We start from the raw sequence: 72,089 nt of genomic DNA, 5'->3' as shown, positions 1-72,089 counted from the left end.
GATATTATCGGAATTAAGAGAGATCGGGGCAGGAGCGTCACCTTACGACTTTACGCGAGCTTCTATGGATTCATTGCAGGGGGTTCAGACTGGCAGATTTGTAAAGTACTTTTGAAAATATTCTTCGAAAACTTTCCTGAACAGATAGAGATCCCACACGCAACAGAAATATTTTAAAGCTCGTAGCTACTAACACGCCTGACCCCTGACTGTGTCATTATAGAGACAGAGATATCTGATCACGATGTCAGAGCGATCACGGTTGCCAGAGCTACTAAATGGATCAAGAAGGCTAGAAGAGTATTCCTGTTAGAAAGAGCTGATAAGCAGTTGTTATTATGTAACTTAGACAGTTAATGGACATCACTTAGTTTCGGAATGATAAGTGTAGAGGAATTATGAACAAAGTTTAACAGAATGTAAATCGCTATTTGGAGAAGTATGTGCCGAGTAAGTGGATTAATCCACGGAAGTTTGCTAACAAAATTCGGAAAATGTTGAGGAAGCAAAGACTGCTGCGTTTTCTGGTTGAAAACACAATGCGCAACTGACGGTAGGCAGAAGTTAGTAGAGATTCGTGCGTTTGTAAAAAGATGGAAGGGCGAAACATAAAAGAACTACCACCTTCACACCTTAGCAAAAGATCTCGCCGAGAATATAAGAAAATTCTCTTCCTACATGAAATCGCTAAGCAGGTCGAAGGATTCTAGCCAGTCACCTGTTGACCATTCTGGTGCGGCAATAGAACATAACAAAAGGAAAGCTGAAGTTTTCATTTTCGCGTTTGAGAAATCATTCAAACAAGAGGATCGAAAAACTTACTATCGTTTGATCATTGCACAGAATCCCGTATGGAAGACGTAGTAATAGGCGTTCCTAGCGTGTAGAAGCAACCGAAAGAGTTAAAACAAATAAGTCGCCATCGACCGGGTGGAATCTCAGTTCGGTTGTACAAAGAGTACCCCATGGCATTGACCCATACTTAGCTTGCAACTATCGCAAATCTAGTCTTGTGCAAAGTCCCAGGCGACTGGAATAGAGCCCAGGTGCCTCATATATATATATATATATATATATATATATATATATATATATATATATATATATATATATATATACTCCTGGAAATTGAAATAAGAACACTGTGAATTCATTGTCCCAGGAAGGGGAAACTTTATTGACACATTCCTGGGGTCAGATACATCACATAATCACACTGACAGAACCACAGGCACATAGACACAGGCAACAGAGCATGCACAATGTCGGCACTAGTACAGTGTACATCCACCTTTCGCAGCAATGCAGGCTGCTATCCTCCCATGGAGACGATCGTAGAGATGCTGGATGTAGTCCTGTGGAACGGCTTGCCTTGCCATTTCCACCTGGCGCTTCAGTTGGACCAGCGTTCGTGCTGGACGTGCAGACCGCGTGAGACGACGCTGCATCCAGTCCCAAACATGCTCAATGGGGGACAGATCCGGAGATCTTGCTGGCCAGGGTAGTTGACTTACACCTTCTAGAGCACGTTGGGTGGCACGGGATACATGCGGACGTGCATTGTCCTGTTGGAACAGCAAGTTTCCTTGCCGGTCTAGGAATGGTAGAACGATGGGTTCGATGACGGTTTGGATGTACCGTGCACTATTCAGTGTCCCCTCGACGATCACCAGTGGTGTACGGCCAGTGTAGGAGATCGCTCCCCACACCATGATGCCGGGTGTTGGCCCTGTGTGCCTCGGTCGTATGCAGTCCTGATTGTGGCGCTCACCTGCACGGCGCCAAACACGCATACGACCATCATTGGCACCAAGGCAGAAGCGACTCTCATCGCTGAAGACGACACGTCTCCATTCGTCCCTCCATTCACGCCTGTCGCGACACCACTGGAGGTGGACTGCACGATGTTGGGGCGTGAGCGGAAGACGGCCTAACGGTGTGCGGGACCGTAGCCCAGCTTCATGGAGACGGTTGCGAATGGTCCTCGCCGATACCCCAGGAGCAACAGTGTCCCTAATTTGTTGGGAAGGGGCGGTGCGGTCCCCTACGGCACTGCGTAGGATCCTACGGTCTTGGCGTGCATCCGTGCGTCGCTGCGGTCCGGTCCCAGGTCGACGGGCACGTGCACCTTCCGCCGACCACTGGCGACAACATCGATGTACTGTGGAGACCTCACGCCCCACGTGTTGAGAAATTCGGCGGTACGTCCACCCGGCCTCCTGCATGCCCACTATACGCCCTCGCTCAAAATCCGTCAACTGCACATACGGTTCACGTCCACGCTATCGCGGCATGCTACCAGTGTTAAAGACTGCGATGGAGCTCCGTATGCCACGGCAAACTGGCTGACACTGACGGCGGCGGTGCACAAATGCTGCGCAGCTAGGCGCCATTCGACGGCCAACACCGCGGTTCCTGGTGTGTCCGCTGTGCCGTGCGTGTGATCAGTGCTTGTACAGCCCACTCGCAGTGTCCGGAGCAAGTATGGTGGGTCTGACACACCGGTGTCAATGTGTTCTTTTTTCCATTTCCAGGAGTGTATATATATATATATATATATATATATATATATATATATATATATATATATATATATATATGAGGGGTAAAAGAATAGACCAATTACAGAAGTATGTCCTTAATATCGATTTGCAGCAGAATTCTTGTACTAATACTCAGACGGAATGCAATAAATTTCCTTGGAATGGAGAAGCTTTCGTCCACAGAACAGCAGGTATTTAGAAGCATCGCTCAAGTGACACTGAGAGTGCTCTACGAACCATGGATGAAGGACACCAGGCAGATACCATACCCATAGATTTCAGAAGGCGTCTGACATGGTGTCCCACGACAAACTGTTAACGAAGGTACGAGCACACGAAGTAGGTTCCCAGGTAATAGGGTAGGATAAAAATTGGTGTCAAAACTGTCATAATACGAAGAATGTGCATCAAATGGCTTGCGAACTATCTGTAGCTGATTGCAGAAGCTCAGATGAAGATGTGCAGTTAGCGACAACCGGTGTGTTTGGACCAGTGGCAGTGCGTACAGTTTTGAAGTGCGGGAGGCCAGTTGAAGCGCCCTAATAATATCTTAAGGAAACACGAACACTGCATGGATCAAGGCTGAAGTGGCACGCGGTCGGAGGGCACAACAATGTTTTCAGGCACTGCGCGAGGCGTGTGCTTATGGAACATTCACGTATCGTACGGTGGTAACATGGCCGTATGTCTTTCTGGATGGCGGGAACGTCCAAGATGCCCCCCCCCCCCCAAGAACAGCATCACAATAGAGCTTTTACCCTCCCTGCTCCATGTGGATCACCGATGGAATGCAAGCAACAACACGACAATGTACGATGCCACGTGCAGGAGCTCGTGCGTCCGTAGAGGTCAGAGATATTAAAACATCCACCATTTTCATCAGATATGATTCCGCGCAGCTACGACCTATTCGCCCAAATGAAGGAAACTCTTCGTGGCTGTGCTACAACACAAGAGACGACATCATGTGTGCCATAAGGTGCATTGATAGAGATAGAAGCGCTGACGAAGTGCGACGGCTTTCATCTGTATGTGTGTGTGTATGTGTGTGTGTGTGTGTGTGTGTGTGTGTGTGTGCGTGTGTGTTGAGGGGGGGGGGGGAGGGTGATTGAAATTCGGGACGGCTGTATTAAGGGTACGTAATACAGTGAACATCTATCAGTAACGTCTGGTATGAATTATAATAGGGTTGCCACTACTTTTTATCCACCCCATATATGTGAGTGGCTCGAAGACTCTCCCTAAGCATTAACTGCGGTGACAAGTCGGACCTTTCGCCAAGTGTAGTACAAGAAAGACTCACTTGAGTATAGTGGGAGTCAGCGAAGTGAAATGGAAAGAAGGCAAGGGTTTTGTGGTCAGATGAGTGCAGGGTGATGTCAACAGCAATAGGAAATGGTAAACGAGAGCAGGAGTCGTTGTCAATAGGAAGGTAGGGCAGAAAGTGAGTTACTGTGAATAGTTCAGTGACAGAGCTGTTCTCATCAAAATCGGCAGCAAATCAAAACCGACAACGATTATTTGGGTATACATGCCCACGTCGCAAGCTAAAGATGAAGAGTTAGAGAAAATACACACATAAAAAAAAGGGTTTGCATCACCTCGGTTCAAGAATTCCGGAACCTGTACAGAAAACTGGAATAGAGATCAACATAAACATCACTTCCGCCCTTTTTCTTACTCATGAAAACCACAGATTGCATGTTGTACCACCTTACAATGAGACCGTCAAAGGTGGTCGTCCAGATTGCTGTACACACCAGTACCTCCAATACCCAGTAGCACGTCCTCTTGCAATGATGCATACCAGTATTCGTCGTCGCATACTATCCACAAGTACATCAAGGCACTGTCGGTCCAGATTGTCCCATTCCTCAACGGCGATTCGGTGTAGATCTCTCATAGTGATTGGTGGGTCACGTAGTCCATAAACAGATTTTTTCAATCTTATCAATTTTTTGTTCGATAGTGTTCATATCTGGAGAACAAGCTGGCCAATCTAGTCCAGTGATGTCGTTATTTTGAAGGAAGTCATTCACAAGATGTTCACGATGGAGGCGCGAATTGTCGCCCATGAAGACGAATGCCTCGTCAATATGCTGCCGATATGGTTGCACTATCCGTCGGCGGATGGAATTCACGTATCGCACAGTCGTTACTGCACCTTCCATGACCACCAGCGATGTACGTCGGCACTACATAACGCCACCCCAAAACAGCAGGGAACCTTGCTGCACTCGCTGGACGGTGTGTCTAAGGCGTTCAGCCTGGCCGATTGTCTGGTTGAAGGCACATGCGACACTCATCGGTGAAGAGAACGTTATGCCAATCCGGAGATGTCCAATCGGCAAATTGTTGGGCCCATCGGTACCGCGCTGCATGGAGTCGTGGTTACTAATATGGAACTCGCCATGGACGTCGGGAGTGTAGTTGCGCTCATGAAGCCAATTGCTCACAGTTTGAGTCGTAACACGACGTCCTGTGGCTGCACGAAAAGCTTTATTCAACAAGGCGACGTTGCTCTCAGCGTTCCTCCTAGCCTTAATCCGTAGGTAGTCGTCATCCACTTTAGTAGTAGCCCTGGGGCGGACTGAGCGAGGCGTGTCATCGACATTTCCTACCTCTCTGTATTTCCTCCACGTCCGAACAATATCGCTTTGGTTCATTCCGAAACGGCTGGTCACTTCCTTGTTGAGAGCCTGGCACAAAGTAACAATGCGTACGCGATTGAACCGCGGTATTGACCGTCTAGGCATTGTTGGACTACAGGCAACACGAGCGGCGTACCTCCTTCCTGGTGGAATGACTGGAAACGATTGTCTGACGGATCCCCTATGTCTGATAGGCGCTGCTCATGCATGGATGTTTACATCTTTGGGCCGCTTTAGTGACATCTCTGAACAGTCAAAGGGACTGTGTCTGTGATACAATATACACAGTCAACGTCTATCTTTAGGAGTTCTGTAAACCGGGCTGATGCAAAACTTGTTTTGGTGTTTGAATATGAGGAAACTGAACGGGTAATTCAGTATGTAGTGGGAGATGACAATCTAATATTCATGGGGGACTGGAATATAGTTGCAGGAGGAGTAGAACAAAGGACTACGGGAGCATATGAGCTTAGGTCAAGGACAGAGAGAGGAGAATAGTTGAGATTTGCAATAAATTTCGGGTAGTAATATCCATTACTCTGTTCAAGAATCAGAAGAGGTGGAGGTATGCCTGGAAAAAGATTGAGAGATACCGGTAGATTTCGGTTAGATTACATCATGATCAGGCAGAGATTCCGAAATCACATACTAGACTGTAAGGCGTACTAGAGCCAGACATAGATGGTTCAAATGGCTCTGATCACTATGGGACTTAACTTCTGGTGCGAACCGTTCTTGAGCTCTACTCAAGTGCCTAGGATCCTCACCATGTCGGACTATAGGGGGGCATCTCAGTAATTCAGAAGCGTGCTGCTGGATATGTTACCGGTAGGTTCGAGCAACACACAAGTGTTATGCGGATACTACGGGAAATCAAATGGGAATTCCTGGAGGAAAGGCGACGTTCTTTTCGAGCAACAGTATTGAGAAACTTTAGAGGACCATCATTTGAAGCTGCCGCGAGCACACATTTCGCCTTACGTCCGCAATGACAAATTAGGACTTTTACTGAGACGTATAGACAGTCGTTTTTCCCTCGCTCTATTTGCGAGCGGGGCAGGGAAGGAAATGACTAGCAGTAGTAGTTTAGGATACTCCCAACCACGCACTATACCACTTTGGTAGTATGTACGGAGGTGGAGATGTACAGGGTGTTTCAAAAATGACCGGTATATTTGAAACGTCAATAAAAACTAAATGAGCAGCGATAGAAATACACCGTTTGTTGCAATATGCTTGGAACAACAGTACATTTTCAGGCGGACAAACTTTCGAAATTACAGTAGTTACAATTTTCAACAACAGATGGCGCTGCAAGTGATGTGAAAGATATAGAAGACAACGCAGTCTGTGGGTGCACCATTCTGTACGTCGTCTTTCTGCTGTAAGCGTGTGCTGTTCACAACGTGCAAGTGTGCTGTAGACAACATGGTTTATTCCTTAGAACAGAGGATTTTTCTGGTGTTGGAATTCCACCACCTCGAACACAGTGTTGTTGCAACAAGACGAAGTTTTCAATGGAGGTTTAATGTAACCAAAGGACCGAAAAGCGATACAATAAAGGATCTGTTTGAAAAATTTCAACGGACTGGGAACGTGACGGATGAACGTGCTGGAAAGGTAGGGCGACCGCGTACGGCAACCACACAGGGCAACGTGCAGCTAGTGCAGCAGGTGATCCAACAGCAGCCTCGGGTTTCCGTTCGCCGTGTTGCAGCTGCGGTCCAAATGACGCCAACGTCCACGTATCGTCTCATGCGCCAGAGTTTACACCTCTATCCATACAAAATTCAAACGCGGCAACCCCTCAGCGCCACTACCATTGCTGCACGAGAGACTTTCGCTAACGATATAGTGCACAGGATTGATGACGGCGATATGCATGTGGGCAGCATTTGGTTTACTGACGAAGCTTATTTTTACCTGGACGGCTTCGTCAATAAACAGAACTGGCGCATATGGGGAACCGAAAAGCCCCATGTTACAGTCCCATCGTCCCTGCATCCTCAAAAAGTACTGGTCTGGGCCGCCATTTCTTCCAAAGGAATCATTGGCCCATTTTTCAGATCCGAAACGATTACTGCATCACGCTATCTGGACACTCTTCGTGAATTTGTGGCGATACAAACTGCCTTAGACGACACTGCGAACACCTCGTGGTTTATGCAAGATGGCGCCCGGCCACATCGCACGGCCGACGTCTTTAATTTCCTGAATGAATATTTCGATGATCGTGTGATTGCTTTGGGCTATCCGAAACATACAGGAGGCGGCGTGGATTGGCCTCCCTATTCGCCAGACATGAACCCCTGTGACTTCTTTCTGTGGGGACACTTGAAAGACCAGGTGTACCGCCAGAATCCAGAAGCAATTGAACAGCTGAAGCAGTACATCTCATCTGCATGTGAAGCCATTCCGCCAGACACGTTGTCAAAGGTTTCGGGTAATTTCATTCAGAGACTACGCCATATTATTGCTACGCATGGTGGATATGTGGAAAATATCGTACTATAGAGTTTCCCAGACCGCAGCGCCATCTGTTGTTGAAAATTGTAACTACTGTAATTTCGAAAGTTTGTCTGCCCGAAAATGTACTGTTGTCCCAAGCATATTGCAACAAACGGTGTATTTCTATCGCTGCTCGTTTAGTTTTTATTGCCGTTTCAAATATACCGGTCATTTTTGAAACACCCTGTATGTAGCCCTATTGTTCCAGCCGTTTGGCAGAAAAATATCGCCTGTTTCTTTAAATCGTACGCCAGCTCTCAAACTGTTATATTTGTAATTCATATGTATTGTTTTTCCTTATTTATAAACCTGTTTCTCTGATTGGTTCCTGCTTTTCGTCGACTGTTAAGCGAATCAGACATCGTTCTTAAAAACATTTTAACAAAATGAAATCTGGATATTGAAACTAAGTGTGAATCACTATTGGATAACACAATTGGGATTGAATAAGGTCCGTAAACAATATCAGTGCCTGTTGTATTATAACTTGTTGCATTCCGTAACAAATTTAAACAGGCTCATCACAGCATTGTTCTAAAACTTAAACGGAACTTTTTTTTTTTAATTATACACGAGCCAGTGGCTTAGTATCCACACAAAAGAAAAGGTATAAGACAGACGTAACATAGAAGACCTAAGTAATAATCTCAGTTCATACGTTCACTTAAGCTAGGTACTTAGAGAACAGGTTCATCACACAGAGTACGAATGCTTAGAGAAGGCTTTTTCATTTCTACTCCTTCACTTTAATAACCATCTCTCTCAATGAATTAACTGACCTACGAATTTAAGGAACAGATATCCAATTTAATATTCCCCATTATGGACACAAACTGCAAGGGGTAAGGGAATTACCATCACTTATATCTGCTGGGAGACAATCTTCAGTAGTTTCGAAATTATACTCGAATTAACTGTATTCATTTTGATTCACATAAGGGTAAACCTTTAGCTTTCACGTCCGTCGTGTCGTACAGAAAATACAATGGAATTAAATATAATCAAGACAGAAAGAGAATTAAAAATTTAGAAAACGTAGAACCTAATCACGAGCAAGCATACGAAAGAAAAGCAAATTCAGTTGTTACGCTTGAGAGGTATGCGACTAATATTCAGACTCAGGCTGATCTGAGAACCAACTTATGAACTCATCGTGGGGGTAAGTTGAATAATGAACTCTCAAATGACTTATTTCAGCAAATGCATAAAGGATCAGATCTTAAAAGAATTTAGAGGTAACACGAAATGTACCTCGGGGAGAATAATTATGACATAACTTTGAACTGGCTCACTACGTAGTGAAGACTGGAAGCCACTGTCTGTTGGAAACGTTAACACAGTTCTTCAAACACTCAATACAAAGTCGAATTATAAGCAGGAAATCGAATAACGTGGACGCGGTATACGACCGCAGTTGGAATGAAAGTAAGCAGAAGAGAAGACAACTGTTTATGCAAAATGCAACCGTGTTACCTATCTTTCTAGTCACCCCGGCTTGCGAGTGGAGAGTCCTTCTATGCCACCATTAGAAATCCACACGGTTCGTTCCCCATCATTCCTAACGCATCTATACAATAATCACGAAGACATCGGAGTAAATATTAATCAACGAGTAGCGAGTAGGTTAAGTACCGCTGACCACGCCTCATCAGAAGTGAAAATACTCGAAATTCACAAGATCTTGCACACTGAAAAATCATCATACTTCCATGAACACACCTCATGTAATCGTTAGAGGTAACAAAGTACCCGGGGAACGCAACTAAGGTTTTCTCAGAAGCAATACAACATGAAACTGGTTCCGTAATAGCAATAATGAAATGTCGTGGAAATCACACCTCGTGCGATCTCGAAAGAACATGGTGAGATGTCAGCTATGGGCACGTTCCAGATTCAGTTCATAATCTTTAGACTTGAGGAAAATGTTTACTTTACAACGAACCACGATGGTGCGACAACTGGACTGCAGATACCGGTCAATATGCGATGCAAAAAGTATTTTTAAGGATGATTTTAATGCAAAATTTACTTTGGACTGCAATGTACTGGAAAATAGAGTAAATGAATCTCACATTAGAGACTTGAATGTACTGGAAACTAGAGTAAACCAATCCCACTTCAGACTGCCGAAAGGGTAGTAAAAATGTATTCTATATCTTGAAAGGTGACAGTATTGGGTAAAACAAGATAGAACGTCCCGAAAACATCATTGGCTCTAAAATGCATACCTTAAGAGCAACACTAACGGATGCTTGCTGCATGCTGTATTCATGGAAAATAATAGAGGGAAGTGTACTCATTTGTTGGCTGCTTTCTGTAGGTCGTTCGTAAGAGCAGTAGAAGAGATGTATTTGACACTAGCGAAGATCAACAAGGTTTCATAGCTCTTAAGTGGACATTTTAGAGCCCATTTTAAATAGACTATTTTTTCTTGTTTCAGGCCCCAATACCACCTCCCAAAATACTGAATACCTTTCCTAATTGCATAATTACTAAAGTGCAATACAATGATTTGCTTTTCAAAATGGCTTTGGACGGTGACTATAAATAGCCGTCAAATAATGTATAAAATGCATGTTTTACCATCAGTTGCTTTTACTTTAATCCCAAATATAGGCCGGTTTCGGTCACAGACCATCTTCACAGTTTCTATCCAAAGTCACAAGAAAAAATTATATGTAGTATACAGGAAATGTTACAAATTCTTTTCCAAGGAAGTGCAAAAGGTACTTACAGGTTTAAAACGGTTCAAGCCACAAGATCACATCCGTCGTTAATTAAATAATGGCCACGTCTCATGTGAAGAGCGTGTCACAAATTACATTGTACAACAAAGGACTTTGAGAAGTAGACATAATAATAACAGACGTTAACACAGCAGTACTGAAGAGAAGATCAGAAGTGTAAGTATTACAATTGTACAAACTATTGAGGAATTGCTCAAAGATCTTTAAAAGTATTTTCGTCTTATGGTATAAATATATCTCCATGATAAGCTTCTTGCTAAATGCAGAGGACTGGACCACCTTTGGTGAACATCTTTGGTATAGTTTCATGTGTAAACAGGAGACGAATTTGCTGTTCCTAAACACAGAATAACACAGATCTTACAATAAGAGGTAGAAAACGTTATAGAACACTAATGTTATAATGCAGTACATCAAGTTGCAATGACATAAACTTCACTTAAAATGGCGTAAAAGACCGAAACCGGGATCGTAATTAAATAAAGAACAATACTGTCAATTGGTGGTATGTTTATTTAAAAATTGTTGTATGACTCCTGATCAGCAACATCAAAAGCTTTTTAGATGTCAATGTAATGAAGACGTTAAGCAACAGCTTCTCAATACACAATGTGATAACGATAGCTTCACAATTTTTCACGTGGTCAAACTCGCGACCACTGGATTGTTAAATTGACGTTTACTACAGGCTGTCGCTCCGTTTTTGCCACGATAGCATCGCTTCGGTAAAAGTGCAACAGCACAATAAAATAAGACATTTTAACAATGAGACGCTTAATAGAATTATTTTCCATCTTGGCTACTTGAGAGCAACATAAATAGAAGGACGCTCTCAAAACATGTAGAAAAATATTAAAACTTATGAAATTAACACTGTAGCTACCAAAAGTTCGCGAAACGTGTGGTACCACGTACGCTAGGCTAGTCCGGGAATGTTGACCGGAAATGTTTTCTGACAGGGAAGGGCATAATGAATTCGATAACGTTCAGCCTCAGCTCCAATATTGAACCTCTTAAAGGTACGTGCTCTTCCATTTAACACACACAAAGGACAATTAGTTATTTGTGATGATGACAAACACTACCATCAATCTCAAAATGTATAAAACAAGAGGAAGTATTATAAGCAATGTGTTTAAACACTATTGGTTGTTTCCTGCAAAAAGTTACTCTTGATCAAAAAGCAAAAAGACGTGCGATGCACTACATTCTACACGTCTGAATGACGTTTGTTGCGTGAACTGGATCTTGTGAGCATGGCAGAATGTTCAACCTTGTTTAATGAATGAGCAGAAACTGCCACTCAAACGAAGTCATTTTTGCACATCTTGAAGAGGCAGAAAAGAGTTAAATATGGTATTATTTTCATAAAGTAAACTTGTACTTTAATTTTTTTCTGGTGTTCCTTACCATTAATCACAGTTTCCTTTAGTTAAAAAGAAGTATTAATAATAATATGATACGGTAAATCTCGTTCGACTGCTAGACAGCAGTTTAATGGGTTACGTGTTTTAATTACGGTATGACAGTACAGGTACGAAACTACTTGGAAATAAAGCCAGTGTATCTGACAAGCAGCAGTGAATTAAATGACTACAACGGCAAAGTTCACTACCTTAATTATAGCTCACTCTAGTTATTACTAAGGTCTTTCACCACATCCTTACTGATGTAATTTGTCAGGCACATATTAAAACTAATTTTGAAAGGAAACTCTAAAACTTCTAAATAACAGCTTTGTTTCCAAGGCATAAGGCTTGGAAAGCAGCTCATGCGGTGCAAATGATTTCCAAAAATGCTTTTGCAATTAAATGTACTTCAATACACAGTAAATTCATTTATAACTGGACCGTACGTAGCTTCATTTAGTACGAGTAACCCTCCTAAATTTTTAACAGACGATGTCGCCGTTGACCGTGTAATGAAGTTAAGGGAAGACTGAAACGAATTAGGAGATTATTTAGATAAGAGAATCGTGAGAAAAGAGACAAGTAATTTTGATGTATAAAAAGTATGAGGTCCTTCACGTGTGTTTTAGGAGTTTCCTTGAAGTCCTGTTAAACGATAAACGAGAAAAATTTTGATTTTTTGTTGGAAGTTGTTTTCAAGATCGACACATCTCTTTTTGAACATTCTCTTTTACCTCCTGAAGTATGTCGTCGACATTCATGGAGTCATATCTGCGATCTCTTGCTTACTTGGTTTAACAGTTCTTCCTGCCATCCCCAACTGCTGTTATCCTACTCTCACCTCCTGACGTATGAGAAACGAGGCCGTGGCGGTATTGCACAACTACCATAAGGACCATACTCTGGGATCAGTTATACTTCTCTTGTCCGACAATTTTCTGGTGCATTTCCTCGATGAGTCGGCACCACTTCATGATTCCTTGGTTGTTGTGAAATTTGTTATCAGAGGAGTTTGTCACGTGCCTTCTTTCATCAAGTGTGAGATTTTGTCGGCTTGTGTCATATTCTGATTTACAATGCGCCATAAAATCAAAAAATTCTCTGCGTAAGAATGTGTCGTTCCCCCCTGATGTCGGTACTGGCTCTTGAAACAGGCTTCCCGTATGGGGATTTGCAGCTGATTATCACCAAGCGGTTTCTTCAGCACGGGGTGGAATTTGTCTCTTGTAGCGAGTTTCTTTTCGTTGTTCTCTAACCATTGCTGAGATGTGCCGACCATGTAAAAGCACATCATGAGAACCACTTGCATTTGGGGACTCCGTCGAATCCTTTCAACCATTTCGCCTGGCCCTGAGCAACTTCTGCGGGAAACTCTGATGGATGCCAGCTGTTTTGGAATCCAGTCTTCTCAATATACGGACATTGGGGATGATGTACTGCTTGTGTTCCAGTTCTTGTCCATGTAGGCGTCTGTTTTAACGTTTTCTAATTGGAGACGTGGAAATGTCACGGTGGAACCACAGTAAAGTCTACTCGTAAATCGGAAACCATGCTCGTCAATGAAGCACAACACTCAGTACTGAAAGCACGTTATCTACGAATACCAGAGTCCGCCCCGGTAGCTGAGTGGTCAGCGTGACAGACTGTCAATCCTAAGGGCCCGGGATCGATTCCCGGCTGGATCGGAGATTTTCTCCGCTCAGGGACTGGGTGTTGTGTTGTCCTAATCATCATCATTTCATCCCCATCGACGCGCAGGTCGCCGAAGTGGCGTCAAATCGAAAGACCTGCACCAGGCGAACTGTCTACCCGACGGGAGGCCCTAGCCACACGACATTTCCATTTCCATTACGAATACCAGCCCACAGACAGAAGGTAATTTAACTTCTGGTCGGAGACTGCTGCTAATTATACAAACATCGAATATTTCAAAATGTACAAACATTATAAACATGAGAGACTTCGAGATCATTTTAGAAATAATAAATACTAAAATAACAATAAACTTCTGGGGCTTGCGTTTAAACCGGCGACCCGCAACACATCAGTCACCTACACTAATAGCTACGTCGTACTGCATGCAGCCCAACCTCAAAGAATGCTGCATTTCTACGGAAGTATTAAGCCAGAACCAGTAAATAAGATGATCACATTAATTTTCGGTTCACTATAAACAGTGCCAAAGACATGGTTTGATCCCATATCTTGTCCACACTATGTCATGGAGTGAGGGCTATGACACTGTTAATAGTGCTCCATTCAGCTGATAAGGACCCTGATTCCAGCGGTGTCCTTGCTGCCATTCGAGGGCGATAAACTATGTGCCAGTACTGGCTAAATCCCCTCTACTCGGTCATTATCACATAACAGAAACATGACACTATACGCCAAGCAGCAATTACTTTCGCCCACATTCTACAGTCGCACTAAAGACACAACTCTCAAATTTCATGACGAAATGGGCATTTGTGCATAGAAGGTGAGACACACTTTCCAATTAGCCATTTGAGGCTATCCTCATCCCAAAGTGCACTACAAATATTTCTTTTTGTGAGCCAGTGCTGTTGTGAATTTGACCTAATTCAGGACTACAGCAACATACACATCCGTGCCATACTGACTTAACAGTCTTTTGTTGTTTGATTTGCGACTGCGACAAATTTTTAACTAATGTAATACCACCGCCAACTTCTTCTTGAGTTATCCTTCTTCTGAATGGTTTGATGCGGCTCGCCACGAACTCCTCTCTTGAGCCAAGGAAGTAGAGCTTGCAACCTAAGTTTGCTGGATGTATCCCAGTTTCTGTCCTAGATGGAAGTTGTACCATAGAAGTTATTCCCTGAAGTCTTAAAATCTGTCTTATCATCCTGTCCGTTACAGTGGTCTCCAGCAAAATAAACATGTACATGAATGTATATACACCTGAGGATGGTCACAAGCCCGAAACCGGTCGTGTGACGAATAAATAATCTTTTATTGTGACTTGTAGCGGAAATTTTTCTACAGCCTAAAAAGGAACAGTCACGGAGTTCAACAGCATCCACTGTGGATAAAATTCACTTCATGTAAGTTTTATCCTGAATGTAACAACCTGGACCGCAGCAAGTGCTCACTGCCATATACAGAGCGCCGCGTACCGAGCACTGACCTTGGTCCAATAAACAACCGGCCTGCTCAGTAGCAGTGAGATGTATCCACTCTGAGCTTCCTCGACTCAACGGCATGGGACACTAGCCAACCTTCAGGAAGATTCTGTGGTCTCACCTACTACCGTATGGCAACAGGCAGACCTCAATCACTGATCCCTGTTTGAGAAATTTTCACATGCCATGGAAGCGTGGCTCCTTCTGCGTAGTCATCCCCCAACAACTACATTTAAACCATCATGGCCAGTCCTTCACCTGAACGGCTGGGCAGTGGTGTGACGTCGAACCTGTGCCGGTCAGCGCTATACCAATGATCCTCACTTGGTCTCTTGCTTCTTTCTGCCATCTGACGACATTGGCTATTTAGCAGATCAGCCATCTGCCGCCTTCACGGGATCACAATGCTGGGGTCCAGCCATTCCCACATCTGCTGAGGTTCTAACAGAGAGCTCCTTAAACCTCAGCTACAGGGCAAGACGTATCATCATTGACTCGCAAGTCGCCGATGTGGCGTCAACTACAGAGGACTTGCAAAACGGCGGCCGAATTCCCCTGCATGGGGCCTCCCGCCCAACAATGCCATCCGATCATTTTCTTAGCTGTTCATGCTCATGAAGTAATAACTGCTATCGACAGGGGATGTCAAATTGATTCCATATTTTTAGATTTACAGAAGGCTTTTGACACCGTTCCTCAAAAGCCTCTTCTAATCAAACAGCGTGCCTACGGAGTATCGCCTCAGTTGCGAGACTGGATTCGTGATTTCCTTCCACAAAGGTCATAGTTCGTAATAATAGACGGAAAGTCATCGAGTGAAACAGAAGTAATATCTGGTGTTCCTCAAAGAAGTGTTATTGGCCCTCTATTGTTCCTGGTCTATGTTAACGACATAGGAGACAATCTGAGTAGCCATCTTAGATTGTTTGCAGATGATGCTGTCATTTATCGCTTGTAAAGTCATCAGATCATCAAAACGACTTGCAAAATGATTTAGTTATATCTGGTGTTCCTCAAAGAAGTGTTATTGGCCCTCTATTGTTCCTGGTCTATGTTAACGACATAGGAGACAATCTGAGTAGCCATCTTAGATTGTTTGCAGATGATGCTGTCATTTATCGCTTGTAAAGTCATCAGATCATCAAAACGACTTGCAAAATGATTTAGTTATATCTGTATGGTGCAAAAAGTGGCAATTGACCCTGAATAAAGAAAAGTGCGAAGTTCTTCACTTGAGTACTAAAAGAAATCAGTTAAATTTCGATTACGCGACAAGCCACACAAACCTGAGGGCTGTAAATTCAACTAAATACTTAGTTATTACAATTACAAATAACCTGAATTGGAACGATCACATAGATAATATTGTGGGTAGAGCAAACCAAAGACTGCTATTCACTGGCAGAACACTTAGAAGGTGCAACAGGTCTACCAAAGAGACTGCTTACAATACGCTTGTACGCCCAATTCTGGAGTACTGCTGTGCAGTGTGGGATCCGCACTAGGTGCTACTGACGGATAACGTCGAAAGAGTACAAAGAAGGGGAGTTCATTTTGTATTATGGCTAAATAGGGGAGATAGTGTCACAGACACGATACGTGAATCGCAGTGGCAATCATTAAACAAAGGCGTTTCTCGTTGCGACGGGATCTTCTCATCAAATTTCAATTACGTTTTCTCCTCCGACTGCGGAAACATTCTGTTGGAACCAACCTACATAGGGAGAAATGATCATCACGATAAAATAAGAGAAATCAGGGTTCGCACGGATGAATTTAAGTGATCGTTTTCCCGGCGTGCCGTTCGAGAGTGGAACGGTAGAGAGACAGCATGAAGGTGGTTCATTAACCCTCTGCCAGGCACTTTATTGTGAATAGCAGAGTAATCACGTAGATGTAGATGCAGTCTGCCACATTCATGGTGACAGCAGCCGACTGAAGATCATCCAGAAACTTTTCTTGACCCAACAAGCAGCAGCGGCACACGGCTTGCAACTTCTGCTGAGAGCGTCAGACTGAGAGGTTAACACGCAGATGTACACTTTATGTCAGTATATGTGCCACGCTTACCTATCATCAACACTGGTAGCATCGAAGACTGAAAGACTGACGGATGTAGACAAATAGTAGTAAAACGTTGCTCAGTATTACACCGTCCTTCTTCATCTCCGCCGTTACAGTATGAGCCAGAAGTTTGCCTTCTGCTGTGCCACTACGTTTGGTGTCAGAAGAACTATTGTTGATAAAGATTGATAACCTACTGAAACAGCAGCCAGTCCCATGGTTCCGTAGCAGAGATAATATTGTCTTGAACAGCAGCAGCACCAGTAAGTAGCAGTCTGGAAATTAATTTTCGGTTGTGGGATTTCTAACATCCTTGGTTTAATCTATCCCTACTTTTTCCACGGTGTCATGATTAGAAAGTGTTGTAGTATTCAGTATAGAACCGAAGACCAAATCGGGTAACTCCAAGTGCAGTTTACCAGGACAAGCTGCCCCGTGCACATTGTACGTGCGACCTGTTGCCTTAAGCCACCAAAAAGCACATTATGCAGTCCAGTGGCAAAAGAGTGCCTCGTTCACGCGTGGGAAGCCCAGAAGACTTCGGAGAATCTTAAGAACAATACATAACAAGCATAAGGTTTTATTGTAAATAGGAATTTGGTAATGTAGGTGTTTTAGGACTATCGAGGGCGATAGGAATAACTTTTTTTTTGTGTCGTTAGTGTACTGACTAGTTTGTCGCGGTCCACTGTGAATTCCTTTCCTGTGCCAGCTTTTACACCCATTCTCCTTAGTTATAATTGAGAGTGATAATCTAGGAAAATGGACACCCAGAGATGAATTACAACGTGAATACGGAATCACTACAGTATCAGTTTGGTTAAGAAAAGCGCTACCATAAGACGTAAGACGCATCATTGGCCACGACGTCATCAATGAAACCACTTCAGGTCCATTGAGAAGGAATGTTCATCTTTGTGATAGATCCACCAACGATAGCTGACCCAGCAGAAGATATGACATAGTGGGAAAGTCTATCAGCGGTTAGCAGGACATGAAGAATTAAAGGAATAAAACTTTTTTCTTCTGTTTTACATATTACGGTAGCTGGTATAGCGTCTAAGATGTGGAACGAATAAAAAGAATTGTAGAATTATTTGACAGCACAAGTGGAGGTGGTGTATCGCCTGTGGCTGGGAAAGTTATTGAATTATTGTACAGCACAGTGCCTCTTGCTGGATCAGAGGTATCAAACAGGTCTTGAAGTGGGGCTACCGTATGAAACTCTCAGAGTGAGAGGGATTAATAAAGAATTAATAAGGAGTGAAAAAAATAATAGGTTATGGAAGTCTGGATAGATTCTTCAGTCATATAAACTTTAGAACAGAACCAAATGTAGATTACTACGGATTACCTACTGTTATACATAAAGTTTTCTTAATTTTCGTGACCACACAGCTAAACAGTTACAGTAATGAATGAAACCTCCATGATCTAGGTTTCGAATCTTTAAAAGCGTCTTCTTAAGAGGGATTAATGGTTCGACTGGTTACATAATGTTGTGGAGGTACGTTAAAACTCTACTTATATGGCATAAATGAAAGTTAAAAATTCACCTTCATGATAGCAAAACCATAGATGTCGTTCTAATCGTCATTAGAAAAGTACTTCACGAAGGTAACTTAAGAAGCCTTAAATAATGCATAAAACGTAACTGCAGAATGCAGGTATCGAGTTGGCGATCAGCACTTGCCAGCCAGCGATTAGGACTCTTACACCATAATCTTATTCCTAAAAATCACCTGTTATGCTGATATTTAACGAATTACACGGTTTTGCAGATGGCGGAAGAGTTAATTTACAAATAAACCAACAAACTGTTCCAACCGCATTCCGTTCTAGCGACATCTGTGAAAGAAATTACACTAATAACGTGGTCAAAGCGATGTGTTATGTTTTTTCCAAACAAGATCTTCGCTATAAAATTCTGATGCCAAGATTTTAGAATAACTGTCTTCCTAATCTCCTGGGATCCTAATCTTCTGTGTATTTCTAAAAATGGTGCAAATGGCTCTGAGCACTGTGGGACTCAACTGCTGAGGTCATTAGTCCCCTAGAACTTAGAACTAGTTAAAGCTAACTAACCTAAGGACATCACAAACATCCATGCCCGAGGCAGGATTCGAACCTGCGACCGTAGCGGTCTTGCGGTTCCAGACTGCAGCGCCTTTAACCGCACGGCCACTTCGGCCGGCTTCTGTGTATTTCTCGAGATATAAGCATTTTTCAGTGATTCTTAATCCAGCTTCATTTTTGTCGATACAGCGCCATTTATCACGCAATCAAAAAAGTGTTAAAGATAACGGTTAGTTATATTTCCCCGGAGACTCCGAATTCACAATAAAAACTGTTGGTTCCTATTAAAGATCTTAATTGGATGCTGACTTGGAGACGAACAACTTTTATTACGAACTTTCTTAATCCTAATTGTAGTTTTCCAGATATTTTCAAATCCAATTTTAAATGCCTGTCTCCTCATGTGCAATAAATCTTAGGTGGCCAGAATGAGATTTTCACTCTGCAGCGGAGTGTGCGCTGATATGAAACTTCCTGGCAGATTAAAACTGTGTCGGTCGGGCACACAGTTTTAATCTGCCAGGAAGTTTCAAATCTTAGGTGGTTTGGGAATCCAAACGAGACCATAATGGTGATTAATGGGAGCTGTAAGTTTTTTATCCGTAAACGACATTCATTTGATGATCTAAATATTTATATATAACTATACTCGTGAATCATGTTAAGGAACTCGTAGAGGTCAGTAATACCTAATTAGACCTAAAGGTTAAGCCGTCGAAAAAAAATTTACGAGTAATAGTAACATTTAAAATTCAGAACCAGGCACTAAATGCCGAAGGTCTATCCGTTGATGATAAAGGCGAGAAAATAAGTTTGGCATTTCATGTGTTTCATATTTTATATTCGCGCTTAGGACTCCAAACCACAGAAGAATAACTTCTCCACGTCAAAACATGCTTATAATGACATCCAGGTCATTTGAACGCATCGTTTCTTCACTTAGTAAAGATCATGGGGTGAATCATCTATGACGTCAGCCAAGGAACTCGTTTACATATCACATTAATTGATACGCTGAGTGGTACTCAATTCCCTCTGTCTTAATGTATTACATACAACTGCCTTCAGTAAACAGTTACACTCTTCGTGAGCTTACACTGAAACAGTTACTTCATGAGAACTTACGCTGGCGATTAATCTGCGTATTTCACTTGTGTCGGTAGTGTACGAGAACGGAGATGCTAATAGTTTTTTCAAACGATGGAAAATCTACCGCCTTTCATATATTGAGAGAGTAGCTGATACCTGGCTGCCAAATACCTAATAAAAATAATTTTTCTTTTTAATGAGAAGGTTATATACTACTGCTGTTTTAGGTGGCTGATTTTATCAAATAAAGTTGTAATTAAATGTAGGTTATAATTCACCTACCTGTAGATGGAAGCAGCTGGTAATGTCGTTCTCTCACCGTTAACGGGACGTTGTGTTTTTAGTATCCGATAGACACTGTGTATTCACAACGTTTTTCGAATCTGAGCGCTATTTTTTCTTTATTACAACCATATAATCTCTCTCAATTATTAAAACGCGAAAACCCCAACTTTAAGAGAGAAATACACGTCTAAAAATTCCATATAGAAATGGTTCACTGGCATACAGATTTAAAAGGGTGAAGTATACGGCAACTTGTAACAGATCCATTGAAGCTAGCAGTTACGACGTAATAACCTGCCCCCTAGCACGTACTTTCCCATTTGATGTATTTTATTTGTAGTGGCACATTTGATATGGCAGAAAGAAATATAAGGGCACATCGCCTAAAGAAACATACAGTGAAGCAAGGAAAGACGGAACATCCGATTCTTTCCGGAGGAAGGCATAAAATTAAGATATAATAAATTTTATGCCGTAAGACCATTTACAGTGCGTTGATTTTTATCCACTTGTAAAATGAACAGGTTTCACAACGAAAATATTTTTGAGACATGAAGATGACAGCAAAGTCTGTTCGAAACCGGTTGTCTTCAACAAAGAAATATTTTATGCGATCCAGGGTGTTGGATGTGCTGTAGCAAGTAAATAGACCGCTCTTTCATTACTCTCACAGTGAGAGAATTCACTCACTATTTGCTTCAATTTACGGGTTTCAGTCCCCTTCCTAGATTCAGAAGTTACGTTGTAAAATGAAATCATAAATTCTGAGAATAACATTTGTATTCCGTAGGGTAATTAGTTAAGAGAACATTATTTTGTTTAAAACGTGAATAAGTTTTCGAAATTGCTATTATTGTCGAGAACAAATATAGTAAGTCATATTTTAAAGTTAGTTAAACACAACGTTTATACAATCTTTTAAGATTATTTAATAGTACAGTTGATAAGAAACTTTTTTTCAGCTTCAGACATAAAATAGAAAGATTAGAATGAAAGTTGACCACCACTCTATTATGAAATTTCTATGACAGATGTAAGGAAACTAGTCCATCAATATGCCATAAAAAATAATACACACGTTCCCATAGTGATTGGAATGAATCCAAAATATTATTATCATTATGGAGCGCACATTCACAGTCCATATGCACTTCACAAACATACTACCTAAGTACAACCAGAAGTATCACCAGACACAATGAACAAATCTTCAGTAGTTTACAGTATCCAAAATTGATTCAAATTATGTAGTCACGATGTGTGCGATGTGGATGAGACTACAGAAAAAACGGCTTGGAAGAAATTTGGTGTTACTGTAAGAAGAGGCATTAAGCCGGTTGCAGCCGTGAACCCTCTAGAGAGAACCATGTTGAGAACTTTGATTCTTGCTGCTAGTGCAAATGGTAACGCGGTGATTCCATTATTTAATCGTCCCAGAAAATAATTTAGACCACTTCCTTTCAGATGCTCTCATTGATGACAGTTTTAGTTGAATGATTGAGTTGAAGAGCAACATTTTATGAACCATACGAGGGTCGTCTAAAACTTGTCTGAATTACATTTAGTGGCACAATACATCCAAAGTGAAGAGAATTGATTTTCTGGCTTTTCAACTAGAATTATCTCACTAATTACAGTCTGGTAAGTTTTTGAAGCTTTCAAAACTTCATTAATACTGCCTATGAAGCGTGGAAAACTTGTAACTACTTACGATACTCCCGCTGTAGTGCGGCTGCCACTGCAAAATGCTGTAATGTTGGTCAAAAACTGCTTGACATTTTGTCTTCCAAACGGAGAACTGTGTTAATGAAAGGCTTACCTGTACTTTTACTTCACCTCTTACTTCTGAAGCTAGGAAGAGGACTGAAAGCCGTAAATTGAAGCAAATAGTGAGTGAATTCTCTCACTGTGAGAGTAATGAAAGAGCGGTCTATTTACTTGCTTCAGCACATCCAGCACCCTGGGTCGCATAAAATATTTCTTTGTTGAAGACAACCGGTTTCGAACAGACTTTGCTCTCATCTTCATGTCTTAAAAATATTTTCATTGTGAAATCTGTTCATTTTACAAGTGGATAAAAACCAACGCACTGTAAAGGGTCTGGCATAACTAACAAATATTTTAATTATTATAAACTTTTTATAATGCGCTGATTTTTACCCACTTGACAACTTTACTTGAAGTTCCACGCAAAATGAACACGTTCCACAACAAAAATATTTTTAGGACCAAAAGATGACAGCAAAGTCTGCTCGAAACAGGTTGTCTTAAATAAAAAAATTTTTTGTGCGATGTAGGCTGTTGAATCATTGTTTTTAGCAAATTGTGAGTGCTGTTTTGACTGATCTGTCAGTAGAAGATGCTTTCCTTCTTGAAGCATAAAAACTCCCAAATGTGAAAAGACGACTGAGTCGCAGGGTTAGTGAAATAACATCCTCACTGGTGAAGATGTATCGGAAAAATATGATAGGAAAAACAAATATAGTCAACAAATTGGCATCACTGTCGTAGGATTGCAGAATTTCTCGGTTATTGTAGCAATTTTGGTAAGTATTGCAGTTCTTGTAGCGACATCGACGATAGTTCATCAGAGTAAGGGTTTTCTAGTATAAGATTAAATTATGAAAAAACAATAGTTTCTCTATATTTGAATTATAAGGAAAAATGGATGATAGAGGAGTGTAACAGTTTTTCAGTGATTAACAGAAAAAAACAATAAATAATTAAAAAACCTTCATCGTTGCCAAGAATGCTTCACTATAAGTCTCTCCACATGTTTTTTCAGCCATTGTCGGATACGTACTTAAAATGTTTATAAATAAAACTATATACAAATAACAGTCATGATAATGCATGGGGAAAATGTGTGATGAATTTATAATACTGGTGCGGCTTTATAAGATGTGTCACATTAAAATAGCTCTGTAACTGTCTAGTACCAAAATTTCTGTGAAACGGAAATTAACTACCAGCTTCGGTCTGTATTAACTGCGGTAGGCAATTACTCCACCAACTACACTAAACCGACTAGTTTGATACAACGATTCAGTTTTCAAAGAGTTTATAAAGCGCATCCCTGATTATTTCCAGGAAACTGACGACTAACTGACACGGATGAGAAACACTGCCTGCACATCCTGCCCTCTCGTCCTCGTCCTCTGACTGCAAACCAAGAACGTCCAACCCTGTCTTAAACTGAAACGTTAGTGACTAACGGGATACGTTTAAGTACAAATCTGTGGCAAACAATGGAATTTAAAATCAGGGTAAGCGAATTGGAAGATAAGAACTGCACTAACTATGATATTTTTCTTGGTTTAATCACTTGAAAACAGGCCACTGCCAGATGTTTTGCGAAGTAATTGTAAATATATTGGAAAACACGAATACCTGCAGCAAGGTTGAGGTTCCATTATAGCTCTTATTAATAATGAACAACAGATATTTTTAATGAACTTTAGATGAAGTAGTTGAAGATTAAGCTTACTTAAATCTCCTTGGTGTGGGTCATATACCATTCTCAGTCCATATTTACTACCTACGCTGAAGCCATGTTGTGTTAAGACGTACAAATATAATCCATTACATTCATTGATACACTGATTTTGTTTGTCGTTCTATGTATTCTTTCTATTCATTCACCAAAAATCTCAATTTTTATCAGCCGGTCTCTATTTACAGGTGATGAGGAAGTTTCGGGACGCTTTCCCACAACCAGCCGCAATGCGGCGTTAAAGTTTCGATCCGTGGGAGCCAGGTAATTAATCACTGTCCTGAGGCATTTTTCCACTAACTCTTCACTCTCGTCTTTGTGAACCAACTTCGTAATGCATATTGGTGAATTATGATTAAACACGTATGCCTGGCGGAAGTAGCCAGTAAATAATACTAATTCACCAGGCATGTCGAGTGAACGAATGTAAATTTGCTTCTTAATGCTTGACTAATGGATTAAAACCAGTCCCGACTGTTTCTGACACCTTATTTATAGATGTTTCCAAACAACTTATTCAACTTATTGCATATGCCAGTGTAGTAACGAACTACTTCTTAACAATACATCTGCTCCATGAGGATTTTCCTCTTTCTGTTCAAAATCAGTTGAGTAAATTACATATTTACATACCCACAGTAGGTTAAGCAGGAAACTTAGACTATAACATGTCTATTATGACCGTTTTGGAGAACGGAAATCTATAAAAACTAAAGTGGTTTCTGCAGAAAGAGATGTTGCAAAACTCAGCTCCCTCTGGTTCTCAATGAGATCAGCTATAGATGTCGGCGGTCAGATTGATGGCGTGTTTCTCGACTTCAGGAAGACTTTTAAAACTGCCCTGCTCTCTCGTTTAGTGAAAAAAATACGAGCTTACCCAGTACCTAACCAGGTTTGCGACTAGATCCAAGACCTCCTTGCAGGTAGACCAGAAGAAGTCGGTCTTAATGGAACAAAATCGACACATGTAAAAGTAATTTCTGGAGTACCTCAAGTAAGTGTGATAGGACCATTACTATCTACAATGTATACAGATTGTGGCGGTTTTTGTGTATCATCAACATCGACAGGTGCAACGATTGATACTCTATGGTATTTGCGGTTTGGATTCACTCTGTTTTCTTTTAGCAGTTGCATTGATTTGATTTTGTAAATGACACTGACAATATTATACACATGTATAATGCATTATTCGAACTACAACTTCTCCCGGATAATTATTTTGTTCAAATTGCACAAGAATTCCACCTGACGTAGTGTAATAATGTTGACTGTAAGCTGTGTTCATATCACTAAAATTACAGATCGTACATCAGAGATCTATAATTTTTTTGTCTTCGATGGATTTAATTATTCTTAGCAAATTGATCATGAAGAGGAATCACAGAATACCACATGCACACAACACTGTCGTATGCTACTAGAAATATTTATCTCCGTAATTCGTGCGTAGTTTAATTTTGGCCACATACATCAGCAATGAAATCTTGTTCAACAATAAATACCATCAGCATTGTTCTTAGGAAATGCAGTCTGATTCGATTAATTTTTTCTTTTATAAATAGAGTTCAGTACCACCGGTGCACATTTATTTCATACGCATCGGAATATTGAAAGTTTGCAGTTTCAAGTAATTTAAATTTGCCGCTGTAATAAAAGTTAAGATGGCGGCCAACAAATGATAGAGCATTTCTTTTTTAATTAAGATTTTCCTTTTCCCAACAAATCATTTAAATTGATGCTACCAATAAGAAAAATGATTAAATTGTTTTTCAAATTAGTTTAGCACAAACCCATGCTATTTTCAACTAGAAGTACAGACGAAGTTGCTATATAATCGCAACTAACAATGGCTGCGCGTCTTGCAGCTATGATAAAACAATTAATACAAAATTATAATTAAAACAGGAAGTGAATTTTCAATAATTAATCATAAATAGTTTTAACGTATTTGGCTCTATTTGTTTTTATCAGCAAATGAACATAAAAGTACAATAATTTTACATTAAACGTTTTTCGTTGAACAGACCTCAAATCGATTCGCGTCTTGCGATGTACATCAGAAGAAGACGACAAAAGGGTACAAAACAAAACAAAGGAATGTCAAAGATTAACAAAGAACGTGCGACAAATATTGTCTCTGTTTTACATAATTATCATCTTTTTATGAAATAATTACATAATTGAATGAATATTATCCACTCGTAATAATATATATATATATATATATATATATATATATATATATATATATATATATATAGGGTGTTACAAAAAGGTAGGACCAAACTTTCAGGAAACATTCCTGACACACAAATAAAGAAAATATGTTACGTGGACCTATGTCTGGAAACGCTTAATTTCCATGTTAGAGCTCATTTTAGTTTCGTCAGTATGTACTGTACTTCCTCGATTCACCGCCGTGATTTCATACGGGATACTCTACCTGTGCTTCTAGAACATGTGCCTTTACAAGTACGGCACAACACGTGGTTCATGCACGATGGAACTACTGCACATTTCAGTCGAAGTGTTCGTACGCTTCTCAACATCAGATTCGGTGCCCGATGGATTGGTAGAGGCGGACCAATGCCATGGCCTCCACGCTCACCTGACCTCAACCCTCTTGACTTTCATTTATTGGGGCCTTTGAAAGCTCTTGTCTACGCAACCCCGGTACCAAATGTAGAGACTCTTCGTGCTCGTATTGTGGACGGCTGTGATACAATACGCCATTCTCCAGGGCTGCATCAGCGCATCAGGGATTCCATGCGACGGAGGGTGGATGCATGTATCCTCGCTAACGGAGCACATTTTGAACATTTCCTGTAACAAAGTGTTTTAAGTCATGCTGGTACGTTCTGTTGCTGTGTGTTTCCATTCTATGATTAATGTGATTTGAAGAGAAGTAATAAAATGAGCTCTAACATGGAAAGTAAGCGTTTCCGGACACATGTCGACATAACATATTTTCTTTCTTTGTGTGTGAAGAATGTTTCCTGAAAGTTTGGCCGTACCTTTTTGTAACACCCTGTATATATCGTGGATGTTATAAGATGATCTAGTTCAATGCTTCTGAAGCTCTTTATGCTGCTCGTGGGTGATGCGGCTGTCTATAAGAAGGTAGCAACATCAGAAGACAATAATGATTTGCAGAAGCGCCTAGAGAGGATTGATCAGTGGTTCAGGGACAGGCAGTTGGTCCTAAAGGTAAATAAATGTAACATTTTTGGCATACAAAGGAAACCAAGTCCACTATTGTACAACTACAATATTGATAACAAATTGACGTTAATAGTTACTACCGCAAAATGGGTAGGAGTGTATATATGGTGCGACCTTTAAGTGGAATAACTATGTAAGACAAATAGTGGGAAAAGCATATGCCCCAGTGAGATTCATTGGAAGACTCTTAAGGAAATGTAATTCCTCCACGAATGAAACGGCTTACAGATCGCTTGTTCGACCGATTCTTGAGTATTCTTCATCAATCTGCCATCGTTACAGGTAGTACTGGTAGGAGGGATAGAAAAGTCCAGCGAAAAGGAGCGCGTTTCGTCCTAGGACCGTTTAGTCGGCGCAAGAGCGTTACAGTTACAAACGCCAGTGGCAGGCGCTACTAGAGATTTTTTTTCTTTATTGAACTTCAATTCCCCGCCTGGGGCGGGTTAACAGCAGCATAGGCGCTGCTCTTCAGCCGAAAGACATTAAGTATATAACAGAAGACAGTTAAAAAAACATAGAGGAGAAAATATGGCGCGACCGCTATGATCGCAGGTTCGAATCCTGCCTCGGGCATGGATGTGTGTGATGTCCTTAGGTTAGTTAGGTTTAAGTAGTTCTAAGTCTAGGGAACTGATGACCTCAGATGTTAAGTCCCATAGTGCTCACAGCCATTTGAACCATTTGAAAATATGGCGGTACATACATATAAAAAGCGGTAACATTATGGAAGAGAGCATACAAAAAGGGGGTGACAGTAAAACTGGAGATAAAAATCTAAAAAAAACATTTTACACGAGAAAACCACACACTGGAAGGACTAAAGGAACACCAGACAAAATATGGCGAGAGCATAAAAGTTGCAATGGGCGGTATGGCCCAGAACAATCACAGACAGCATCATTATGAGCCGGCCGTGTGACCGAACGGTTCTAGGTCCTTCAGTCCGGAACCGTGCTGCTGCTATGGTCGCAAGTTCGAATCCTGCCTCTGGAATTTGTGTGTGTGATGTCCTTAAGTTGTATTGTATTGTATGTAAACCGGGGACCTAGAAACGACGGAGAGGCCTCTTCCCCGCCGCAGCCGCAGTGGTCCACAACCCCATGACGACTACCGCATTCCACTTCACCCCTCCGCCGCCCCACACCGAACCCAGGGTTATTGTGCGGTTTGGTCCCCGGTGGACCGTGGAGAACTTGTTTGCGCAGCAATCGCCGACATAGTGTAACTGAGTCGGAATAAGGAGAACCAGCCCGCATTCGCCGAGGCAGATGGAAAACCGCCGGGCGGATTCGTGCCAGGGACCAGGCGCTCCTTCCCGTCCGGAAAGCCGTGCGTTAGACCGCACGGCCAACCGGGCGGGCTGTACTTAAGTTAGTTAGGTTCAAGTAGCTCTAAGTCTAGGGGACAGATGACCTCAGATGTTAAGTCCCATAGTGCTTCGAGGCATTTTGAACATCATTATGTATAAGTCAGGCACACAATTAAAACCACAGCACTAGACATGAATGTCGAACGGCACTGAACACAATGATGTGGCACACTGAAGATGAAGAAGAAACTGGGAGGATCTCCCAAGGGTACGGATATGAGGGAGAAGGGAAGAAAGGGGGGAAGGGACAGTGCTAGAGAGGAGAAGAGAAGGATACAGTGTTGGGGGCATGCCGAAGGGGACTGGGGAGGGAAAGGCAGGAGAGAAAAACAGCTGAGGAGGGAGTGCAGAGGAGGAAAACCATTCTGTGGGAAGGAGGGGAAGGGAAAGTGGGGCTCTGGTGAGGGATGGAACAAGGCCAGTCTACAGTGGGTAGAAGGAGTAGACGTCATGATGAAGTGTTGCATCTGGGAAGGGGAGGCGCTGGAAATTGCCCTGGTGAGGGATATGGAGGGTGTTATGGTGGAGAGAGGCAGGCATACAGGCAAGCAGCGACAGAGGAACAGCAAAGGGCGGGTCTGGAGGGGAAGGAGGTCACCAAGGGGTGGAGGGATCAAGACTCTGGACAGTGTAAATGATACGGGTATGTTGGAGGAAAAGGAGGAAGTGCGGGACAGAAGGCAGATCAGATACAGAAGGCAAGGTGGAGAGCGTGGCGTTCAAGGATTTAGATGGCCTTATAAAAGCGGAAGGGGGGGGGGGGCAGAGATTCATGCAACGCTGGCATAACAGAGGATAGGATGGGTGAGGGATTTGTAGGCGTGGAGGATGGTGGAAGGATGCAACCCCCATGTCTGGCCCGAGAAGAGTTTCAGGAGGTGAGTTTCGGCTTTCTACTGGATGGTCAGAAGGTGAGGAGTCGAGGTGAGGTGACAGGCGAGGGTGAGGCCAAGATATCTCAGGGTGAGCTGGATGGGATGATCCTAAATGGTTAGGTAGGAATCATAGAGACAGAAGGAGCGAGTGGTGCAGCCTATTATGATTGCGTGGGTCTTGGAGGGGTTATTACGAAGGAACCACTGGTTGCACCAAGAGGTGAACTGGTCAAGGTGGGTTTGGAGGGTCAACTGAATAGAAAGCCAGGAAGGCGATGTTTTCCGCATATTCGAGGAGGGCTACTAGAGAGGAATTGTGCATCATATATACGTTTACTATTGAAGTTTCGAGAGTACCTTTCGGGAAGTGTCGTTCAACGTATTACTACGTCCAACAGACGTCTCGCGAAATGACCAAAACAAGAAAATTCGAGAAACTGGAGCTAATACGAGGTTTTACCAACAGTCATTCTTCCCACGCACCACTCGTGAATGGAGCAGTGAAGAAGAAGCCAGTTAGAGGTACGAGAGGTACACACCGTGTAACGTTCCCTGGCAGCAAACACACTGTTAATCAACTGAAATGACGTTTAATTGTACTATGTACGCCGCTATGAAGCAATTCGTATGTACTGTAATTGTTTAACAAAAAATATTATTTAATTTTGTATAAAGGACGTTGTTTATTATTGTAATATTTTCTGTAATAATATTCTCGACGTATTTATGATTCTAATATTTCTATACTCATAATGTAATTACGAAATATGTTAATATCTGCGATGAAAAAACTGTAAAATATAGCCGCAGAGGAAAATAATGTTGTAAAATTACAAAGAGATATTCATAATCAGCAATAGTATAAATAGCACTACATAATGTGCATTCTTTGTCGTCTTCCTCGAGAGCTGAGAGAGAGAGGAACCTGTGACGTCGCATTATATGAATGAGTAGACTTCTTTTGTCTGTATCTATCTTTAGCCGCCATTAGAGGAGAAATTACAAAGGTGTATAATTTTAATTATTGTTATGGTCTAAATACATTATAATTTATCAAAATTCTCTATTACTAATATAAATTAGCTTGCCCATGTCATCTATAATATTTCTTTAAAGAATTTTCAGCACTTTTAGCGATTATCGTTGGTGTTGCTGGGCTGTGCCGCGACCGAACGATTTGCAGCGACGGCACATTTAAAAAATTGTTCCGCTATAAAATTAACCAAACCCGTAAATCGGGAGCAGGTAAAATTAGCAGTGAATTACGAAATATTTTTCTTTTACAGCGATCATGAGGCTGACTGAATTTTTACTGGTTTTGCATTTGTGCATTCATAGGTGGATAATTAACGTTGAAGTTGTTAATCTGTTGGTTCTTTCAATTTCTAAAGCAAATAACTTAAACGTATAGTGAAGTGTGTTTTGTCAATGATAATAAACGTTCATGTCGGCTTGGCAATATTTAACCATTTTATGCTAACAGAGACAGTCTTGTGTTCCATAGCTAACGCCGGGAAGGAATTCAGTAAATATTTAAAAACCCACTGCATCTAGAAAATATGTGCCAAGGCCGAAATACGAAAAAAATTTAATTTAAATAATTTTCAAAGTCATAAATGTTATTAATCAGTTAGTTTGAATTTATCAGCATGCGAGGGTTGCTAAAGTTCACGTAATTTTAAATGTGCGTAATTCTGTCTAAATGAATTTTTATTACCACACGTAAAAAAAGGGGTTCAACAACAAAGTTCGTACTGAAAGAGTAAATAACAAAAATATTTAATGCCATTTCTTCCCCATTTTCATCAATTCATTTCACAATTTATTTATTTATTTATTTATTTTTTTCATTAAAACCGCTACACGTCAGGTGGCTCTTGGGGTGTTAATGCAGTTCTTTATGTAATACAAGAGCAAAATCTATCGTTCGGGTCTACTGCTTCTCTATTTTAGTAACGAGGCGGCTCCGTCGACATATGGTATATTTCATTCAAATATATTTGCATGCTAAATAAAATTAAGTGTCAATGGGAGTGTGCAGTTTACACTTTAAGAATTCCAGTTATTTCCATCACCATTTCAGCAGACATCTAAATTCACACTTGCACTCAGTTCACCTTCACTGAAAGTTTCTTTATGATTCATTCATTATTTTCCAACATTGATCTAACTGCTAATAAAAAAAAATGGAAATGTCGTGTGGCTAGGGCCTCCCGTCGGGTAGACCGTTCGCCTGGTGCAGGTCTTTCGATTTGACGCCACTTCGGCGACCTGCGTGTCGATGGGGATGAAATGATGATGATTAGGACAACACAACACCCAGTCCCTGAGCGGAGAAAATTTGCGACCCAGCCGGGAATCGAACCCGGTCCCTGAGGATTGACAGTCTGTCACGCTGACCACTTTTTTTTGTTTTTTTTTCTTTTTTTTTATTTTTTTATATTTTTTTATTTATTTTTTTTATTTTTTTTTTATATGAAACTTCCTGGCAGATTAAAACTTTGTGCCCGACCGAGACTCGAACTCGGGACCTTCGCCTTTCGCGGGCAAATGCTCTACCATCTTTTTTTTTTTTTTTTTTTTTTTGTAGGTCAGGGGGCAGAGTGGGCAGGGGTCGTACTTGGAGGCCTGGCCACGGTGTCCCCGTCCCCTGACAGGATAAGGGAGAGGCAGCAGGAAGGAAACATTGATATTGTAATTTGTTTTAGTAACAATAATATTTTATTTATTCATTTAATTTTAATGTCCCAAAAGAAAAATCATATATAAAAAAGAAAGGAAATAAATATAGGGCCGAAGTGACATCCTCGTCACCTCACTGGGAGTAAATCCTATCCCTCGATCCAACGTAAACCTGGGACTCCCCACCGCTTCGGGGGGTTATGAAACATGCTGCCTAGAAAGTTCGCAAAATGCGTTTTATATTTAGAGTGGCGTCTGATGATTTCGTGTTGTTCTAGTAGATAATGCCAATAGTCCATGACCGATATCAACGTCCGCGAGAGCACGTAGTGTGATGCGTGTCCTCCAATCCATCGGATTGCCGATGTCTTGTGTGAGGGGAAAAAGACAGGGTCAGGGAAAAATAAAGCGTCCGTCGTGATCGTGGATTCGTCGGTGCGTCGGAGTCGGAGGAGGGCCATGATGCGTTGCGTCAGCCGCCAAACATCCTTTGCCTCACCGCACTGCAGAGAATGTTCGTCGGTGTCCTGCATGCCACATATAAGGCAGAGCGGGGAATCTACCATGCGAATGTCGTACAATCGTTGGCGGTTGACTGACTTGCGGTTGATTAGTGTATACCATGACGATCGCGCTGCTGTGGTGAGGAGAGGTGTGTGGACAGCTCGCCAAATCTGTCGCCAGTTTCGTGTTGGGTATTTAAGTTCGACAACATTGCTGCCAAGATGACGCCGCAAGTATCGATATATCTCACGGGTAGTGGGGATTCTCGTAGAAGGTATCTGTAACTGAACATAACTAAAATCAACAAAAAATCGCGCGACGTGAGAAAACGAGGGCGAGATGGTGCCTACTGCTACCGGTGGTTCAAAGGACGTGGGAAGAAGCACATCCAGGATGGCCGACGTGATGGCGTGTTGCCGCTGGTTCCAAGTTCGTAGCGTCGCTCGCAGGTATAGAGCTAGAGCCTTGTTCCGCACATCCGTGAGGTTAAGTCCTCCAGAGTGGTATGGGAGAGTTAAAGTCTCGTATTTGATCTTAAACAACATTCCTTGGCTGACATAGTATCCAAAGGCCGCCATTAATCTGTCAGCGAGACCATGTGGCATTGGCAGTACCTGTGCCAAGTGCGGCAGTCGCGAGGCCAGGTGAACATTAGTGTAGTCCACCCTTTGGAGCAGGTCGTGCGTTCGGAGTGAATTGTTGCGTATGTGCAGTCGGACGTTCTGGAGGAGACGTCGATAGCTCGCCGCCGCTGATTGCCGTAGCGATCGGGTGAACAAGACACCTAAGCATCGCAAGATGTCCACCGTCGTAAACGGACTTCGCAGAGCGTCCAGCCCTCGTCCGATGTGCATGATCTTGGTTTTATTCATGTTGACCCTGCTTCCCGCAGCTACCCCGTACGTAGTAAGAAGGGTAACCACCTGACTTACTTCGTTCTCCGACCGGACGAGTATCATCAAGTCGTCGGCATATGCACGACACGTGAAGGAGCTCGCACGGAGTCGGACGCCTGTTAGAGTCCGTCTAAGAGTCTGCATCAATGGTTCGAGCGCAATTGTAAACAGTATCATCGACAAGGGACATCCTTGCCTAACTGAGCTGCGAACAGGAATCGTTCCTACCTCCCTGCCATTGACTCTCACCGTCGAAGAAGCGCCGCGAAGGAGGCGCATGAGGACGGTAATAAAATCCTGTGGTATCGCCATGCGTCGCATGGTCGAGTCAAGGAAATCATGATTGATCCTGTCAAAGGCACGATCAAAATCCACCGATACGAACGCCGCTCGCATACGACAAGCGTCCGTCAGGGAAATTACGTCACGGTATTCGCCGAGGATAGAATGTATGTTGCTCCGAACCCCTAGACAAGCCTGGTCTGGTGGTATTGTTTTGGATATTACAATCTTGAGCCTTGCCGCCAACATTCGCGCAAAGATCTTATAGTCAGTATTGAGCATCGTGAGCGGTCGAAATTGATGGGCGCTGTCACTCGCTGTCGATTTCGGTATTGGTATAAGCAGTCCCGCCATGAACTGCGACGGAACATCCGTGTCAGGGCTCAATAACTCGTTATACATCAATACCAACTGAGACATCATTAAATCCGCAAATGCGCGGTAAAATTCGAGTGTCAACCCATCTGGCCCAGGGGATTTATGCACCGCACCCTTCGCGAGTGCGCCCCGGATGTCATTTTCCGTTAGGGGTGCCAATAGCACCTCTGCATCCGGACCATCCACCTCCGTTTGCATCCGTCGCAAAATTTCTTCTTCTGTCCGATTGTCCGTCGGCGTCCCAGTGAAAAGGAGGCGGTAATGCTCCAGAAACTCAGCAGCAATGGCCTGTTGTGACGTCAAGGGCCGACCATCGTCATCATGGAGGACTGTGATTAGGGATCGGCGATTACGCGCATGTCCCTTGGACACGTGATGCATGCCAATACGTTCTCCATCGACGTTGTCCAAGCACCGAGCACGGATCGAAAGTCCCTCCAGTCGACGTCTCGTGATTGATAAAATGCAGGCCTGAATGCGATGGACTTCCGCTTGACGTTCGGGCGATGGGGCCCTGGAGGACAGGTCGCGGAGCACCATGTAGTAATAGTCAAGTGTATCTCGGAGCCATTTTGCTTTTTCCTTGCCATACGTTATGAGAGCTCTTCGTATCGCCGGTTTTGCGCACTGCAGCCACCACGAAAGAACCGTGCGGTGCAGCGGCAGACGGCGAGTGCAAGTCTGCCATGTTTCTTCGATCCGCTGGCGACATTCGAGATCCACCAATAAGGAGGAATTAAGTTTCCAGGAACTACGACTCCGCCAGACCCGCTGCCGTGGGAGGGTTAACGTGCATAAATACGCAAGGTGATCCGTGAAAGCTGTGGGCCAACGTTCAGCAGCCAACACGTGATCTCTTAGTCCTTCAGAAACGTAAATCCGATCCAGCCTGCTCGCCGAGTGGCTAGTAAAATACGTGTAGCCCTCTCGCTGCCCATGGATCTTTTCCCACGTGTCCATAAGGGCCATGTCCCGGCAGATCGTGTTCAATGCGTGGCAGGAGCTGAAATTAGGAGTTTGATCCTTCGGTGTGAGTACACAGTTAAAATCCCCCCCTACCAAGATGTGGTCATACCTCCCATGGAATAGGGGGGCAATCTCCTCCGAGTAGAATCGTGCACGCGCCTGTCGATTGTCAGATCCGGAGGGTGCATAGATGTTGACGATACGAATGCCGTTCACGGTCATAGCCAAACCCCGAGCCGAAGGAAGGTAATCGAGGTCACACATCGGAATCCCTTCCCGGACTAGTATCGCTGTGCCACGTCCTCCATCTGGAGTCGGCGCTAGATAAGTGTTGTATCCATGCACGTCGGGAAAAGCAGCATTGAAGGTTTCCTGCATCAGCAAAATATCAACGTCTGTGGCGTAAATCATGTCCCGGAGAAGTTGCATCTTTGCAAGCGAACGTGCGGTGTTAATGTTCACTGTGCCCACCTTATATGCTTGGTTCGTTGTCGTTGTCATGCTCGTGTCATGTCATTGAGAACTCCAAGGGCTTTAGTCCACTATTCGTGCTCAGAGGGGTGCCCGCCAACGGGCTGCCCTCCTTCGTTGTCGTTCCGTGGTGTGCATCCTGTAGGTGAGTGGTCATCATTTGGGGGTGGCAATTCCTGTAGGTCTTCGACTGGTTCCGCCCAGTCGCAGTGGTCATCCATCCGAGAAACGTCCTCTGATGTAGTTCGACGTGGCTGCCGGGACATTGGTGTCCCTGACTCCTTCGTCGGCAGCGCTGGGTCAGTCGGTGTCAATGAAGAGGGACCATCTAAAAGGCAGGACATCCGGTCACCATCGGACGGAATCCTGTCAGCGTCCTCTGAAGACACGTGTTCTGTGTCAGACAGTTCTTCGGCTAGGATACCTTCCGTGTCCCCTAGGCTAGGGGGGGACGTGTCACCCGAACTATGGCGACGCTTTTTGCGACGCTTCGGCGATCGCTGTTTGCGTGCCCTGCCCTCTGCTGCCTCACTGTGTTCGTCGGTCGTTCGCTGGTCCGTTGCCGGCGCCACCGTCTGGACATCCACTTCCACGTCTCTTGCTACATGTGAGTTTTCGGAAGGTTCCTCCGTCAACTGTCGTGACATGGGTGCAGGGACATTCTCCGAGTCACCTCCATGCTCCCGTAACTCGGTCTGCTCTTGCATAAACACGTCCTTGTCACGCTCCGAACTTGGCAACACCTCCCGGCGGGCCACCGACACGTACGTCATCGGCAGTTGCGTGGGAACTTCTCGCTGTGACGCTTCTCCACGTGGCAGTTGCACGACGCGGCGTTGTATGCACTCCGAGCGGATATGTCCTTCTCCACCACAGCCAGAACAGGTGCGTGGCTGGCCATCGTAGATCACAATAGCTCGACATCCGCCAATGTATAAATAAGACGGGATATGTTTAGTAAGGACGATCCGCACCTGTCGCACGCCGTTTAGCACAGGATAGGTATTAAAACTAGCCCAGCGTTCAGGCGTATGACTACCGTTCCATATGGTCGCAGCGATTCAGTAACCATCGATTCTGGCACCTCAAACGGCAACTCAAAGATCCGAATGACCCTCACACCCAATCCTGAAGGAGCTACTGTTACATCGCTGATATGGCCATCAGAGTGTCGAAATTTAAAGCCTCTTTGAGCAGCGGAGAGAGTTCTTTCACACGCAGCTTCATCGGTCATCTTTACGTACATTGTACTGCTTACAATGGACAGGTGTATTCCAATTATGTCTGCAGCAGGTAAACGAACTTCTTCCCTCAAAAAACGCTCTATTTCGAAAGCTTTGGGTCTGGCAAATTCGTTGTCGAACGTAAATTGGAGCGTAGTCTTTCGAAAACTGTGTGCCATGGCGATCGAGTCAGACAACAACACGCGCGAGTACCGGCGGTGTAAACACTTCCTCGTTCACGCGCGCCCGCGGCCGGGACAGCAGGTCCGTGCCGCGCCACTGCCTAAAGCAGACTGTCCACTCAGCTACCGTGGCGGACACTGCTACATCATGATTTCTGACACAACTGACATAAGTATACGAACGATTTTGCATCAGAGAAATACTGTTTTCGAGGCGTCAGCTATGTCACAGAGCTTGGCTGTTATTTATTTATTCCAATGAAAGTCAGTTTCTTTGCAACTGAAATTTCATTTTCTTATGTCCATATCTTGATTATGTAATCGATACCACGACATTATTGTCTAATGTTATGGTGCCTCCAGAATGAGATTTTCACTCTGCAGCGGAGTGTGCGCTGATATGAAACTTCCTGGCAGATTAAAACTGTGTGCCCGACCGAGACTCGAACTCGGTACCTTTGCTTTGCGCGGGCAAGTGCTCTACCATCTGAGCTACCGAAGCACGACTCATGGCCGGTACTCACAGCTTTACTTCTGCCAGTATCTCGAGACTCGAACTCGGTCGGGCACACAGTTTTAATCTGCCAGGACGTTTCATATCAACGCACACTCCGCTGCAGAGTGAATATCTCATTCTGGAAACATCCCCCAGGCTATGGCTAAGCCATGTCTCCGTAGTATCCTTTCTTTCAGGAGTGCTAGTTCTGCAAGGTTCGCAGTTTGGGAAGTAGGAGACGAGATACTGGCAGAAGTAAAGCTGTGAGTACCGGCCATGAGTCGTGCTTCGGTAGCTCAGATGGTAGAGCACTTGCCCGCGCAAAGCAAAGGTACCGAGTTCGAGTCTCGGTCGGGCACACAGTTTTAATCTGCCAGGAAGTTTCATATCAGCGCACACTCCGCTGCAGAGTGAAAATCTCATTCTGGAAACATAGTTCAAAATGGTTCAAATGGCTCTGAGCACTATGGGACTTAACATCTATGGTCATGAGTCCCCTAGAACTTAGAACTACTTAAACCTAACTAACCTAAGGACATCACACAACACCCAGTCATCACGAGGCAGAGAAAATCCCTGACCCCGCCGGGAATCGAACCCGGGAACCCGGGCATTCTGGAAACATCCCCCAGGCTGTGGCTAAGCCATGTCTCCGCAATATCCTTTCTTTCAGGAGTGCTAGTTCTGCAAGGTTCGCAGGAGAGCTTCTGTAAAGTTTGGAAGGTAGGAGACGAGGTACTGGCAGAAGTAAAGCTGTGAGTACCGGGCGTGAGTCGTGCTTCGGTAGCTCTGTTGGTAGAGCACTTGCCCGCGAAAGGCAAAGGTCCCGAGTTCGAGTCTCGGTCGGGCACACAGTTTTAATCTGCCAGGAAGTTTCATATCAGCGCACACTCCGCTGCAGAGTGAAAATCTCATTCTGGAAACATCCCCCAGGCTGTGGCTAAGCCATGTCTCCGCAATATCCTTTCTTTCAGGAGTGCTAGTTCTGTAAGGTTCGCAGGAGATCTTCTGTAAAGTTTGGAAGGTAGGAGACGAGCTACTGACAGAAGTAAAGCTGTGAGTACCGGGCGTTATGGTGCCTGTTACGTGAATTTCATGACTCGAAAGCCGTAAGTTTTGATTTCTGTCGTTCCAGCAATGGAAACTCCTATAATGTGTCTGCCTCAGTGTGATATATCTTGCCAAGCATTCTCTACGCACTCGGTCGCGTAAGAAGTTCCTGTAGAAGAGATATGGTGCCTGGAAATCGATTGTATGCACACCACCAGACAAGAACGTGAACAAACGGATAGGGCATGGAAAAACCAAACGGATCTTACCGAGTTGAGGGAGTTTGTGGTTTTATAACAGTGATTAAGAAATCGAGACAAATTGACGAAGAACTTGGCAGTATGAGGCTACTTATCAGTATGACGTTGGACCCCTCTAATCTGTATGCGTGCTTTGATTCATTTGGGAAATGTGTCATGAAGCCGTTGTGGAAATGAAGAAGAATTACATGATCTGCTGGAAGGAATGAACAGTCTATGTACAGAATATGGATCGAGGATAAATTGAGAAAAGACGAAAGTAATTAGAAGTAGAAGAAATGATAACAGGGAGAAACTTAAAGTCGGGATTGAGGGTCATCTAGGCGGCAAAATAACCAATGAGAGACATTAAAAGCAGATTAGCACAGTCAAGAAGGGCATCCCTGGCCAAGAGACGTCTACTTGTATCATCCATAGGCCTTAATTTGAGGAAGAAATTTCTCAGAACGTACGTTTAGAGGAGAAGAGAATCGAAGCATCTGAGACGTGGTGCTACAGGCAAATGTTGAAAATTAGGGACGATAAGATAAGGAATGAGAAGGTTCTGCGAAGAATCGGAGAGGAAAGGAATATGTATAAAACACTGACAACGAAAAGTGGTAGGATGATAGGACACCTGTGAAGACCTCCGGGAATGACACTCCCATGGTACTAGAGGGAGCTGTAGAGAGCAAACTCTGTAAAGGAAGACAGAGATTGGAATTCATCCAGCAAATAGCTGAGGACGTAGGTTGCAAGTGCTACTCTGAGATAAAGAAGTTGGCACAAGAGAGGAATTGTTGACGGGCTGTATTAAATCAGGCAAATCGGTCAACCTAGTTTTCAACATTTGCCTCTTCTGACGCAAGCTGGCCCATATCTGTTACAGCTGGTCCTCAATATCCTGGAAACCAGCACCAAGCTGATGTTCGAGCTGGTCTCACACATGGGCTATCGAGGGCACGTCTACGGATCTAGCTGGCAATGGAATACCTCAACATCACATAGATGGTTCATAGAGACGCGTGGTACCTGTGTACGATCATTTTCCTTTTAAAAAAATGCATCCGCGATACTGTCTTGAGAAGTAGCACATGAGGAAGCTGGATGTCCGTGTCGTATCGCCAGAGTTCCCTGAAATCTCTACCATTCTTGACCTGTAGTCATACCCGATGACTCCACACACCGTGACACCACGAGTAACACTGCTGTGTCTCTCCAAAACATTGGAGGAATGGGGCCCAAAGTCGCCACCAATGTGGGTAGTGCTGAAAATAAATTCTTCGCTGTATAGAAGGCGACGCCATTCATCAGGAGGCCTAGCTTTCAAGTCACAGCACAAGTCCAAACGGTGGCGTTTTGTTGTGGTGTTAGCGGCTACCTGCACATGGGACGGTAAACCCCTAGCCTGACTACTGCATGAACACACAAAGTGATCCAGGGAGTCTTACTTGTTCTTTGATGGTAGACGCAAATGTGAAGAGGTTGGTGCACAATACGTCGATACCGAACTCTAGTGATCAGACGCCGTCGACCGGAACTTTAGCGATGAGTACGCCTGCCCGCACTTTCCCATGTCCTCCACCATTGTGCCATTGTAACATTCAAATGCCTCACCTATCACGATATTGCAGGAATCGACCATCCTGCAGGAATGAGACCCCAATGAGACCCCTTCCACGCCCTGTCAGGTGCTGATGAGGCAGGACATCCACGTCCTTCATAGTAATCATTAAACATCTGACGCTGTTTACACCCTTTATATTTCCTATCGTACCTAGTAACAACATTAAATACGAACTGCATTTAATCACTCTGGTGGCAGTTCAGTTTCATCTGTCGCAGATGACTTCAGCTGCTATCATTTATGCATTTGTTGCATAAGTTCGTAAGTTTTCGTTTTTCGTACTGCTATCCTGGTTGCTATGGGTTTATTTATCGATCGCCAGTTTTATTTGTAGATCACGGTTGCTGTTTGAGTTTACATTTTGTCATTTGAAGATAGTGAGGGGAGCTGTGGACGCTAGAAAATGGAGTACCAAGTAGGGAAAACGGAAAATTTCCTACATATTACTCTGCCTGAATTCAGCAGAGGGGTAACAGCAGCAGATGCGGCCAGATACATTTTGTGCGGTGCATAGGCATAACGCCATTGGACAGAGCACGGCAAGAAAATGATTTTCTTATTTTGAGGAGGATCGTTTTGACATTAGTGACTCTCCATGTTCAGGAAGACCTCCAGGGTTAGATGAAAATCGTTTAAGCGCATTAATTCACAGTTATCTACATCATTGTACTCGAAATATGGCTAATGTGATGAAATGTGATCGTTCCATCATCGTGCGATACTTGCTTGTTGCTGGGAAGGTCCAAAAATCTGGTGTATAGGTACCGCATGCTCCAATCCAAATTCACAAAAATCAACGGCTGGCCAATGTGCATCGCTACTTGCTAGTCGTCAGTTGCCTCGTGGATCATATTCACCATTTCTATCCAGCGTCGTAACTAGTTGCAAGAAATAGCATCTTTATGTAATATAAGGAAGTATGAGAAAGGAGCCCAAAAAAGCAGGAATTCTCCGAACAAAGATCTGCGCGCATGCACGAAAGATATGTTATGCATCTGATGGAATAGTAGAGGTGAATTGTACTACGAACTGCCTCCCCCATGTGTAGCCATCGCTGCTGACATTTATTGTCAACAACTCAGACGTTTTGCAGACGGAATCCAAGAACAACGACCAGGAGCACTGCCTAAAATGATGCTACTCCACGATTACGCCCGCCCGAATTCTACTAGACTGACACAAAACACTATACAGAAGTTGGTTTGGGAAATCATTCAGGACCCACATTACTCATCGGATCTTACGCTCTCAGCTTTTCACTTTTTCCGCTCTCTATCGAACAATCTTCAGGGAACTGTCTCTCCGAATAAAAACGCGCTCCCTCCGTGGCTCGACGAGTTCTTCGCCTCAAAACAAAGTATTTCTACAGTCATTGAAACAAAAAGCTACCTCAGTGTTGGCAGACTGTTGTATATACTGAAAGGGAATATACACTGGTCTTCACAATTAAAGCAAAAAACCGCTATTTCCCCGTCCTATGTCTAATTCACGATGTACTAATACGAACTGTTAACAGATGTCCATATGATCGGGTTCTGCACGGAAGATGGCATTCCGGTCAACGGACAACTACGCCCGGGATGACGTCGGGACACTTATCAAACAAGGTAGTGTTTGTCATGTAGTGGCACATCAATAATGGCTGTGTACACAGTCACAGACGGTGCACTGTGGCACAGAGAAGACGTCTGCCAGACCATAGGAAGAACGGAAGCAGAGCAGTTGCAAACTAAAGTGGCCCGATGGATTAACGTGAATCGTTCTTTTAGGGGAACGATTCTGTATCTCGAAGACAAGGACACGGCCGACCACGTGTGACTCCAGAAAGAGAGGAGCGTTATTTGGCTGTAAGGGCACGACGGTACCACCTTAGTACTGTACGGCAACTCACGTATGACATCGAAGCATCCACTGGATCTGTTGTATAAAAGTAAAGATGGCCTCTGCAGAGTGGCCTTTATGTTGGAGCCCTACGGTATGTATACCTCTGATGCGTCTTCATAGAAGGGAACGTCTAGAGTGGCGTCGTCAAAATGTCTCCTGCATGGTCGAACGGTAGGCCACTGTTCTCTTCACAGATGAATCTCGATTTGGTCTGGAAAGTGATTCTCGACCGATTCGCAACTGGAGGGAACGTGGAACATAATTTTTGGGATCCAACACTGTGAAAAGCGATGAATATCGAGGAGGATCCCTAATGGTGGCCGGCCACCCCGGCCGAGCGTTTCTAGGCGCTACAGTCTTGAACCGCGCGACCGCTACGGTCGCAGGTTCGAGTCCTGCCTCGGGCATGGATGTGTGTGACGTCCTTAGTTAGGTTTAAGTAGTTCTAAGTTCTAGGGGACTGATGACCTCAGAAGTTAAGTCCCATAGTGCTCAGAGCCACTTGAACCACTTGGCCCCTAATGGTGTGGACAGAAATTGTGAAGACCACTCAGACACCTCTCCATGAAATTGTACGAGTGAATCAGCAAGGTTCAACTGCTGCCTGGTACCGTAACGAGATCTTGGGGCCTAATGTGCGGTTGTTGCGAGGTGCTGTAGGCTCAGATTTCGTACTAATGGACAATGCTCGACCTCGAAGAACACGGGTGGTTGATGTTTTCTTGGAAACGGAAGACATTACGCGCATATCGTGGTCTGCTCGCTCTCCCAGTTTGATTCCCATAGGGTACGACTGGGATGCACTATGGAGACGGTGTGCATCACGTCAGCATCGACAACCACTCTCCAAGGCTTGCGATCATCTCTGCAGGAATAATGCACGTAATTGCCTCAACATGAGACTGATGACATCATTCACAGCATTCCCCGTTCTAATTCTGCCAGAGTTAGTCACATCACATACTGAGCATATAAAGCAGTTGTCGGAATATGTGTGCAAATCCGTTAAGCTGGAAAAAACAAAGAACATTTTCGCCTGCCGTTATGCATGTTGCCGTTATTTACGTTCGGTATTCTTAACATTGTTTACTTTACTATCTCCTGTTTATAGTGCTTTTTTTGCAAAATAAACGCAAAGTTGCAAAACTTCTGTTTGTTGTTTTGACTGTGGACAACAGTGTATTATTGATGACTACAATCTCTGTTATCTGAATCTGTTGTGTTTATTAAAACTGTGAAGAAACCCAATACATAGCTACCAAAGTATGTCATGAAGCACTTTTTCGTCATGCAGTGCGTGTGAGATAAATTTAAAAAGTAAAACACGGCTGCAAGGAAACTGGTCTTTATGGAATAAAGAGAACTGCGGGTAGAATACAGGGAAAGCAAAATGTGTACATTTGTGCCCTAAAATGATATTCCGGGTTGATATGAAAACTTTCTAAAGTTTTCCTTGCCGGTGAGGGCCAGAGTGAAAGCCAACGCAGATTAGTATACAATATCTGAATGGTAATGCCAACAAGGAAGAGGATCGATATTGTATCTAACTTGGATACACCACCGAGTAAATTGTCAAACACCAGACAGGATGGAACACCAACCTGCCGATGTAGCAGAACGACTTCATGGTGAAGGGAGCATTGCATCATTGTACTGATCATGATTAGTGAAGTAACAACGCGACAATCTGCGCTAGAATGGCTTTCAACGTACAAACGCTGCAATAATAAGCAAACTGAAGGACTGAGGAGACGAGATGTGATACTGTACAGCAGTGTACTCGTAGAGCAATGGAGGTTCCAAAAAACTGTGGGACATTCGGTCATTATTGCCACTTTATAACGTCATTGACATAGATCGACAGGTACAAGTACGATAACCTCCAAAAGTCAGTTCTCAGTTTTTAGCCAACAAGTCACAATTTAGGACCTGCGACATTCCAGCTGCAGTCTGCCTAGATGACTTCGGTCTACAACGCAACAGCCCATCATGAAGAACTTGGCTTTTGTTGACTGTTACAGTGGTCTCGTCTTTGCCTACATTGATGAGAAGGCATGGTCCCGATGAGTCAACCGTGATGGTACCTGCTGAGCAGAAATACCATCATCATGCTGTACGAGTGCAGTAGCTTCCAATCACCAAAATGCGTCTACGAGCAGACAGTGGCGTCGCTGCCCGTTCTCTCGCTGAGAGGCCGTGACTGAACTTTTCTATGGCCATTTCATACAGAGCTGCTGGGTGCTTTTCCCAGGGGCCTGTCTTAGGGCGTCAACAAGAGCGCCTTGGTAGCCTGCTATCCGTGCTGTTGGCCACTGGGACACGAGTGCAACATCCTCAGTACGTACGGTCACCAACCTCTGGTGACGTAGCTGTCTGTCGCGTGTGCAGCCCAATCATCGCGGGTGGCCAAGACTGTGAGACAGGCAGCCATCTACATCTACATAGATACTCCGCAATCCACCATACGGTGCGTGGCGGAGGGCACCTCGTGCCACAACTAGCATCTTCTCTCCCTGTTCCACTCCCAAACAGAACGAGGGAAAAATGACTGCCTATACGCCTCTGTATGAGCCCTAATCTCTCTTACCTTTGTGGTCTTTCCGCGAAATGTAAGTTGACGGCAGTAAAATTGTACTGCGGTCAGACTCAAATGCTGGTTCTCTAAATTTCCTCAGTAACGATTCACGAAAAGAACGCCTCCTTTCCTCTAGACGTCTAGAGACTCCCACCCGAGTTCCTGAAGCGTTTCCGTAACACTCGCGTGTTGATCAAACCTACCAGTAACAAATCCAGCAGCCCGCCTCTGAATTGCTTCTATGTCCTCCCTCAATCCTACCTGATACGGATCCCAAACGGTCGAGCAGTTCTCAAGAATGGGTCGTATTACTATTTTATAAGCGGTTTCCTTTACAGATGAACCACATCTTCTCAAAATTCTACTGATGAACCGAAGACGGCTATCCGCATTCCCCACAACTGTCATTACATGCTTGTCCCAATGCATATCCATCTGCAATATTACGCCCAAATATTTAATCGACGTGAATGTGTCAAGCGCTACACTACTAATGGAAAACATATTGACCTTGCAAGAGCTATGCTCTCTTTCATGGTACTGGAAGTCGTGAAAGAAGGCAGCTGTGCATCAATGAGTAATAAATGTGTATGCTGTTAACAATAGCTGGCTACCGCCTCCACATGTTTAACAGACGTTCACCTCCGCAATCCGTTCAGTGTCTTCTTGGCAACCGTACAGATCACAGCTCTGGCCTCCTGTATCAATGTTAAAAGTGACAAGTGTATGTCCACCTTCCACAAAAACTAGCTTACGCACTTTGATCGACATACGATTATCTTCACGAGTACCAAGTGTTTCATTTGTTTCGTGTGACCTACCTTTCTTAGTCCAGTAGGTGGCTTATATTTCTTTCTTTCTTTCTCTCTTTTGCTTTGCCGTTTTTCCTTCGGATACGCAGGGTCGGCATGGTTAATCGGATGTGGCAATGTTAGTTGAAGGGTTGGCCGGATGTCCTTCCTGCTGTCACCCCGTACCCCCCCTCCCAACCCCCCACCCCACCCCACCCCCCCGGGAAGGAATTAGTGTACCCCAACTGTCTGCGACTGGTGTAATCCATGGAACAGTGAGAAAGTGTTCAGATGTCTTCAAGCCGTGTAACGGAGGCGGGACGTGGGGACCAGCCCGGTATTCACCTAGGGGGATGTGGGAAACCGCCTAAAAACCACATCCAGGCCGGCCAGCACACTAGCCCTCGTCGTTAATCCACCGGGCGGATTCGATCCGGGGCCGACGCGAGGTGGCCCATATTTCTGTGACATGTATATTAAGTGGCAGAATCCCATACACTCCATACTGTGTATCAGTTGATTTGTGCCAGATGTTTCCAAGAAAGGCACACGAACTGCACGCTAGATTCACCTTAACATCGTTTATCAGTCACCAACATCAGTGATGTATGGGCCAATATGCTAACACCATAACCTATAATGGCTACTAGTATCGCCTCAGAGATTTTAAAAATTTTGAAGTGACGAGCTCTTGATTGTGATATGTTGACAACGTCATTCATAACAATCAAAGCTTTAGACTATGTGCTGTTTATGTTGGGAAGTCAGTATAATTTTCCTTCTTGAGATAAACATTAGATCTCTGCGCATTGTGGTTACGTTATTTTGGCTGTAGATTAGTTAACCTGTTAACGTTGTATACGTTCATGTCAAGGTTTGCCGTAAAGTTTATTTAATCCGCACCATTCTTGAACTGTACCTACGACAACTTCCACGTTAATTTTTAGTTGTAGTTTGCTGTTACCTAGTAGCTGTATGTCATGAGCGTCCTCAGTTATGTTCAAGGCTTCGCGTGTTTCTTCTTTTAGGGGCACAACAAACGTCTCTGTATTCTCAGTAGTTTCAAAGACGGTTATAAAGTTGACCTATAGAGTTTAGGTGCTTATTAGAGTTAATAAGAAATGCCGCAAAACATTGTCTAGGGCATCAGATACATCAACCATAACGATGCCACACTGGGCGTTGAATCCTCTAACTCTAAATCGCGGTATGGATTCCTCGGTAGAGGTTATCTCTCAAACGTCTACATAATAAACAGACCAATAAACGAAATAGTATACAAGGAAAACATTTTTTCTACTTAATTACGTATCCGTTGTTGTGTATATAGCATCCTCTTGAAGTAGCCAACATTTTGCTACGCCACGTGACGAGTAGAAATTATTCCGTATTATACTCCGTAAGAACAGGTGGAAAAACGTCTATGCACGCAGCTATCCATTCCTTACTAGTACATATCTGGACGGGAGAGAGTTACGAATGTTTCCACGAGTTCAGATTTTGGTCCGTTGTGAGCAAATGTGTGAACTGACAGCATTCCGCAGGAAGAACAGGTGGGGGATGGCACTAACGGGGAATGTCGGACGTGTAGAACTGACTGTGTGAATGGGCTAGAATGATACATAGCACAATAATTCAGTGATATTTACACCACTGCACGACGTGAGTAGAAACAAGTGCAATTTGTATCGAAATAGAGAGATGCAATGCTGGCATCACTGAGCGCTGTGTGAATCGTGGTTATGAATTATGATTGCGTCTAGAGGCTGCGGACAGAACAATTAGGATTCTGAAAATGAAGTAAGGTCTGTGCAGTGTTGAGCAGAGCAATAGTTGTCATTTGACATGAGAACGCCTAAGCTTTCCAGATCATTCACTGTCAAGGGCGCTACGATCAGGCACCGAAGTTTCAAGTTTTAAAATATCTCAATTTTCAATTAATCAGTTCCACTGCGCTAGCTTTTCTTTCAACCAGGACGTAAGCAGCAGCTGAATCTTGACGTAAATGTCTTTAATTCTTTCTTTATTCGTACAGCAGATTTGTGATATTGGAAAGAGACTGGACTGGAAAAGTTTCCTTCGCTTCTTCTAAAATTGATGTATTTCACGACAAGCAGCCAAATATTATGTATATCACTAAAGCGTCTTTTTTATTTAGTGATCTCAGGGTCTGATATCGATAAACTCATAAACTGAAATAATTCTTCTCATAAGTCATACAATTCACGGAAGTGTACAGCTGAACTGTCTTTATGTTTTCTGATGGAAAGTAATTAACACTTTCTTCTTCTTCACTGAACATGGAAAGCGAATACTTTCACTTCATAACAATTATACTAACTTCGTATAACAGCGTACGGATATCAATGGAAAAAGATTAACGGATAGACGTTAGAAGGCCAATACATTTGAGTTACACAAGTCTTGATGTTCCCTTGTTCTTTCATTTCAACGGGTTCGGTTAAATATTGACGCTATTGAAGTGTCTGTAGCAGTCGACGGTACGGCCTTATTGAAAACGCTGGCCTTCTCTTCAGTTGTAGCAGACCTCAGTACAGCATGTTTGGCCACCGCAGCGAAGATACTACCGCAAGAGTACTGCTTCGCCCTGAATATCCACATGTAACAAGAAGGAAAACATATGACACCAGAACTACTAAACAGCCACGTAAAATGTTTCATGCAATTCTCCCTAAGCGCCAGGAATCGAGTGGGTATTATTAGCCTGTCATTTGGGTAGATTTTATTTAATAGTCGTTGAGAGATAGGTTCTAGCAGTTAGTAATTTGAATAATATTTTATTGTTACACGGAAAAATTGCATTCTATGCTTTTCTGTGACGAAACAAAAAATAAAAATCTGAATCTAGGAGTTGGTTCTCTTTTAGTAACAATACTTTCCAGTGACTTATTGGAACGAATAAAAGCTGATGAGTTTAAACAGACATTCAATTGAATTATTTATTATTAAAGTACACTTTCTTTGTGCTTATAATTAAGCGGCTCCATCTGCATCGAGTTGACAGTATATTTAGGAGGAAGTCGTGCCATTTTCCAATAAAAATATGTTATACAGGTGTTTGGCACTATGAAGTTAAGAAGATTCGTTGAAAGATCATATGACACAAAGTCTAACGTCCTTGCATTAATGTTTCTTTGCGATTAGTTTTCAATTGAACACGCTCGAATTAAGAAATTTCCAAAAAAAAATCTTAGGTAACCAATGAAACGTGTCTAGTTTTATTTTACGGAGCTTACGTTTAAAGGCAAGTTATTTGATGCATAGAAAATACAGATATCAAAAGTTAACCTGAAATTGCAGATATGAAACACAAAGTATCTCGAAAGCAAATACACACATCAAAAATGTTTTACATCACCTCGGTTTCGAGAGATCCGGAACTTGTATAGAAAATTGGAATAGAGATCAACATAAAGATCTTTTCCGCCTTTAATTTCTCACGAAAACAACACATTGCATGTTGTACCACCTTTAGAGGTGGTGGTCCAGCTTTCTGTACAGGTCTGGAGAACATGCTGGCCACTCTAGTCGAACGATGTCATTATCCTGAAGGAAGTTATTCACAAGATGTGCACTATGGCGGCGCGAACTTTCGTCCGTAAAGGCGAATGCCTCGCCAATATGCTGCCGATGTGGTTGCACTATCGGTCGGAGGATGGCATTCACGTATCGTACAGCCGTTACGGCACCATCCATGACCACCAGCGACGTACGTCGGCTCCACATAATGCCATCCCAATACAGCAGGGAACCTCCACCCGCCAATCCTAAGCAGTCCATTCGACATGTTGTTGGGCCCATCTGTACTGTGCTGCATGGTGTCGTGATTGGAAAGGTGGACCTCGCCATGGACGTCGGAAGTGAAGTTGCGCATCATGCAGCCTATTGCGCACAGTTTGAGTCGTAACACGGCATCCTATGGCTGCACGAAAAGCATTATTCACCATGGTGGCGTTGCTATCATGGTTCCTCCGAGGCATAATCCGTAAGTGGCGGTCATGCACTGGAGTAGTTGCTTTTGGGCGGTGTGAGTGAGGCATGCAATCGACAGTTCCTGTCTCTCTGTATCTCCTCCATGTCCGAACATGACCGTTTTGGTTCACTCCGAGACGCCTCGACACTTCGCTTGTTGAGACCCCTTCCTGGCACAAAGAAACAATGCGGACGCTATCAAACCGCGGTATTGACCGTCTAGGCATGGTTGAACTCCAGACAACACGAGCCGTATATCTCCTTCCTGGTGAAATGACTGGAACTGATCGGCTGTCGGATCCCCTCCGTCTAAAATGCCCTGCTCATGCGTGATTGTTTACATCTTTGGGCAGGTTTAGTGGCATCTCTGAACAGTCAAAGGTAAAGTGTCTGTGATATAGCATCTACAGTCAACGTCTATCTTCAGGAGTTCTGGGAACTGGGGTGATGCAAAACTTTTTTTGATGTGTGTATTTATAGCTAACCAAACACTTGTCTCTTTTGCTTCTCTGCAGATCACTTAAGATGCTTGAAAGAATTAGGTGAAACGTGTTTGGTTCTAAAGAAAAAGGAAATTCACTTTCGAAACAAGTGAAATAGTTTTTCTTATTTACTATTTTTATTTATGAACTTAAGAATGTCTTGTTCCACCGAACATAGCACTCTGTCGGTTGCTGCATAATTACTTCGGCCTGTGATAAAAATTACTTGCGGTTAAGTGGCTCCGGTAGCTGGCCTTGCCTTACGGTGGCGAGGCAACTAAAGGGTGCCCTTCAGGTCGTGTAATCAGGTTTTCCGGAAGGGAAGATACAATCAGCGGGTAATCGCGTTCCGTCGGGGCTGGTGCACCCTCAGTCTTCAGCAGCCTTGGAACGCACCACAGCTGCCGCCGCAGCACGCACAGTGTCGTCACAGTGGGGTGGAAGGGGGGAGGGGAGGGGAGGCCCAGGAGAGGAAAGGAGACTGACATCAGCAGGTAGGTGGGACGCCGGGGACGTGGAGTCGTGTGCGATCACGGCGTGTGCCATCGTGCTTGCAGTTTTACGACAGCTCCTACTGGCTATTAAAAACAAAGGAATGCTTGCAGTTTCATGTCACTTGATGGTTGAGAAAGAAGACTTTGAAGGTCACGTTTCGCCAGCCAGCTCTCTGCTTCGTTCGTCAGTATGAATGCAGCAAGTGACTGAAATGAACAGTGTTACTGCGTCTCTCGCCAGCTGCGTGGTACTTTCTGACATTCGCTTCCTGCCAGCAGAAGGAGTCAATGCTGTCGAGACTCATCATCGATTGCATCGTTTTTATAGTTGATAGGGTTGTGGATGGGGTTATGGGTGATGTGAGGGAGTGGGGGACAAAATTAAGGCTGGTCGCACATGGAAGTGGTCGAGGTAGACGATTAGAAGCAACTGATGAACTTGTGCAACATCTTGACGATACAGTGACTTCCAGATGTCTGTTCACAGTTTCCATTCTATACTTGTGCCTCAGATTTCAAGGACACGTAAGAACGGTAGCAGGGAAGGCAATGGTCTTCTTCGGTTCATTGGGAGAAATCTTAGAAAGCATGGCTCACCTATAAAGGAGACTACATACAGGACACTAGTATCACCCTTGCTTCACTATTGGTCTAGTGTTTGGCATCCAACCCATATTAGATTAGAGGAATACACTGAAGCTAGGTTTTATATCAGTTGATTTGATCCACAAGCGTTTATTACAGCGATGCTTTTTAAACTCAAATGGAAATCCGTAGAGGGAAGACGAATTTCCTTGCATGAAATGCTACCGACATTTGCAGCTGTTAGAAAAACGGTTTTACTACCGCCAACGCACATTTCTCGTAAGAACCGTGAAGACAGCGAAATTACTGTTTGTACGGAGGCGTAAAAAGAGTCGTTTTCCTCTCGCTCCTTTTCCGAGTTGAACAGAAATGGATACGACTAGTGGTGGTAGAAGGTACCCTCCACCATCAAGCGTAGTATGGCACGCGGAGTAATATATGTAGATGTCGAAATTTCTCTTTAAAATTTTCACTGAGTGATTACATAATTATAAGTCTTGTGTGCTATGGCTACCACACTATCTAACCAACGTTCATAAATCTCAAATAATGCATTCGGCCTTGACATTGCTTCAGCGCTATCATGACGACAGAAAATTTTTTTTTAACAAAATCTTGATTCCCAATAAACCCAAAATATTCAGACATGCACCGTCAAAACCAAGAATGATGGTTGCAGTTTTTTGGGATCGTAAAGGAATTTTGACGACATATTCCATGAGAGTAAGGTATGAGAATACACCGTAATAAGCATTTTAATACGAAACTTCTACGAAACCCTAGGGGTCAATCAAACACAAACAGCGCAACATGATAAACGAAGGAATCATAGTCTTTTACCATTATAGGTGGTCACATGCTGCGAATCTAACAGCGGAAAAACCCAAACTCTTTGACGTGGACATCCGCCTTGTAGTTCGGACTTCGCACCAAGCGACTTTCAATTGCTCCGACTTTCATCTGTTCCCCGAGCTCAAGGCCTGGCTGGCTACTCAGCACTTTGTGACCGATGCTGTCAACACATGGCTCAAGTACCAAGCAGAAGTATTTTTTATTGATGGAACAAATAAGCTACTGTCAGGGTACAACAGATGTTTGAATTGTCTTGGTGACTATGCTGACAAGGTATGTTAACATCGAATAAAATCATTCATTTTTCGTTTCGTAGAAGTCAATCGTAGATTAATTTATGATTAGCCTTCTTAATCTGCAAATGTGTGCGGTTTTCAAACTGTTTCATTTCAGGTTTGCGACAGCGATTATCATGCGGGCAGGCCAATACGACTTTACGATACCTGTTTGTAGCTCTAGAATCGAGGTACCCAACGAAATGAAAAGTATAACATATAATAGTGGTATAGCAATCAGATTTCTGACTAGTTTGATGCGACCAGCAACGAATTCCTCTCCTGTGCTAACCTCTTCCTCTCAGAGTAGCACCTGCAACCTACGTCCTCAATTATCTGCTGGATGTATCCCAGTCTCCACCATCCTCTACAGTTTTTGCACTCTACAGCTCCCTCTAGTACCGTGGAACCCATTACTTGATGTCTTTAACAGATGTCCTACCATCCTCTCCCTTTTTCATGTCTGTGCTTTCCACGTATTTCTTTCCTCTCAAATTCTATGCAGAACTTCCTCATTCATTACCTTATCAGACAAACTAATTTTCAACATTCGTCTGTAGCACCACATCTCAAATGCTTCGATTCTCTTCTGTTCCGGTTTCCGCACAGACCATGTTTCACTACCATCCAATGCCATACTCCAAACGTTCATTCTCAGAAATTTCTTCCTCAGATTAGGGCCTATGTTCGATATTAGTAGACCTATCGAGGCCAGAAATGCCCTTCTTACCACTCACAGCTTCCTTTTGATGTACTGCCAGCTCCATCCGTCTTGCTTACTTTGCTGCCTACGTAACAGAATTTCTCAACTTCATCTACTATGTGACCATCCATCCTGATGTTACGTTTCTCGCTGTTCTCATTTTTCCTATTTCTCATTACATTCGTCTTTCTTCTGTTTACTCTCAACCCATATTCTTCTTCACTTTCACTCACGATAGCAATGTCATCAGCGAATAGTATCATCGATATCCTTTCACCCTGAATTTTAATTCCACTTCTGAACCGTTCTTTTATTTCCATCATTGCTTCTTCGACACACAGATCGAACAGTAGGGGCGATAGACTACATCCCTGTCTTACAGTCTTTTTAATTTGAGCACTTCGTTCTTGGTCGTCCACTCTTATTATTCCTTCTTGCCTCTTGTACAAACTGTATATTATCAGTCTATCCCTGTAGCTTACCCCTATTTTACTAAGAACACCAACGTGGATAGTCATTTTGTTGCCACGTCCGCTAATGATTTTAGAAATTCTGATGGAATATTATCTATCCCTTCTGTCTCACTTGATCTTAAGTCCTCCAAAGCACTTTCAAATTCAGATTCCTCCTCGGGCGGAGTTTAATACTGGATCCCCCAATTCTCCCAAATCGACTCCTGTTTCTTCTCCTATCACATCAGAGAAATCTTCCCCTTCATAGAGGCCCTCAATGTACTCTTTCCACCTATCCGCTCTCTTCTCTTCATTCAACAGTAGAAGTCCCATTGCACTCTTAATGTTACTACGCTCGCTTCTAATTTCAGTGATGGTTTTTTTGACTTTCCTATATGCTGAATCATTCCTTCAGACAATCATTTCTTTTTCGATTTCTTCACGTTTTTCATGGATCTATTTTGTCTTAGCTTCTTTGTACATCCTATTTATTTAATTCCTCAGTGACTTGTATATCTGTATTCCTGAATATCACTGCATATTTTTGTACTTCCTTCCTTCGTCGGTCAATGAAAGAATTTCTTCTGTTACCCATGGTGGTACCTATGTTTTTCTTGGCAATTTCTATGATTGGCCATTCCTCTCCAAAGGAATTGCCTTCTGAGATATTCCTTGTTGCAATATCTATAGCCTCAGACAATTTCAAGTGCATCTCTCCATCTGGTAGAGAACCGTGAAAATTTACTTTCAAAATCTTTCCTTAATGAATTTACTTTATTTACTAGCTATTCATCAAGAACATTAACACACTACGTGAGCATGGAAGTAGTTGCCAAGGAGTAACTGATGGAAACAAATTAAATTTCAACCAATAGAAATTTTATTCATAAAACCCTTTTCAAAAAGTTTTAGAATTTATAAGCAGAAAAGCACCCTCAAAATATCAAGTTACAATTTAACAAATGTGAATTTTATTCCTAAAAGCCTTTTCAAAACAGTCTTAAAATTATAAGCAGAAAAGCTCCCTCGAAATATCAAGTTACTATTATTCAGAGGCAAAATAAAAAAAAAATTGTTACAGTAGGAGCCTTCGTGCTGAGAAGCTTCCGCCCCCTTTCAACACGGCCGTGGTCACGACCGCTCACAACGACCTCTGAAAAACTACAGTGGTGCAAATCTGCAACACACCACATTACTTTAAACTAAAATTTTTAACAACTCACTCAATCACATTAACTATGCACCCCGTAAAAGGGATGGAAATGATACAAACACTCACACTAAGAACTTATTTTCCACCAAAAGTACAATTTGTTTTTAAAAGGGCTCTTACGATGGAAGGGTGACAACTTTATAAAAATGACAATTTAAATAAAACCCATGAAATTCAGACTTACATAAAGTGTACAACATGCTCTACACTACACATATACCGCCTCGCAAGATGATAGGCAAGATAAAAACATATTTCAGGAATTTGGCCCTTACCTGAATTCTATAAATTCGTTAACGCCGAATCCGACAAACATGACAGAGGCAGCTATTAACATACGGCAGATTGACAAGGGGGGGGGGGGGGGTTACTAAACAACCCGAACCGCAGGTTGCTCTAAAGGGAAAAACGGACCACCCAATTCACAATAACCACCTTCCCGCGGGTGGGCAAACGGAGAAGAATGGTGGGACGACCCCAAAACAAAGCGGCTGGTGACCTCACCAAGAAAACAAGTAGAATTTAACAAGTAAACGAAACAACATATCTCCAATCACTTAACTTCTAATAAACTGCGATTGCTGGCGAAGACCTGGCGCAGCACCCCCAACGCTCTCCCGAACCGTCCGCTGCCAGCCGCTTCAACGAACACAGGAAGGCGCGCCGATCTCCCGTCTCACGGCGTCGCAGCTCTCCCCGACCAGCCCGATGTCGTGGTTCCTCTCCTGTTGCTCTCTTGTGAACCGCGAAGCCACTACCCCTTTCTATACGGCGCTGCCCACTGGACTCACGTGGTGACCTCACATGCGCCGACGCTCTAGGCGGACAAGTCATCTCGTGTCTCAGTGCGCAACCAACCAACCGACCAATCCAACCGCCAATATCCGTTGCCCGAGCTACTCGAGCAGACTGGCGACCTAACGCGCAGATGCAGGATGCAGGAACTCAGCCCCGACCGGACGACCAGTAGCTGAGTTCTGTTACTGGCAGAGTGGCAAGACTCTCATTTTCTGCCTTAAAGTTTGATCCAAACGACAGACATACTCGCACTCCGACGACAGACGGACACTGACTGCCCCACACTGTGCCTGCTGACCAACTGACTAGACTCGCCTCGACTGACCGACTCTCCCTACAGAGCTCATAGCGCCCCTTAAATGCACGTGAACAGGCAACCTTTCCCCTTCCCCACCAGAGGGAGACACCAAAGCTGCGACTACCACAGCGGCGCCACCGCCAGAAACGGAGGGCGATTGCTTCACACAACGCGCTGCGGCGCGCTCATCAAAACAGCAAATTTTTAACCACGGCTCAGGTAGTACTTCCTTATCCTACTTCTTTGCGAACTGGTACTTCCTTACTAGTCGCTTAAACTCCAGCCTACTTTTCATCACTACTAGACTTTGATCTTAGTCTACATCTACTCCTGGTTACGTCTTACTTTCCAGTATCTGATACCGGAATCTCAGTTTGACCATAATCTAATCTAACTGAAATCGTCTCGTATCACACGGCCTTTTTCAAGTACACGTCCTTCTCTTGCGAACCTTGAACAGTGTTCACTATTATTAGCTGCAATTTATTGCATAAATCAATTAGCCTAATGTATTACATAAATCAATTAGTCCTTCTTCCCTCTCATTCCTAATCGCAAACCTATATTCTCCCATAACCTTTTCTTGTACTCCTTACTCTACAACTGCATTCCTGTCCCTCATGTCTATTAGATTTTCATCTGCCTTTGCGTACTGTATTACCCTTTCAGGATCTCATATACTCTCTCTATCGCTTCATCTTGAGCTTTCGTCGTCGGCAAGTAAACGTTAATTATCGTTGTCGTTGTTGGTTTGCTGTCGATTCTGATAAGGACAATTCTATCACTGAACTGTTCACAATAACACTCTCTCTGCCCTATCATCCTATTCATAACGAATCCTCTCCCCTTTGTACCATTCTCTGCTGCTGTTGTTATTACCCTATACTTATCTGACCAGAAATCCTTATCTTCTGTCCATTCCGTTTCACTGACACCTGCTATATCTAGATTGAACCTTTGCATTTCCCTTTTCAGGTTTTGTAGCTTCCCTAGCGCATTCAAGCTTCTGACGTTCCACGTCGCGACTCATAGTATGCTATCCTTTCGTTGGTTATTCTGTCTTTTTCTCATGGTCACCTCCCATTGGGCAGTCCCTTCCTGAAGATCCGAACGGGGGATTGTTCCGGAATCTTTTTTCAATGGGGAGATCATTATGACACTTTTTCTAGTACAGTCCACATGTCCTTTGGATATACGTTATGTGGTTTTCGTTGCCTTGTGTATCCTCATGCCGTTGACCATTGCTGGTTATTCCGCCTTTAGGAGCAGTTTCCGATCCCAAGGACAAGAGAGTGCCCTGAATGTCTGTCCGCTCCTCCACCCTCTTCGACAAGGTTGTTGGCAGAATAAGGGTGATTTCTTAAGAAGTACTTCTCCCACTTTGGTTAACCTTGTGCCAGAACACGCGTGGTTCAGTACTATACACGTGATGTCATATGTGTGGGTTGCTTAGATGCAAGGACGGGATACACAAAGGGGACAAAAGTCATGGGTTGCCTCTCATAACATCGTGTTGGACCTCCATTCGCCCAGCGTAGTGCATCAGGGACTCAATAACTCATCGGAAATCCCTTGCAGGACTATCGAGCCATGTTACCTCTATAGCCGTCCATAATTGCGAAAGCGTTGCTGATGCAAGCTTTTGTGCACGAACTGACTTCTCAACTACGTCCACAATGTTTAATGGGATTCATATCGGGCGGTCAGGGTGGCCAAACCTTTCGCCCGAATTGTCGAGTATGTTTTTCAGTCACGAGCAATTGTCGCAAGGTGACGTGGCGCTTTGTCAGCCACAAGAATTCCAACGTTGTTTGGGAACATAACGTCCCTGAATGGCTGTAGACACAGCCGACACCATTATGAAGCCACCACCAGCTTGCACAGTGCCTTGTTGACAACTTGGGTCAATTGCTTCGTGGAGTCTGCCCACACTCGAACCCTAGAATCAGCTCTTACCAACAGAAATAGGGACTCATCTAAACAGGCCATGGTTTTCCATTCTTCTAAGGACCGACCGATAGGCTCACGAGCGCAGGAGAGGAGCTGCAGGCGATGTAGTGCTGTTAGCAAAGGTACTCGCGTCGGTCGTCTGCCGCCACAGTACATGAACGTTACATTGACGCACTGTCACAACAGATACACTCGTTGTACGCCCCACTTTGTTTTTCGTGGTTGTCTGTAGGCACTGAGTACTCTACGCAAACGCCGCTGCTCTCGGTCGTTAAGTGAAGGCTGTCGGTTATTCCGTTGTCACTGGTGAGAGGTAATGGCTGTCTTTTGGTATTCTAGGGACACTTTTGACAGTGTGTGTCTCGGTATACTGAATTCCCCTACGATTTTCAAATTGGAATGTCCCATGTATCTAGCTCCAAATACGAAGTCAGTTAATTCATACCATGGGACCATAATCACGTCGGAAATCATTTCACATGAACAACCTGAGCACAAATAACAGTCCTCCAGTGCACAACCCTTTTATACTCTGTGTATGTGATACTACTGCCAACTACAGATGTGCAGATCATTATCCTACGACTTTCGTCACCTCTCGCTTTCACATACACACACAAACACACACACACACACACACGTACACACACACACACACACACACACACACACACACACACATAAACACACACAAACACATAGACACAAACACACACACACACACACAAACACACACACACACACACACACACACACACACACACATCTCGCAGTCATAACGCTGCATGTACCTTTAAAATGGAACCGCTAATCGCAATCTAGTATTTTCTAGACGATGAAATTGAAAGACCAAACACCTTCTCGTTCGCTGTATATTCTACTTGTTAACAGGCAGTGTTTTGATCTTTGTACCATGCTTGGTGCAAGGCATAATGGACGCGAAAACTGCCTGCGTTGTTGTTTTATCACCGTAAAACACAAATTTTATCTGAAATAACATGCTTGCCTAGTGTTACAACGTTAATTCCACATCTAGAATGTCTGTCATAGATACGTAATATTTATGTCAACATTGTTTCCACATGCAAAATATCTGTCAAAAATACGTAAGGTCTCATATTGATTATCTCAAACATATTACATCTAAAAATTTTCTGAAAAATATATAATTGTAACTTACAGTATTTCCACATTTGTTGCTGATTTGTGACAGGTTTCCATCATTTCCAGTAAGTTGATACACATGCAGTCTTGTGAAGTATCATGCTCCTGAGACGGTGTACTTGAAATTCGTCGCATTCATCACACAATATCAATATTTCTGATTATTGGAAAATGTATATAACAGACGCCAAAAAATTTTGTCTTTCAACAGATCGGATCTATGAGCTGGGGTGTACTATACTTTGAGGTGGTGTAGTACGTGATTTGAAGTTTATATACATGTTCAGTATTTAGCTCTGTTACTTCCGAGTAATTTACCCATATTTGGTTCATCTTTGTGTAAACTTCCCAGCTCCAGCAGCAAATTTAGTGATATTTCGTTATCAATTGGTCATGTTCACCTTCTCGGTATTTAGTTCAGGGAATAAACTGTGTTCATTGTCGTGTATACGGACTCATGTGCAGTTTCAGAAAGTTTATTTCAGAAACCTGTTTTGCCCACCGTAGTATGTTCAGTGACTTCTTGTTGTCATCTATAACCGCTCTTTTAATTAAGAACAATATTATCAGGCTTATTATCGATAATAATTAATAACGTTGAAAAAGTTTTAATTAAAATTATCGATATATAATCTCTCATCAGTATAACGCCCGCAGCAAAGTATCGCTTCAGGGAAATCAAAGAGGGTTTTACGTGGCTACCTTTTTTTCTAAATTCTACTATATCAACCATGTGTTGGTATTTTTAGTTTTCTTGTTTTGTTTTATGCGCTCTGAATAAGTGTACGTGACTGGGGCGATATGCTATGGAAGGGAACAGGGCACTTTTGTTCAGTTGTAAGAAAGCTGACTATAGTTTTTACCGGACAGACATTTGCCGTAATATCATGGTCTAAGAACATCTGAGGAATTGTATGCGCGAGAAAAAGTGGGGTTAAGTAAATTCTATTACACGCCGAATAACCGATTTTAGGATCTGTGGACTATACGAAGGAACGTTAAACTGAATATAAGAACGGGACTGGACACTTAGCTTTGTGAAAGTAGAAGTGTACGAACTTTGAACGACTGTATCGAAGTATAGTAACGGACCATAGTTCTTGCAATAATACCTTCGTGTGAGGAACTATAAAAATCACGGACATTTTAATTGCCATAATTGTAGGATCAACCCTCTTTTCCCCTCTATACAAAACGCAGTCATTCGTGATCATTTTATTATTATTGAATGTTAATAAAAAAACTAAAATTATTTCCATAACATCGTGTGTGTTGATGAATAATAACTAACATCCAAAGACGCTACTAACTATATAGTCTTCGGTAACGCAGCAACAAATAAAGGGTATTCGACTGAGCCAAAAAGTTAACATTAATTATTACGAAAACCCAAAATTTAGTCGCCGTTTCAGTGAAGATGGTTGTGGCTGCTCCATCTGATGTGTAGATATAACTAAAAGTCGAGCATATACTGTAGATAATAAAATTATATCTTCCGTCAGAGAAGTCGACGACAGCAGATCGACGGAGGGCGGTTACACACCTTACATTGTTCCGCCAGTCCCACATCCAATTTAGGAAGGATGGTGCCAGATTTTTGATTTTGCTAATCTTTGGAACACCAATCGCTTTCAAATTTCAAATGTAATTAATTTTATTGGAAAACATATATCGATCAGTGTCTTCTACTGTGTTCGAAACGATATTAGCGAATTTAATAGATTAGTAGTCAGTTATTTCGAGTAGTATTGCGGCTTGGATTTTGTATGGATTTACAAACACTACAATGGTTCTTGCAACAAGGCAACAGCACAAATCATCTATTGTCCCTACTCAGGACATTAGCTTTGTCGAAGCTACTAGAAGTCAACCTACGTTCCTTAGTTTGGCTCTCTGTCACTAGCTATTCACAATTTTTAAGTTTTTTATGTAATTGTTTTTCATTAATTCAAAGCAAAGATCTTAGATGTTGTTATGAGGAGCGACTCATGTACTAACTTCTTGTGCCAGACTTCCGTACGACAGGTAAAAGGCTGGCTGCATTTAAACATAACATATAATCACATGTTATAACATGCACGTCCTCCCCTCCCCGATACCCCCACCGCCATAAAATAAGAGAAGGTTATTTTCTATTACTTTCCCGATTTCATCATGCTTACTATAGCTGTAAAAAACAACACCATTGATCAACAACACGATAAAGCTGGTGGAAAATGGATGTTATTTGCGATTAATATTAATTAATTTCACCCCATTTCATGATAATGAGACGATTTGGAGGTGCAGTTAGATATTGACGTTCTGTAGAGTTGTGACTGCGAGCGAGGAACAACCCGTACTGGACTTGTCTCCCAAAGGAAACTGCAAGGGACAATTGAAAAGAACTTGTATGGTGTTGGCTCCGGATAATATGTTGAAATCAAGAACAACAAGCTTACTCGAACGGCAGTTCGAAAACTGCTCAAAGCACGTGAGTCCAGTGTCTCTCTGTCGGTTCTTTACTTTTAAGCTAAGAATTATACGCAAATCAGAAATTCACGCCTTAGTATATTTTCAGCTAATGCTGCCAGCAGTAATAAATAGAACACATTCAATAATAATTACTCGTGTCATGCAGCCGTAAAGCAGAGAGCTCTGACGCTGTCAGCGAACTTGTGGAACAACAATGAACAGCAGTTTTGTTTCTCTGAACGTTACAGTTCCACCATACCATTAGTCACCTTCACCAGAAAATAACCTTCGCCGTATTTCTACTCACACTGCACATTAAAGTGCAGCCTACGCTGTTTCGAGAGACTTAATTCAGCCATTCAATTTTTTAATTTAGTGGTACTTGACACTGCATAATGAATGGCGCACTCCGGTAAGTAATATGTCAGCCGCTCGTACTTCGCTTATCATGCGCCTTTTACGCGGAAATCGCGACGTCTTGATTGTCCACAACTGCAGCTAGAACGTTTGCGACGCCAAATTGCTACCTTGCATGCATTCAGGCTCTATTTCTTCGGAGTATCGGAAGAAACAGGCGGGAAAAGAACTTCGAGTAATAAATCAACGCGATAGGAAGTATTAGGACGGGAACCTCTGACGTTAATCGCCGCAGAAGTCAAAATTCTATCCTCAGAAATTCATGAGAGTCAAACCATTATTACTGACATAAAATATTGCTCCCTTATGTTAGAAATGAATTGCTGTCTGTAAAGAACATCGATCCAGAAAGGTCTTTTCGCAAACAAGCACGTTTTACTTTCATTTGTCTTTGTCAATAACGTGTATTAGCAAACTTCCTATGTTGATTTTCGTGTAAATGGTGCAATTAAACATGGAGTCCTTGATCAGTCGTCATCGCTTTATGTTATAGACACCTTTTACAAAATACGTTCCCTCTGTGTAGAAAGTGCAAATAACTTATCCACATGTACTAGCTGTTTACAAATTTGCGAAAATTAATTAACTATATGAAGCTGATCATCGGTTGATAATCGATGTAAGAAAATGCTTCCCTTTAAACCTCCCTCAGTTAAGCCCAGCAAACGAAATACACTGGTGGAACAAAATTTTGAGACGGGTACCATTATCCCACATTTCTTCGAGAATATCGCACAAAACCGGGACGTCTGGGTGCCATATAAAAATAGTTCTGCGCTGGCGTTCGTGTGGGTGGCGGAAGGTACAAGAAACTGCGCAGTTACGTCCACTCTGCAGTACAGCAGTGATTGTTGTTGCCTTCCGTGAGTAATGTTGTTTTATTTCTGTTTGTTTAGGTGAAATGAGTGCACATCGTCGCTTAGAAGACGGTTTAAGATGGAGAATTGTCGCTAGGCTTGAGGCAGGGCAGTCCCAAGCTCAGGTCGCAAGAGAACTGCGCATTACACTGACATCTCGAATTTTGGATGCAGTTTAAAAGCAGTGGGGCAGTAACCATAATAACAAGATGAGGTCCCCCGAGAGCCACAACGGTCAATGAGGACCGGACTTGGTGCTTTCAACAAGCGCCAGAGGATGTCTACTGCCACACAAATCTCGCGTGACTTCACTGCTGCCACAGGAACATCAGGTTCCAGGAAGACAGTTGCCAGAAGCTACATGAGACAGGGCTGTGTGCCAGGAAGCTGATCGTGTGCGCAACACTCACCACATCACACGAAAGAGAGAGTTTACAATGGTGCATACAACACAAACAGTGACACAGCTTCGGTGGTTTAGTATTCCCTTCATGGATGAGTTCAGATTCAGTCCACAACCCGATTCTCGTCGAGTGTTGATACAGAGGGAGCGTGGGACACGACATCATCCCCAAAATGTTAGCGAAAGGGGCACATGCGACGCTGGAGGAGTACCGCTTCAGGCAGGGATCATGCACGATAGCCGCACTGCATGTGTTTGGCAGCAGTTCCGTGAATGCCCAGAGGTACAGGCGGCATATCCTAGAGCCCTATCTGCGATCTTTCATGGATGCTGTTGGCCCTGTTCACTTTCATGGACGACAAGCTAAGACCACATAGCGCCCGACTCGTTAATGAATATCTGCAAAATGAGGGTATTCAGCGCATGGCTTGACCGGCTAAATGACGTGATCTGAATTCTATTGAACATGTTTCGGATGCTTTTGGGAGGGCCGTTGCAACACGCCAGCCCCCATTCTCTCCCGATACCATCCAGGAGTTAAATGCAGATGTGGAGGAGAAGTGAGTGCTTCTTCCGCAGGCAATCCTGAATTCGCTTGTTAATATCACGGTTCCTCGTTGTTCCTGCTGTGTGTCCGTACGAGGCGACCACACACTGTACTAGCCGTTCAGCCACCTGCGATTTGGGCCACATCGGACTCTCAGCCGTTACTCATGCTAAGCAATGATTTGTTGTTTTATACAAACGAGAGTAATACAGTAAACTATATCCAAACGTATTTTTATTTATTTCTGTCTAGTATTCCCCGTGTTATTAGGGTACACGTTACCGAGCTCTTCAGTGAATTATTCACCCTCTGAAAAGAGCCACTGATCCCTTTTGAAAGATGTAAATAATGTGGAAATGGTACTAGGCTGTCAGATGAGCGCCCACCGCTGATGTAAGCCTTGGTAGTGACGTGGTGCACATGTGCCAGTCGCTTTTGTGGAATCAACGCAGTAATAGCAGTGGCGTCGGGTTTTCGACGTCCGAGGGAGCACCGGGGAAGAGACAACACAATACATGCAGCGCCAGGCGGGCGCGGACGGCAAAGAGAGCACCCAGCGCCCTCTGGGCATAAATACTGGACAAGATCCTCCAACACGGCACTCTCAGGTAGCACCTGAAGAAGGCAACGAGTTACGTGGCCGAAATATTGTGCCAGAGCGACACAAACATCCGGCAGTAGATCCGATTATTCCACATGTTAAAAATATTTATTCTTGAAAAACCTACTCACTCTTTGACTTTGGATCTTTATATCTGTGAAGGTGCTTTTGGTTGATCAGTGCTACGTGGTACGATTCAGAGTAATGAATACAATTCTTAAAGAATCTTTAATGTGTTTAATCCACACACAGCTACGTTGTGCATGCCAACGCATCCCGACACATCCTGCCGCATCATGCGTTGGGACAGCTTGGGAACGACCAGAACGGGATGCCCATCGCGAGCTGTGCTTATCCAAACAGGCACACACGTGAGGGCATCTGATGTTATTTCACGTGTAGTAGCTTACTTACTCATCTTCATCATAAAAAAAAATTAGAAATAGGACGAGCGTGCAAATGTTTCTTCCTCCATGGCTTTCGTCATTGCAGTAACCTTTGCAGGCATTCAGATGACTGCGCATGCGCAACGATCGATGGTGTGAACTTTCTGTTAATGTCGATAATTTTTATCGATGTATCGGTGTGCATGAAATAGTTATAAGTGCCAATTAATATTGTCACTTATGCGGAAGTTGGACAGCAGTTAACACTTGCATCTTCGGGCCTCACACCAAAGGATTTCTCTTTATTGGATTATGCGCAAGATCTTGTGTATGTTCCTTCAATTCTAGAAATTATTATAATCAAATGTTCCCGCCTGTGTATTGCTATGCATTAAACAGATACTAACAGATTTAATCGCCATATTCATTTTTCATTGCGAGAAGAATTTGACAGAGCACTGAAAGACCTATGCCGAAACGAGAACTCTGGAGTAGACGGCATTACCTCTGAAGTAAACTATTCCACCAGATGTGCAAGGTATGTGCGCCACGGGACATACCTTCAGGCTTAAAGAACGATATAATAATTTCATTTACAAAGAGAGCAGGTTTGACAAGTGTGAATATTACCGGACTATTAGATTAATAAGTCATGGTTGCAAAATACGAACACTCGTTATTTACAGAAGAATGGAAACCCGGGTACAAGCCAACATTAGGGAAGATTAGTTTGGGTTCCGTAGAAATGTCTAAACACGTGAGGCAATGCTGACCCTTATGGTAGAAGATCGATTAACGAAAGGAAAACTGAGTTACTAAAACTTGTAGACTCTGAGAAAGGTTTCGATAATGTCGACGGGGATACACTCTTGGAGATTTTGTATGTGGCAGGGATAGAATACAGGGAGAGAAGCGTTATTTGCACCCTATTCAGAAACCAGTGGCATCTGTAGGAGTTATAGGGCATGAAAGGTAAACAGTGTTTGAGAAGGGAGTGAGACACAGTTGTAGCCTGTTTCCGATGTTATTCAGTCCGTACTCTGAACAATCAGCAAAAGAAACCAAATATGTTTGGAGAAGGAGGTATAGGTAAAGGAGAAGAAACAAAAACTATGAGGTTTTCCGATGACACTGTAATTCAGTCAGAGACAGCACAGGACTTGGAAGTGCTTCTGAACGGAGTGAACACTCTCTTGAAAGCAGAAAATAAGATGAATGTCAACAAAAACAAAACAACGGTAATGTAATATAGTTTGAATTGAATCAGGCGATGCTGAGGGATTTAGTTTACGAAACGAGACGTTTAAAGTAGTGGAAGAATTTTGGTTTTTGGGCAACAAAATGATGATGGCCAAAGTAGAGAGGATATAAAATGCAAGCTGGCAACGGGAGGAGAACCACTTATGAAGAAGAGAAATTTTTTAACATCGAATACAAATATAAGTGTTAGGATGTCCCTTTTGAAGGCAATTTTTCTGTAGCGTGAACTTATAGGAAAGTGAAATGTGGACAATAAGCAGTTCAAACAAGAGGAGATTAGAAGCTTCAGAAATGTAATGCTACAGAAGAATACTGACGATTAGATGGATAGACCGCTTGCAAACTACACAGGACTTGTAGTATGCTTTGGAGCGTGGCAGAGTTACCGCCCTGACAGCAATCACTTTAACTAGCAAACCTTCCATTTGACTAACTGTCCCACGCATCTGCTAAACTGGTTTTGCCCATTCATTGTGTTTGTTCTTGATAGCCCGCATGAGAGGTTATCATACTTATCAGAAACTAAATTACCTGAATGCTGAAATACTGTTATTGAAATGGTGGCCCTGTAATTATTTTATCAGATACTGATGGTGACTAAAATTTCAACATGTTACTGATCTTCTAAAAGTTTATTGATTAAAATTGGACAAAAATTGATATGGTGATAGCACAAATATGCAACGAACAATTAACAACCCTTTAAGGTGGCTGGTTGGGAAAGACTAAGGCTTGACTGATTAATCTATTTACTCTGGCTCAAATTATGGAAAACACAATCTGGAATTATCTTACACTAAAAAGACCTTGAGTTTACTACGTTGGTGCAGCTGAGAATACGGTTTGTTGAGCGAAAAAATAACATTAAATTGTACCCTTGACTATGGACAACAATGAGAGAGTGAGCTCATCCTACCTCACGCTTCTGGGAAGTAACTGAATAGCATTGGAGAGTAAAGAGATTTGTGAGAAAACTTTACTAAAAGAAGGAATCAATTGATAGGATACATTCTGAGACATCAAGAGATCCTGTTGGCTAAAAATTACATAGGGAATTATAACCAGGTTCTAATGGATATGGGTTGCAGTAGCTATTCAGAGATGAAGAAGCTCACAGAGGGTAGAGTAGTCTGAAGAATTGCATCGAAACATTCTACGGATTGAAAAATGGTTCAAATGGCTCTGAGCACTATGGGACTTAACATCTGAGGTCATCAGTCCCCTAGAACTTAAAACTACTTAAACCTAACTAACCTAAGGACATCACACACATCCATGCCCGAGGCAGGATTCGAACCTGCGTCCGTAGCGGTTGCGAGGTTCTAGACTGAAGCGCCTAGAACCGCTCGACCACTCTACGGATTGAAGACAATTACAATTCATTTGGAATTTTCCTGTATTTGTAAATGATTTTATTTAGCTATTACAAGTTTATTATAATAAAATACGTTATAAGTTATATTTTGGTTATGAAATGGTACTCTCTCTGAGGGTTCCACACGTTACGAACATAGACACTTTATACACACATCATGAATACAGACACTTCAACCACTCCGGGAATCGAGAATGTCCATCATTCGGAGCCGCGCGACTGCTACGGTCGCAGGTTCGAATCCTGCCTCGGGCATGGATGTGTGTGATGTCCTTAGGTTAGTTAGGTTTAAGTAGTTCTAAGTTCTAGGGGACTGATGACCATAGATGTTAAGTCCCATAGTGCTCAGAGCCATTTTTTGTCCATCATTTTTGCCTGTTATCGACATTGGTACTGACAATACATCGGTTCCAGAGATTCCTTTCTTGTCTAGACTGTTTTAATTTCAATAATACAAATGTAAAATAAAGCCATGAATCAGCGTGTGACATATAGAAAACATAAAAAAGTGATGAGGATACGGGATTGGAAACTGAAGGAGAATGAAAGTGCTGAGAAGTATAGAGAACAAATCACACAAAAATTTCCAAAAGAAATTTTCTGCGATGTAGAAAAAGAATGGAGTTTATTCAAAGACACTTTAGTCGAAGCAGCACAAAAAGTATGTGGTAGAACATCTGGAAAGGAAAAAGTAAGACAGACAAGTTGGTGGGATGATACCACAGTACAAGCAGTTAGACGAAAAAATGGAGCGTGGAGAAGGTGGTGGAAAACTAAAAATGACGAGGACCATAAAAGATATATAGAGGAAAAGAAGAAGTGTAAAGAAATAGTGGAAACAGTAAAGAAAAACGCGTGGGAAGAGTTAACAAAAAACTTGAAGAAGTTGTGAAGAGAAATAAGAAAATGTTCCATACAATGATGAAAAATAAAAGGAAGGCTTCTGAAGGACCAGCAAAGATGGAAACAGAGGATGGTACTGTGATTGAAGATCCAGGGAATACAAAGATCTCTGGAGAGAACATTTTAAGAAATTGTTAAACGCTGAGGAGCAGGTACACAACAACAACAACAAATAATGGAGAAAACCAGAGAAGTTGGAAAGCAGAATCAGGACAAATTACACGAGAAGAAATGGAAATAGCTGTGAAGAAGACGAATGGGGGAAAGCCCCAGGACCTGATGAAATATCAGTGGACATGATAAGAGCAGCAGGTCCAGTGAGAATGCAGTGACTGTTAAGAGTACTATCAAGTGTGTGGAGAAATAGTACAATACCTGACGATTGTTCCCATCTTCAAAAAAGGCAATAAAAGACTTTGAAAAAACTACAGAGGAATAACCCTTATGAGTCATACAGCAAAGATTTTTGAAACAAGTTTACTAAATCGAATAAGAGAAAAGATAGAAAAGGAGCTGAGTGAAGAAGAGCTTGGGCTTAGGAAAGGAAGAAGCACGATCGACCTGATATTTTCTATCCGTCAACTGATGGAAAAAGTTGGGACTCGAACTCGGGATCTTTGCCTTTCGCGGGCAAGTGCTCTACCATCTGAGCTACCGAAGCATGACTCACGGCCGGTCCTCACAGCTTTACTTCTGCCAGTATCTCGAGACTCGAACTCGGTCGGGCACACAGTTTTAATCTGCCAGGACGTTTCATATCAACGCACACTCCGCTGCAGAGTGAATATCTCATTCTGGAAACATCCCCCAGGCTATGGCTAAGCCATGTCTCCGTAGTATCCTTTCTTTCAGGAGTGCTAGTTCTGCAAGGTTCGCAGTTTGGGAAGTAGGAGACGAGATACTGGCAGAAGTAAAGCTGTGAGTACCGGCCATGAGTCGTGCTTCGGTAGCTCAGATGGTAGAGCACTTGCCCGCGCAAAGCAAAGGTACCGAGTTCGAGTCTCGGTCGGGCACACAGTTTTTATCTGCCAGGATGTTTCATATCAGCGCACACTCCGCTGCAGAGAGAAAATCTCATTCTGGAAACAGGGAAAGGCTCTGGGAAGAAATGAAGGAGATAGATATAGAAGATGGATACATTAATGTAATAAAGACAATGTACGGAGGACACAATTGTAGAATTAGAACAACATTGGGGAACTCTGAATACTTTGAAATAAGACAAGTGCTTAAACAAGGAAGTATTCTATCTCCTGCACTTTTTAATGTTTTGATGGAGGGAATGAATAGGGCAGTTAAAGGTATAGTAAAAGAAAAAGACAAAAAGATGATTTTTGCAGATGGTATGGTAATATGGGGCGATAAAGATGTAGATGTACAGTTACAACTTGATGCGTGGAGGGAAAGAATGAAAAGGTATGGATTAAAAATAATAAAGATAACAGTGAATTAATGGTATTTGGAAGAGACAAAGGGATCAACGGAAGTAGTATTTTGAATGGAGAACCCCTCAAAGTGGTAAACAGGTTCACTTATTGAGGGAGTGAAACATCTAGTGATGGAAGAATTACCAACGAAATTAATAGGAGGTTACAGAAGGGAGCCAATTTCAACCAAACAATAAAACACCTAATTTGGAATAAGGAAGTTTGAGAAAGAGCAAAACTCCTTATGTATAAGAGTTATTACTTCCCTATTGTCACCTACGGAGGAGAAACATGGACAGAAAGGGGCTGGAGCAGACTGCAAGCAAGGAAAATGAAATTTCTCAGAGCACCCAAGGGAAAAACAAAAATGGACAGAGTAAGGAACGTAGATATTAGAAAGGACCTTAAACAAGAAAGTATGAGAGAAGAAACTGAAAAAAAGAGATTAAGATGGTACGGGCATGTTATGAGGATGCGTGGGCAGAGACACCTTAAAATTATGGAAGAACTAAAGATGGATGGAAAAAGACGTAGAGGGCGCACAAAAACACGGTGGAAAACTGGAGTGAGAATATCTGTGGAAAGGAGAGGTGTGAACTGGCACCAAGTGAGGGAAGAAAAGTGGTGGGAGGACCGAGCCAAATGGAGAGGACTCATCAGCAGTAGCTGGTGCTGGGTCCGGATATAGACAGAATATAAAGTCATGCACAATGCAAATGACTATTATTTGAATAATCAGTAATTCTACATTCGGGATGTATGGGTCGCAATAACAAAAGTCAAACGTCAGGAGAGGAATGACTTCACGGCTCCTATGACGCGTTTCGGAATTCATCCATCATCAGATAACCAGGAGCGGTTACTGCGCGTAGATATGGCGGTTCAAGTGTATGAAACAAACATTCGCGGAATACTGCAAAGGTTTTGACGAGCGAGATTGCGATTATCAAACTGTGTGACACAAATAGCAATAGCTTTTGATTGCATTGACTTAGAGGCTAACGTTTACTATCCGGCGAAAGGGCTATTCACCTTAGTAGGTGACATAAATTTCAACTTGATACATCTACCCACCCCTGAGAAAAAGGTGTCTTAACAGACGAACTGACAGTTATAGAGTCGCATAAGAAACGACATTTTTTTCGTCTAATATAATTAGAAATAAACGGTTTTCCGATTTTTTTCCTCTGATTGTACTACGAAACATTGCTTTTTGCTAGATTTCAGTTTCTAGGCCAATGGGACGTACCCCACAGGTTCCGATGAGTAAGTCTGCGAGCAGTAAATGTTGTTGTTGTTGTTGTTGTGGTCTTCCTTCCAAAATCTGGTTTGATGCAGCTCACTAAGCTACTGTACCCTGTGCAAGCCTCTTCATCTCCGAGAAACTACTGCAACATACATCCCTCTGAATCTGCTTACTGTATGCATCCCTTGATCTCAACTCTACGATTTTAACTCCTTCCCCCCCCCCCCCCCCCCCCCCCCTCCACCCCGCAGTACTAAACTGGAGATCCCTTCATGCCTCAGAATGTGTCCTACCAACTGATCCCTTCTCTTAGTCTGGTTGTACCACAAATTACTTTTCTCCCCAATTCTATTCAGTACCTCCTCATTGGTTACGCGATCGACCCATGTAATCTTCAGAGTTCTCCTGTAGCACCACATCTCAAAAGCTTCAGTTCTCTTCTTGTCTAAACTGCTTATGGTCTGTGTTTCACTTCCATACGGTGGAAACTTACACTCCTTACAAATGCTTTCAGAAAGGACATACTGACAACTGAATCTACACTCGATGTTAACAAATTTCTCTTCTTCCAAAAAGGCTTTTCTTGCCATTACCAGACTAAATTTTATATGTTCCCTGCTTCGACCATCATCCGTTGTTTTGCTTCCCAAATAGCAAAATTCATTTACTACTTTAGGTGTCTCATTTTCTAATCTAATTCCTTCAGCATCACCTGATTTAATTCGACTACGTTCCAGTACCCTCGTTTTTCTTTTGTTGACGTTCATTTTATATCCTCCTTTGAAGACACTGTCCATTCACTTCGACTACTCTTCCAAGACTTTTGCTGTCACTGACAGAATTACAATGTCATCAGGAAACCTCAAATTTTTTATTTCTTCCCCTGGACCTTAATCCCTATTCCAAATTTTTCTTTTGTTTCCTTTACGGTTTGCTCAATATGCAGATTGAATAACATGTGGGATTGGCTACAAACCTGTCTCACTCCCTTCTCGACCACTGCCTCTTTTTCGTATCTCTCGACTCTTATAACTGTCATCTGATATCGGTACAAACAGTAAATATCCTTTAATTCCCTGCACTTTGCCCCCGCCACCTTAAGAACTAGAAAAACGGTGTTCCAGTCAGCGTTGTCAAAAGCTTTCTCTAAGTCTGAAAATGCTATAACGTAGGTTTGCCTTTCCTTAACCTCTCTTCTAGGAGAAGTCGTACGCGTGTTTCTACATTTCTC

This window comes from Schistocerca americana, chromosome 1, assembly GCF_021461395.2.
Source record: "Schistocerca americana isolate TAMUIC-IGC-003095 chromosome 1, iqSchAmer2.1, whole genome shotgun sequence".
NCBI lineage: Eukaryota > Metazoa > Arthropoda > Insecta > Orthoptera > Acrididae > Schistocerca > Schistocerca americana.
The sequence above is the reverse complement of the archived record's forward strand: the minus strand, read 5'-3'. Positions refer to the sequence as shown.